Source organism: Meles meles, chromosome 5 (genome assembly GCF_922984935.1).
Source record: "Meles meles chromosome 5, mMelMel3.1 paternal haplotype, whole genome shotgun sequence".
NCBI lineage: Eukaryota > Metazoa > Chordata > Mammalia > Carnivora > Mustelidae > Meles > Meles meles.
The window spans coordinates 39,111,588-39,183,676 of record NC_060070.1 but is presented as its reverse complement, the minus strand read 5'-3'; the positions used below and the strand labels follow the sequence as shown (position 1 = coordinate 39,183,676).

The following is a 72,089-nucleotide window of genomic DNA, read 5'->3' as shown; positions in this document are numbered from 1 at the left end:
TTCTTCTTTAACCAGCTCAATTTGACCACTATGTACTCATCTCACAGATAATACAGGTGGGTAACTCACCGTGGTTCCAGTAAACTGGAGTTCGGAGGAGTACAAACTATATAAGCATGACTTACTTTACCAAGTCTGGCTTAGATTTTTTTTTTAAGATTTTATTTATTTATTTGACAGACAGCGATCACAAGTAGGCAGAGAGGCAGGCAGAGAGAGGAGGAAGCAGGGCCCCTGTTGTGCAGAGTGCCTGATGTGGGACTCGATCCTAGGACCCTGGGATCATGACCTGAACCGAAGGCAGAGGCTTTAACCCACTGAGTCACCCAGGCGCCCCATGTCTGGCTTAGATTTAAAACACTCTATGGATCTGTTTTTGTGTACTTTCCTACTCTTAGGACATAATTTGTTTGTTTTTATACTGTGTAACCAAGTTTTTATGGCCTTTACATAATTCCTTTGACTGAATCCATATCTCCATCAGACATTCTAAAATCTATTTCTATCTGATCTCCTATTCCTAGCCATTTATCCTTTCTTCCTCCTACTTCTTAAAATGTTGATTGCTAGAGTGAGACCTCTCCAAGTAGAATCATTTCATCCTATAATCTCTTCAGCTCCACTTTTAACCTGTAGTTTCCTCATCTTTATATTTTGGATTGCCCTTCAAGTATGGGTTGAGTTATAAAATCAAGATGAAGTAATCTGTAAAACCTTGACATGTTGAGCTGCTGATATATAGGTATGATATAGTCATCATAATCCCCAGAAAGTAGTACTAACTGCTGTCAGGCAAGCAAAGACCTTATGATAATATCATGCATTTGAAGCAGAAATATAGCCAACGAGTAAAGAAGTGCAGCTTAAATTTCCTGGAAAGAACAGGAAACCATCTGCCCTCCTCTAAGAAAAATAAATTTAAACTCATGTCCCCTCTTTCATTCAACTGTAGGAAGAATAAATTGCATCACAGTAAGGAAACAAAGGTAAGACACAGATAAGATTACTATGCTACCTGAACAAAGGATAATGGAAAGACATTATGCCATGGAATATTACCAGTTACATGCACCTATCCACACACAGGGATCAAGAAAGCTTAATGATATTATGTCTGAGAAAAGAAACTAAGTGGAAAAAAAGTTGAAAATAGCAATAGTTACTGACAAAGTCCACTCTTCTAGTTACCAAATATTCCAGTAACCTCATTACTATATATAAAGGATACTCACTTATTCCCCAAGGGAATAGTGACCCTGTTCAGTCCCAGGAAAAGGTCAAAGTTCAGAATCTCTGGGTAATACACGAAGGTCACTATATCAGATTCAAATAAGGTTCATTTTAATTCGGAAATATATGAACAAATAGGATCAGTTCTAATTTGGAAATCTATGAACCAGAAATCCAATGTATAATGGTAAAACAAGGTCAGGATAACCACAATTTTTTTTTTCTTTTTCAAAGGAAAAAATGAGAAACACACAAGGGTCACTGTTCCATAACAATTCTGAAATCTAGCTGCAAAGATGAATGAAGTTGTCTCATCCTGCGTGTTCTCTTTTTGTTTTCTCTAGGCATCCCATCCATTGTTCTCTTGGCTTTCAGTTCTACCCTCTAAAAGACCATTTCTTTTTTATGAACTTCCTTGGCTCCATCTAAACTGGCACCAGGGAATGTGTTCCCCTGCAAGGACTGAGCAGGTTTCTCAGCATGCTTCCAGTAAATCAATCTCTTTGCCTGAAGCTATTTTTCCAACTGAAAAGATTTACTGGGTGCTACATTAATTCATTCAGAAGTTTAATAGTGGGTGTGGCAGCCATGCTCTATTTGATCTTTTCCATACAATGAGTTCTAGTAGGTTTTTGTTACTCAATGGTCATTTTCATTGCACTTTTACTGGGTTGGTATGAGAAGTAATGGCTTTTAAAAACTACAGAATTATTAATTTCTGAACCCTATTTTCTTTCTTTCCTGCTTGTAAATTGCTTTTTAAGGCCTCTCATCATTCTTAAGCACTTTCTCAATGCCACCAACCTTAACACGTGCTACTAACTTTCTCGTTTCTCATCTCTTTTCCTATAATGTGTTATTATATTTATGAGTGTGTGTATTATACAGTATATAGTCATATTTATCATTAGATGAATTACTTGCCTTGCAAGTTGTTACAGACTTCAGTTTACTAAATATTTTGTCTCTGCATAATACAATAACACGAATTTCCATTATTTAGCCATTCAGTATCAGTCTATAGAAACTACAGCCTGGTTTCTAAACAAATGACTTACATTTTAGGGCTTAAAAAATTATTTATTTTTAGAGAGAAATAGAAAGAGTGTGTGAGCAAGGGAAGGGCCAGAGGGAGAAGGAGAGAATCCACAAATAGATTCTGCACTGAACACAGAGCCTGACATGGAGATCCATCTCAGGACAAATGAGATCATGACCTAAGATGAATTCAAGAGTCATGAATCAGAGGTCTAAGCAAATGAGTCACTCAGACACCCCAATATCAGTGTTTTAAAATAATACTATTTCTTACTTAGGTCATTTGTCTTTCTCAGGTTAATAAGAGTATCCTATTCTATATAGTCCTACAGGTATCCAGACTAATGGAACTGTAACCATCTCCTACGTTCCCAGTCTCTGTGTTAGACTGAATAAACAGCTTTGGAGATCTCCTACAAGCAACTGAATGTTCTATTCTAAAAGTGAAACTAGAAACTCATTGACCAGAACTGGTTACATTGCCTCACATAGCCAGGAGGGCTAGCAAGTGTAAATCTACCAAATGTACAGAAGTGGAAAGATCTGGGAATAGCTCAGCTTCCTAGAGTTTAAACAACATGAAATTATAGTTTGTTACACATCAATTTTTTTTTCAGATCACTTTCACAAATAGTTTCTTAATTACCCTATTCATGGTCCATGTCACAATTCCATATTTTTTTAATTGCAAGTGAGATGACAACCCTGCCCTCTTTTATTTCAGTCCAATGCAATGCAACAGAGCTATAATTTGAAGGTTTTAACACCAAATATGTCATTGTATATGGATAAAGATGTTAGATTGAATATATAAGTAATTTTTAGAGAGCTATGATACTTAGGGCTTTGTTCCATTTTTTTTTTTTTTTTTTTTAGATTCTGTTTATTTATTTGAGAAAGAGAGAGAGAGCACAAACAGGGAGAGGGACGAGGGACAAGCAGACTCCCTGCTGAGCATGGAGCCCAACATGGGGCTCAGTTCAAGGATTCTGAGATCATGACCTGAGCTGAAATCCATGAGTTGAACACTTAATGAGCCACCCAGGTGCTTGTTAGGCCTTTGGAACACAACTGCAAAATATGTTTTTTTAATTGAATTTATCTCATATGTAGAGTGCTCTTTACTGATAGTTCCATGAACTACTTCATGAATAGAAATAACAGGTGTGTTCCTTTTAACTTAGAGAGGCATCATGTCTTAACGGACTAATATTATTCTTGATACACTTGCCAGTCATGTTTTGGATATAATCTGGCTCTATAAGATTTAGGCAGAGAACATCCAACTCCACCTGCTGTGGCCTGACAATTTACCCAGTTACTATTACATACAACATGATGAAATTAAAAAACAGTTCTAAAATCATCATAAGTTATCAATTAAATGAAATCTAAGTAATCAGAATAAAAATAGATGAGAGGGAGTGAGTCATTGACATTGTAAACTATTTCAAATTGGCCTCAAAAACTTGATTTTATATTGAGTTTCTGGATAATTGTTTTTGGCCAAATAAACTGGTAAGGAAATTATTGGTAAATGGACCTACTATAGATGACTTCTAAAAACTGGTAGAAGAAAACATGTGATATTTAACATTTTTGAGATATTCATTACTAGAACATGTATGTATAACTCATGGGACAAATTAAAGTACCTTTATTTTTCCTTTGTTAATTCCCAGTATTGCTTCTACGGTTTGATTGAGAATAGAAAAGAGGTATAGCATCAGATTTTGTTCTAAAATTGGTTTGTTAATAAGAGTAGGTCACAAAAATGGTTTCTTTGCTTCAATTAAACATATTGGAACAATCACATAAGGCATCTTAGACATTCCTATTACTACAAGATTTTCCCACAGAATAAGTTTATAGCAGTTACAATGGTGAAAGGAGGGTGAGCACATATGTGTTGTTTAAAATATCAGACACTCTCTCCTTTTGAGTTGGAAAAGCAACACTTTCTAGTGGAAAACAATTTATTTGCAGTCAGGTACTTTGGAAAATTCTGGATCTCATCTTAACTTTTAATCAGAATGGAGAGAATTGTAAGACTTGAACTGAAAAACACACCAAAGTTAAAACTCAACATGAAATTTGGAAACAGGAAAAGCTAGTCTAGTTATTTACTAGCTAGATTGCCCAGAGAAATGAATCTGTTTAAACTTCAGTTTCTTTCACTGTAAATTAACAATAATAATACCCTTATTTATAAGGAATGATACTTGAGACTACATGCAAGAATACCAGATAAGTACAAACAACATATAACACCCACAAATGTTATTCCTCCCTCTTCTTTTTCATGCTTTTACATGTAGTTGCAGAAAAAATATGATGCAGGGTTACTTTTAGTCTATCAATATTGTATAAGATTATATAAAACTCTAGAAAAAGCAGCAGAACATCATAGCCTTATATGTTATTGACTTAAGTAGTTACTGTTAGAACCTTTTAAATTTTATTTAGCAAATTAAATTTTATTTATTTAGCAAGTTTTTATTTTATTTAGCAAATTCTTTTTTTTTTTTTTTTTTTTTTTGGTCAGAGAGAGTGAGCACAGGCAGACAGTGGCAGGCAGAGTCAGAGGGAGAAGCAGGCTTCCTGCTAAGCAAGGAGCCTGATGTGGGACTCGATCCTGGAACTCTGGGATCATGACCTGAGACGAAGGCAGCTGCTTAACCAACTGAGCCACCCAGGCATCCCTATTTAGCAAATTTTAATAGAATTCAGGACCATGAAGTTTCACCATATATGTTGATTTAGGTTACAATATAATGTCCCCCAAAGTTACAAACGTTGTTAAAAAAAAAATGGTTACATATTTGTATGTACCTATATTAAGTGTGTGTTTATACAAAGAATCTACGTGTGTGTGGATATGCACATGTGCATTCATGCACACGTGGATGAATATGAAGCCCCATAGCATGCTAAGATATTAAAAGCAGCAACTCTGCAGTAAAGTGACTGGGTTTGAATATCTACTCTTTAGTAGTTAAGTACTTCAGGAGAATTATTTACCCTGTCCATTCTTCAGTATGTCTATTGTTACAATCGGAAAAACAAAAGTACTTAATTAATAGGGACTTTAGGAAGATTTAAGATTGAATGAGTTACTATTTGTGAAGTGCTTAGAACAGTACTTATTAGAATAAGAGTATTTTAAATGAATAAATATTCTTCAAAAATGAGGCCATAATGTTAGAGACCTTGTTTTGTTTTGTTTTATTTTTTACTTTTTCACCTAATATACAACAACATGGAAATACCATTTTATAACATTATTTTGATGATTGTGTAATGTTCATTTAGACTAAAGAGTACCTACCAATGTCTTCTGGTTGGATAAATGTGCTTTAAAAAATTTAAAATTTAAATTATGGGATTATTGTAATTCCCCTTTGCATATATTTGTCATAGTTTTCTTAAGATAAATTCCCAGACTTTCTGGATCAAATGTCATACATATTTCTAATTTTGAACTATTTCGCCAATTTCCCTTCCTAAAGACAGTATCAACTTTCACTCCTATCAACTATATGGGGGTATTTTTGCATGGAAACTATGCACAGTAGATATAGATTTTAAGTACTGACCATACTTTGGGCTAAATAAAATAATATTTTATTGAGGGGCCGCCTACTGGCAAGCGGCGGAGCAAAGGAGCACAAAATCAGGACTTTTAAAAGTCTGTTCCACTGAGGGACATTGCTCCAGAGGCTAAACCGGGATGAAGCCCATGCGGGGTCAGCATGACCCCAGGTCCCGCAGGGTCACAGAAGGATTGGGGGTATCGGAGTGTTGCAGAGCTCGCTGGTGTTAGAACGGAGAAAACGGCTACAGAGACAGAGCCGAGGACTGAACTCTCAGCTTGGCGTTACCTTGAGCTTGTCACGGGCTGGATGAGCTCAGAGCATGGCTGGAGGCTGGGGATACGGGAATGATTGGGCGCTGTCCTCTGGGGGCGCACTCAGGAGTGGGGCCCCAGGCTATCGGCTCCTCCAGGCCGGAGACTAGGAGGCTGCCATTTTCATTCCCGTCCTCCAGAACTCTACGGAAAGCGTTCAGGGAACAGAAGCTCCCAAAAGCGAACCCGACCGGATTACTTAGTCCGGCTCCGGGTAAGGGTGGTACAATTCCGCCTTGGGCAAAGACACTTGAGAGTCACTACAACAGGCCCCTCCCCCAGAAGATCAACAAAATATCCAGCCAGGATAAAGTTCATCTATCAAGGAAAGCAGGTTCAATACCCAACACAGCAGCGGAATTCCAGAGGAGGAGAAAGCAAAGCACGGAACTCATGGCTTTCTCCCCATGATTCTTTAGTCTTGCGGTTTATTCAATTTTTTTTTAAATTTTTCTTTCTTTCTTTTTCCTTCTTCTGCTAAATTTTTAAAAACTTTTACCCTTTTCTTTTTTAATGGTATTGACTAGTTTATCTAAAATATATATTTTTTCTTTCTTTTTTATATTTTTTCTTTATTTGTTTTATTTTTTAAATTTTTTTCTTTTTTTTTTCTGAACCTCTTTTTATCCCCTTTCTCCCCCCCACAATTTGGGGTCTCTTCTGATTTGGTTACAGCGCATTTTTCTGGGGTCTTTTTCACCTTTTAGTATTTTATTTGATCCTTCATATCCTCTTATCTGGACAAAATGACAAGGCGGAAAAAATCACCACAAACAAAAGAACAAGAGGCAGTACCGAAGGCTAGGGATGTAATCAATACAGACATTGGTAATATGTCAGATCAAGAGTTCAGAATGATGATTCTGAATGTTCTAGCCGGGCTTGAAAAAGGCATGGAGGATATTAGAGAAACCCTCTCTGGAGATATAAAAGCCCTTTCTGAAGAAATTAAAGAACTAAAATCTAACCAAGTTGAAATCAAAAAAGCTATTAATGAGGTGCAATCAAAAATGGAGGCTCTCACTGCTAGGATAAATGAGGCAGAAAAAAGAATTAGTGATATAGAAGACCAAATGACAGAGAATAAAGAAGCCAAGGAAAAGAGGGACAAACAGCTACTGGACCACGAGGGGAGAATTCGAGAGATAAGTGACACAATAAGATGAAACAACATTAGAATAATTGGGATTCCAGAAGAAGAAGAAACAGAGAGGGGAGCAGAAGGTCTATTGGAGAGAATTATTGGAGAGAATTTTCCTAATATGGCAAAGGGAAAAAGGATGAAAATCCAGGAGATGCAGAGAACCCCCCTCAAAGTCAACAAGAATCTGTCCACACCCCGTCACCTAATAGTAAAATTTACAAGTCTTAGTGACAAAGAGAAAATCCTGAAAGCAGCCCAGGAAAAGAAGTCTGTAACATACAATGGTAAAAATATTAGATTGGCAGCAGACTTATCCACAGAGACCTGGCAGGCCAGAAAGAGCTGGCATGATATATTCAGAGCACTAAATGAGAAAAACATGCAGCCAAGAATACTCTATCCAGCTAGGCTATCATTGAAAATAGAAGGAGAGATAAAAAGCTTCCAGGACAAACAAAAACTGAAAGAATTTGCAAACACCAAACCAGCTCTACAGGAAATATTGAAGGGGGTCCTCTAAGCAAAGAGTGAGCCTAAAACTAGTAGATCAGAAAGGTACAGAGACAATATACAGTAACAGTCACCTTACAGGCTAATAATGGCACTAAATTCATATCTCTCAATAGTTACCCTGAATGTTAATGGGCTAAATACCCCAATCAAAAGACACAGGGTATCAGAATGGATAAAAAAACAAAACTCATCAATATGTTGCCTTCAAGAAACTCATTTTAGACGCGAAGACACCTCCAGATTTAAAGTGAGGGAGTGGAAAACAATTTACCATGCTAATGGGCATCAGAAGAAAGCTGTGGTGGCAATCCTTATATCAGATCAATTATATTTTAAGCCAAAGACTATAATAAGAGATGAGGAAGGACACTATATCATACTCAAAGGGTCTGTCCAACAGAAAGATCTAACAATTTTAAATACCTGTGCCCCTAATGTGGGAGCAGCCAACTATATCAACCAATTAATAACAGAATCAAAGAAACACATCAATAATAATACAATAATAGTAGGGGACTTTAACACTCCCCTCACTGAAATGGACAGATGATCCAAGCAAAAGATCAACAAGGAAATAAAGGCCTTAAATGACACACTGGACCAGATGGACATCACAGATATATTCAGAACATTTCATCCCAAAGCAACAGAATACACATTCTTCTCTAGTGCACATGGAACATTCTCCAGAATAGATCACATCCTGGGTCACAAATCAGGTCTCAACCGGTATCAAAAGATTAGGATCATTCCCTCCATATTTTCAGACCACAACGCTCTGAAGCTAGAACTCAATCGCAAGAGGAAATTTGGAAAGAACCCAAATACATGGAGACTAAACAGCATCCTTCTAAAGAATGAATGGGTCAACCAGGAAATTAAAGAAGAATTGAAAAAATTCATGGAAACAAATGATAATGAAAACACAACGGTTCAAAATCTGTGGGACACAGCAAAGGCAGTCCTGAGAGGAAAATATATAGTGGTACAAGCCTTTCTCAAGAAACAAGAAAGGTCTCAAGTACACAAACCAACCCTACACCTAAAGGAGCTGGAGAAAGAACAAGAAAGAAACCCTAAACCCAGCAGGAGAAGAGAAATCATAAAGATCAGAGCAGAAATCAATGAAATAGAAAACAAAAAAAAAATAATAGAAAAAAATCAATGAAACTAGGAGCTGGTTCTTTGAAAGAATCAATAAGATTGATAAACCCCTGGCCAGACTTATCAAAAAGAAAAAAAGAAAGGACCCAAATAAATAAAATCATGAATGAAAGAGGAGAGATCACAACTAACACCAAAGAAATACAGACAATTATAAGAACATACTATGAGCAACTCTACGCCAACAAATTTGACAATCTGGAAGAAATGGATGCATTCCTAGAGACATATAAACTACCACAACTGAACCAGGAAGAACTAGAAAACCTGAACAGGCCCATAACTGGTAAGGAGATTGAAACAGTCATCAAAAATCTCCAAACAAACAAAAGCCCAGGGCCAGACGGCTTCCCAGGGGAATTCTACCAAACATTTAAAGAAGAACTAATTCCTATTCTCCTGAAACTGTTCCAAAAAATAGAAATGGAAGGAAAACTTCCAAACTCATTTTATGAGGCCAGCATCATCTTGATCCCAAAACCAGACAAGGATCCCACCAAAAAAGAGAACTACAGACCAATATCCTTGATGAACACAGATGCAAAAATTCTCACCAAAATACTAGCCAAAGGATTCAGCAGTACATTAAAAGGATTATTCACCACGATCAAGTGGGATTTATTCCAGGGCTGCAAGGTTGGTTCAACATCCGCAAATCAATCAATGTGATAGAACACATAAATAAAAGAAAGAACAAGAACCATATGATACTCTCAATAGAAGCTGAAAAAGCATTTGACAAAGTACAGCATCCCTTCCTGATCAAAACTCTTCAAAGTGTAGGGATAGAGGGCACATACCTCAATACCATCAAAGCCATCTATGAAAAACCAACCGCAAATATCATTCTCAATGGAGAAAAACTGAAAGCTTTTCCATTAAGGTCAGGAACACGGCAGGGATGTCCATTATCACCACTGCTATTCAACATAGTACTAGAAGTCCTAGCCTCAGCAATCAGACAACAAAAAGAAATTAAAGGCATCCAAATCAGCAAAGAAGAAGCCAAACTATCACTCTTTGCAGATGATATGATACTATCTGTGGAAAAACCAAAACACTCCACTCCAAAACTGCTAGAACTTGTACAGGAATTCAGTAAAGTGTCAGGATATAAAATCAGTGCACAGAAATCAGTTGCATTTCTGTACACCAAGAACAAGACAGAAGAAAGAGAAATTAAGGAGTCAATCCCATTTACAATTGCACCCAAAACTATAAGATACCTAGGAATAAACCTAACCAAAGAGGCTAAGAATCTATATGCAGAAAACTATAAAGTACTCATGAAAGAAATTGAGGAAGACACAAAGAAATGGAAAAATGTTCCATGCTCCTGGATTGGAAGAATAAATATTGTGAAAATGTCTATGCTACCTAAAGCAATTTACACATTTAATGCAATCCCTATCAAAATCCCATTCATTTTTTTCAAAGAAATGGAACAAATAATCCTCAAATTTATATGGAACCAGAAAAGAACTAGAATAGCCAAAGGAATATTGAAAAAGAAAGCCAAAGTTGGTGGCATCACAATTCCGGACTTCAAGCTCTATTACAAAGCTGTCATCATCAAGACAGCATGGTACTGGCACAAAAACAGACACATAGATCAATGGAACAGAATAGAGAGCCCAGAAATAGACCCTCAACTCTATGGTCAACTAATCTTCGACAAGGCAGGAAGGAATATCCAATGGAAAAAAGACAGCCTCTTCAATAAATGGTGCTGGGAAAATTGGACAGCCACGTGCAGAAAAATGAAATTGGACCACTTCCTTACACCACACACGAAAATAGACTCCAAATGGATGAAGGACCTCCATGTGAGAAAGGAATCCATCAAAATCCTTGAGGAGAATGCAGGCAGCAACCTCTTTGACCTCAGCCGCAGCAACATCTTCCTAGGAACATCAGCAAAGGCAAAGGAAGCAAGGGCAAAAATGAGCTATTGGGATTTCATCAAGATCAAAAGCTTTTGCACAGCAAAGGTAACAGTTAACAAAACCAAAAGACAACTGACAGAATGGGAGAAGATATTTGCAAACGACATATCAGATAAAGGGTTAGTGTCCAAAATCTATAAGGAACTTATCAAACTCAACACCTAAAGAACAAACAATCCAATCAAGAAATGGACAGAAGACATGAATAGACATTTCTGCAAAGAAGACATTCAGATGGCCAACAGACACATGAAAAAGTGCTCCATATCACTAGACATCAGGGAAATACAAATCAAGACCACAATGAGATACCACCTCACACCAGTCAGAATGGCTAAAATTAACAAGTCAGGAAATGACAGATGCTGGCGAGGATGCGGAGAAAGGGGAACCCTCCTCCACTGTTGGTGGGAATGCAAGCTGGTGCAACCACTCTGGAAAACAGCATGGAGGTTCCTCAATATGTTGAAAATAGAACTACCCTATGACCCAGCAATTGCACTACTGGGTATTTACCCTAAAGATACAAACGTAGTGATCCAAAGGGGCACGTGTACCCGAATGTTTATAGCAGCAATGTCTACAATAGCCAAACTATGGAAAGAACCTAGATGTCCATCAACAGATGAATGGATAAAGAAGAGGTGGTATATATACACAATGTTATACTATTCAGCCATCAAAAGAAATGAAATCTTGTCATTTGCGACGACGTGGATGGAATTAGAGGATATCATGCTTAGTGAAATAAGTCAATCGGAGAAAGACAACTATCATATGATCTCCCTGATGTGAGGACGTGGAGATGCAACATGGGGGGTTGGGGGATAGGAGAAGAATCAACAAGATGGGATTGGGAGGGAGACAAACCATAAATGACTCTTAATCTCACAAAACTAATTGGGGGTTGCTGGAGGGATGTGGGGTTGAGAGAGGGGGAGGGGGTTATGGACATTGGGGAGGGTATGTGCTATGGTGAGTGCTTTGAAGTGTGTAAACCTGGTGATTCACAGACCTGTACCCCTGGCGATAAAAATACATTATATGTTTATAAAAAAAAAAAAAAGAAAGAAAAGAAAGGATGAATACCCAACTTTTGTTGCAACGTGGACAGGACTGGAAGTGATTATGCTGAGTGAAATAAGTCAAGCAGAGAGAGTCAAGTATCATATGGTTTGACTTATTTGTGGAGCATAAGAAATGACATGGAGGACATTGGGAGATGAAGAGCAGAAGGAAGTTGAGGGAAATTGGAAGGGGAGGCAAACCATAAGAGACTATGGACTCTGAAAAACAACCTGAGGGTTTTGAAGGGGCAGGGGTATGAGGTTGGGGGAACCAGGTGGTGGGTAATAGGGAGGGCACGTATTGCATGGAGCACTGGGTGTTGTGCAAAAACAATGACTACTGTTATGCTGAAAAAAATAAATAAATAAATTTAAAAAAAACAAAAAAAACAATATTTTGTTAAATTAAAAAAGTTAAAAAGTAAAAGTTTAGAAATTATATTCCATGTGAATATATATATACACACACACAAACACAACATCTAAAGATACACACACACACACACACACACACACACATATGTATATAATTACTAACAGAATAGATGTTAGTATTTTATCAGTTATTATCCTTAGATGTTGTGATGAAAAGAAATGTGTGGTATTTTCCTTTGCTTTCTACTTTTAAAAGTTGTACCATTTGTAATAAGACTTGTTATAAAAGTGCAGACTCATATATTTTATCTTCTGTAAGGCAAGAATTCAGTAATGCATGCAAATAATATTTGATGATATTACCTATACTCTCAGTCTATCATTCTGGTACATTTATGATAATTAGTCTATAAATACCTAAAGCATCAAGAGAGTGGCATATTTCAGATGTCTTAATTATCATATTTTATGCATTTTAAAATTAATGCTGCTTAATTTTCTTCTGAGATTTTTGCTTAGAATTCTATTATTTTAGATGTATTTTTTTCCTTCATTTCTTTATGGATTTGTTTTATTTCTTTTTAAAGATTTTATTTATTTGAGAGAGAGAGTGTGTGTGCATGCTCGCATAAGTGAGGGGAGGGGTAGAGGAAGAGAGAGAATCTCAAGCAGACTCCCACTTGAGCACAGAGCCCTAAGTGGTGCTTGATCTCAGCACTCTGAGATCATGACCTGGGCCAAAATCAAGAGTCCATCACTTAACTAAGCTACCCAGGTGCCTTGGATCTGTTTTAAAATGCCTAATTATTGAATATCTCTTTAAACTAGTTAGATTGATAAGCATCTTGCTATTACTGAAGTAGATGACATGAATTCCATGGGCCAGTAAGCACTTTATTAGTTGTTAATGCCAGTTGTTAATAAATATAGGCCAGCATGTCATTATTGATTTCATCCTTCTTCAGCCAGTTGTGAAGAAGGCTTTGCTGCTCATATGCTTTTTTAAATACCTGAGTAATTTTATGATGGAAAAATGTAGAAACTACAGAAAACACTTTCCATCTCAGCACCTTTTCCTGCCTGGAATAGACACAAGGTAGCCTGGATTTTCTCTGGTGGCAGCTGGATTCCAAGTGAAAGCAGAAGCTGCAGGGTTTCCTGGGGCTGAGAACATCATTTCTGCCACATTGTATCAATCAAGCAACCACAAGGCCAGCCCAGAGTCAAAGGCTGGGAAACAAACTCTGTCTGTTGAAGGGACACACTGTGAAGTACTGTATCCATTTTTGAAATCTACAATCTACCATGTTTCTCCATTCAAGTTTCTACACTTTCAATTTTTTTATATGATTAAGAACCATTTTTGAGGTCTTAACTTTTAATATCAGGAATTTTTACATTTTTCATCTATGTCCCTCCATCCTTAATATGTCCTCATTAATATAATCTGTAAATCTGCAATCTTTTAAAATGACTTGATTTCCTCTTTAATAATGAAAATTTGTGTGGCCTTTTTTTATATCAATAATTGATGCCCATTAGTTAAGCCAATCAGCAGCAATTTATTTCTCATTAGTAGTTTGTTATTTTATTTTCTTATCTAAGTAACTAAAAGACCTTGTAAAAATCAGTAAAAACAAATGAATTGTTACTTCCTCCTTAAAAAGACACCTCTCGGGGCACCTGGATGGCTCAGTGGGTTAAGCCTCTGCCTTCGGTTAAGGTCATGACCTCAGGGTCCTGGGATGGAGCCCCGCATTGGTCTCTCTGCTCCGCGGGGAGCCTGCTTCCCCCTCTTTCTGCCTGCCTCTCTGCCTACTTGTGATCTCTGTCTGTCAAATAAATAAATAAAATCTTAGAAAAAAAAAAAGAAATCTCACAGGTATCTGAAGCTTGTAAATAGAATTCTGAGCCAATTAGCTTTCTGAGACCACAAATCTGAGAAGCTCTTACTCTTGAGTTTGGATATGAATGAGAAATGACAGGGTTTTATTTTTTATTTATTTATTTGATTTTATTTAAGTCTGTTCTGTTGTTTTTTGGGAACCATTTACTGTCAAAGAATTCCAAACCTGGTCTGACTCCACTTATTTGGGTTTTATTCTTGTTTTTGGTTTTTAACATTTTTATTTATTTATTTGACAGAGAATGCACAAGCAGGGGGAAGTTCAGAGGGAGAAGGAGAGGAAAGCTCCCTTGTGAGCAAGGAGCCCAATGCAGGGCTCTATCGCAGGACCCCAGGGTCCTGAGTCAAACACAGACACTTAGCAGACTGAGCCACCCAGACGCTCTTCCACTTATTTTGAATGTAATGTAATGAGGATAAAATCTTTCTCTAGCTATGTGTCCCTGCTCATATCTATTTGTGATTGCTTTTATTGTTGTAGCTATAAATTGTAGAATTATCTAGTATGAGAGGAGATTTATTTTTCAACGTCTTAGTGTTTATTTCTGCAAACTCGAATGCAATATTGATGTTTCTATATTTAATTGACTTTAGGAGTAACATATTAATAATCTCAATCTCTGTTTCAACCTTTCATGTTCTACAATTTTCAGCCTCTGCCCTGTGGCTCAGAGATCACTGAGTTAGCCTGGTGATTCTGTGACATCATTAATGTAGATTGCTAGGAAAAGATTTCCTCTGTATGTACTGGTTTTTAGGCATAATATTTTTCAATATTTCTTCTCCCATTGCCCTTCTTCCTGTATATACACTTGTCTCAGATTTCACTGAGTTGTTTGTATTCCTCTCTGTTTACACAAGATATAAGATTCTAACTCAACTGCAGTACCTGACCACCCTGTACTCATTTGACTTAAGGTAATAGGTCTAAAACACTTTCCCACATAGACCCTTTCTGTTATTGACGTATAGCCCAAGCATGAAGTGGTTTTAACATTTCTGAACACAAGACATGGACCTGTTTCTGTGTTAGACACTTGGATGGAGTCTCTAAACTATGGTGTCATCAAGAATGCTCTCTTGGAAAAAAACCCACAATCTTACAGTTCTCCTTGCATTGCAGTGTCATTTGACAACTCTATTCTTCTTCTCTGGTTTAACTTTGGTGGAATTAAATGTCAGCAGAAAAATATTTTGTTGGTTTTTATTTCCCAAAGTACATATTAAGTTTGTTTTTAAGAAACTGCAGCATGATATTGTTTCAATTCATCCATAAAACAAATGACTCTCAAGCATTCCATAAGATAAAGTGAAAAGCAGTATCTGTTTTTTTTTCCCCCCTTGCATCTTGAAGGGGGGATATTTTACAGCATAAGCAACAGAACAATGTTTTATATTCACAGTACGGTGAAAACCCTTCTGAAATAATTATCATTTATGGATTTAAATTCTTAGGAAATATAACTTGAATATCTCAATAAATGCACATGTCTATTTGTTATTAACAAAGAAAATTCAAGGTAAACCTCAGAACAGTAACAAATGCTCATTTTTGAATTAATAATTAAAATACAGGAATGTTAGGAGACATAGGCAGATATATGTATGTAAAATGTCTTCTACTTAGAAGCCATTAAATTATATTAGTTTTCATTTTGTCTTTCCCTATATTCAGCTATCAAAACATTTTTATATAGTCACTGTTATTGCAATATACTGGTACATTGACTGTTTTTCATAATGTACAAATATAAAGTATGTAGCAATGTCCATCCTTTTCCTCCTATACTTCATTTTATACAAAAGACTACTAAAGTACTTTAGGCCAAAAATCTTGTCAAGGAGAAATCAAGTAAATCATGTATCAAATTTTCACATGGAAAATAAAAATAATCTTTACTTTTTGTAACAGAAAAATGACTTGGCACTAGATAACATTTGAAATGCTTTTAAAGTAATGCATTTTTTCATATACCCAATTTTATTATGAAATACTGACATTGTGGTAGGTACTCATCTGGGTATTGCTATGTAAACTCAAAAGTAAACCACCTATGCCCAAAGACATATTTAAATGTATTTTCTTCACCTGACATGTGTGTGTGTGTGTGTGTGTGTGTGTGTATACACACACACATATGCATATATATGTGTGTGTGTGTATATATACACATATACACATACTGTATGCATTACTACCAAAAATATAATTCCTTTTGTAAGTATATAGAATATGGAAAAAAGAAGCCTGGTGACATGGGCATTTTTTATAGCAGGAAACATAGCTGGAGGCCAGTTTGGTTCTCTAGTCCTTTTAGTGTTTTCTCTGTCGTTACTTATGCAATTAAGCTGGCTTAAAACATTTACGAGTTCTGATTTGCCAACTGAATACCATCCACATTAACTGGCACTTAAGGATTTTCTTTATGTTGCCTTAGTTTTCTGTTCCAGATTTTTCTCTAAGAAATTTCCTATAATCATGTAATCATTTAATACCTACTAAATACTTGGATCTTTAAAGAAACTCCATTAATGCTTAAAAAAGTTTTATAGAATACAAGTTTTCCTCATTTTATTGATAAAAACACTAAACCTCAGAGATATAAGAAAATGGACAGAAGTGCCAGATATAGAATGAAAAACTTGATTGTGTCCAAATTCATATTAGCCCATTTCCTTTGTTTTCTTTTTTTGTTTGTTTGTTTTTGTTTTTGTTTTTGTTTTCTCTCTTATGTCCCACCTTTGTAGGAAACCGAACCTAGCTTAATGGCTCTCTTGGCACTTACTAATATTTCAGTCTACCACTTATTATGTCTGTTTTATCACCAACTAAGATGTAAATTTTTTAAAAGCAAGCAATTGTGTATTTCTCATCCAATAGGCACTAAATAAAATGTGTTGAAAGGATAAAGAAACCTAAAAATTATCACAGTTTTTGAGATAGCCTGAGGCAAAAAGAATAGTAGGCTATGTTCTTGTCCGATTTCTGCAAGCTCTAAAAAACAACCAATAATCAAGAATTGCTGACATATTTAAAAAGGTATTATAAAAATAGAATCACGGAATATAGTTTGTGTCAGCATCATTTCAACAAATAAGTCTGTAAGTATGCATCTAGATGCTAAATATATCAGAGAATCACAGAAAAGGGTCAGCTAACTATAAAGCTGAAAGTACAAGGCAGCACTCTCTCTCTCTCGAGAAAGCTGTTTGATTCAACAGAAATATTACTGCAAACTCTATTTTTGTTGTTATTGTTTGATTTAGAGAAGTATGCAGAGCTGGGAGTGTTCCTTGTGTTTTTATTGCTTAATTTGTTATCGGTCCTGATCTTCTACAAGATTTAAAGGTGATTCTCTGTTGCTCTTTGCCTGGAGCTGATAGGCAACCTTTGGGAAGTGCTCTGTGAGCAGATCTTAGGTCTTTCACTTTTTACTCCTTTGTTTTTGCCGAAATATTTCTCCTGTTTCTCTGCTGGCTCTGACTTTAATCTTTGTATGTGCTTACTTTAATTATTTTGATGATTTCCATTAAAGGCCTGAGAATCTTTTTAAAAACCCATTTGAAGAAAATAAGAGATTTCAGTAGAATAAATGTATACTTTGAAGAAACAAACCACTTCTGTTTTCAAGAGTCTATTTCATGTTGTAGATCTCAGAAAAACTCATGTATAGGATATAAGTTGGAGACATAAATTATAATTGTATTTCCAGCTTGCACACCACTGGTTAACTAAATCTTGTTTGTGACTAGAAAGGGTTTTTCTTCTCAGCCCCAGGATAACTTGAATAAGCCCACCCGACTATTCATAGGCTGTTGCTGGTGAGGACCTTGAGAGACTGGACCTACTCCATTTTACATATTTTGCATTAAAATATCTCAGATATTTTGTGTTTGCTTCCACAAAAAATTAGAGAACATTAGGTGAGGAAAATCTAACACTATGGGTGATTATTTAGGTTTTCCTAACAGCTCTCCTATATGCATTTATGTATAATCAGTTAAAGTTTTTTTCTGAACTCTAATTTTCCAGGTTTTCACTTCTGTGGGATGCTGAAATTCTTAAGGAATTTTCAATACATATGTCAAGAATTTTTCATTTATAAATAAATTTAGTTAAATAAATGCACAGCTCATCCTCGTATGTTTATGAATATTGCTATATTTAATAAAAGAGGAGACATTTGGGGTTGCCTGGGTGGCTCAGTCAATTAAGCATCTACTTTCTGCTCAGGTCATGAGCCCAGAACCCTGGTATCTAGTCCCATATCTGGCTCTTTGCTCAGCGGAGAGCCTGGTTCTCCCTGTGCGTCTTTCCCCCTGCTCGTGCTCTGCCTCTCTCTCTCTCTCTCTCTCTCTCCCCTAAATAAATAAAATTTAAAAAAAAAGAGGAGAGATTTAAAGCTATTAAATTCACAGTCATCTTCAATCATTTTGTAATTTACAAATCTACAAATACAAAGAATACAACTACTGTCCTATCCTGTGGAGATGCACTATTACTGAGGCCAACTTTAAAAGGGCTCCTCTTTATTCAAAATGACCGGGAAGCAGAGGTCAAGAGACATGTGTGCTTATTTAAGATTTTTGTGGCTTTGTAACTCAACTTTAAGAAGCAGCCCCTTTGCTAGTATTTTTTTTTTTAAGATTTTATTTATTTATTTGACAGACAGAGGTCACAAGTAAGGAGAGAGGCAGGCAGAGAGAGAGAGAAGAGGAAGCAGGTTCCCTGCCAAGCAGAGAGCCCGATGCGGGGCTCGATCCCAGGACTCTGGGATCATGACCTGAGCGAAAGGCAGAGGCTTTAACCAACTGAGCCACCCAGGTGCCCCCCCCCCCTTTGCTAGTATTTTTGCTCTGAGTCAAAATATTTTTGTCTTTCTCCTTGTTTGCATGTAGGACTCACTTGGAATTCCTTATCTACTATTTGCTTGTATTCTCTCAAACATACTGGCTAATGCTAAACATTCTATTCAATCGGCGTATTTTTTTGAGGAGTCAACAGAAGATTATAAGCATGATTGGAGAGGTTATTTGATAAAATTCTACTTCATCCATGGGGCGCCTGGCTGGCTCAGTGGGTTAAAGCCTCTGCCTTCTGCTCAGGTCATGATCTCAGGGTCCTGGGATTGAGCACCCCATCGGGCTCTCTGCTCATCGGGGAGCCTGCTTCCTCCTCTCTCTCTCTGCCTGCCTCTCTGCCTACTTGTGATCTCTGTCTGTCAAATAAATAAATAAATAAAATCTTAAAAAAAATTAAAAAAAAAATTTCTACTTCATCCATAATAAGGCACCTGCTTTGTCGAGCTCTTATTGGCTGCTGTCTTAACACCAACCCCTCCCCCAATGCACACATAAAATGTGACATCTACAAGTAGTTAACACTTGTATAGACCCATCTCATGACTTTACAATATCACAACTATTCTATTCAGTCTGAATGACCGTCTTAGGAACTAATTTTCCACAGCATAGCACCTGGAAGAAGATGCAAGATTAGCACTGACTTTGTATAAAAAGGACAATGAGATCCAAGTATCCATCAAAGACATACCTAATGTTTCTGTGTGGTTGGTCTCCTACTGGGCATTGTATACATATGTACATCTAAAAAATTATTGGGTGCTAATGTTAAAATACCTACTTTGGAGTTAACAGAAAGATAAATCAATGACTTATCTTTGCATTTCATAAGGCTTTTTCCCCTTCTAAAGGAAGCCACTGAAACCCCAAATGGTAAGTCCTCCAGTATATTGTGTGTGTGTGTGTGTGTGTGTGTGTGTGTGTGTGTGTGTGTGTGTGTTTGGTTTTTGTTTTTAATTATGTGAGGAGCACCTAGGTAGCTCAGTCGGTTAAGCATCTGACTGTTGGTTTTGGCTCAGGTCATGATCATGATCTCAGGGTAATGATGGCAGGGTCCTAAGATCAAGTCCCCAGTGAGGCTCTACACTCAGTGGGAGTCTGCTTGAGATTCTCTCTCTGTCCCTCTGCCCACTTGCTCACTCTCTCTCTCAAATAAATAAATCTTCAAAAAATCATTTGATGAATTAGAATATAAATTTTAAGCTGATAGGTATCAGGTAGTATTTAACAATAAAAATGAAAAATAATCTGGGATATTATAAAGTAAATCAATGAAAAAAATACTGAATTTGAAATGCTAACCAAGATGGGGTGGGGGGGAGACAAGGAAGGAAGAAAGAGAGAGGGAAAATAAATTCCATAGGAACTAGGAGGTTTTCGACAGTTTTACAACAGCAAGAAGTTGCAAGATCTTAAACCTCAGAAAAGGTCCCTTTATTGGGTTTATGTCTTATCCCCAAGTATGCTGGAGATTTCAGGATTTTTCTTGGCTCCCTTGTAAAATTAAACCCTTGTTAAACCCAAAGTGTCTATGAAAACACTCTAGGTTTCAAATAAATGTTTGAAGCCAATTCACTCTAAGTTAATAAGTGCCTTTATTACTTTTCTTGAAGGGGAAAAATTTATTAGTTGTTTTTCTTCATCTTAATGATGTCAAACAGGCTGCTTACTTTTTATTTCATATCTCAAAATTTAACTTTTTAGTGTAATCTTCTTATCAAATACTATTCTCTATTATTCTTATAAATATATATATTTCCAGGTTTCAGCTCTTTGATTTTGATAACATGGCAATATGGTAGTGAGACTTACTGTAGTTTTAAACTACAGCTCTTATAGTTTTAAATGATTGTTATTTTAAACTACTGTAGTTTTAAACATTATTATGACAAATTAAGGTAAGTCTTAACAAGATAAGCCTTTATAGCCAAGTTCAGGTATAAGTAAAACTTATCTAGGGAGGCACTGGACCTAGAACATATTAAGTCATCTGTTTTATAAACCCAATATTTTTATACAGGTTAAATTTGGAAATTTTGTTATGGTGACTATTTTAACCAACCAATAGTAACCACAGATATCAAGAACAGCAGTTGGTCAGCAGGTAGATAATTTGAGGGAAGAGGTAGCACAGAAAACCAAAGACAGCTGAGGCAGGCCTAGGGAGCAGGTTGCATGCTGATGCTAATTGTATTTTACATATTGACACTAATTATATTTTAGCCACCAGCTGCTAGCTGCCTTTCTTTTCCCCTCCCCTCATAGATCCTGAGAGTCTGTGGGCAATTGCATCAATTTGCCTTTCCAAGAGGACAACCCTACATACAATTAAAGTCCCAAGTAATCAAGAAAATGAAGAGTTTTTAACAGAAAATGGATATGTAGCCTATGTAAAATCCATAAACCAAACCAACCTTTGACATTTTAAATGGAAATCATGTAAAGAACTGACCACAAGATAGACTGAAGTTTTCTCCTCCTAATGCAAAATAAGTTGAAAAGTGACTGATGCCATCAATGGTTGTCTGGGTGTTTTATTATGTGCAATTAAAAATCAGAACTGATTCAACTGGCTGTTTGCACATTATGTAAACACAATGGAAGGGGACATAATTCCAATCACTCCCTTCTGGAATGTTTTATGGTAAGTGTTTCTTCTTATGATAATGTATTTTCCCACTAGGAAACATTACCTACACCTCCTAGCAATACTTGTTCTCTCTTAAGCTTTATTCCCTCATTTTGTAGTGCCAAAAACAGTCTTTTAAATGCTTTGTTGGACAATGAATTCTGAATAATGGGTCCTGAGTAACTGTAGAATTTCCACTAGCTATTTTAAATTAATTACTTTGATAGCAAAATAACTTTAAAGACTGCTTTATAATTTTCAGCATAAAATAAAATTATTATGGTTTGATTTCTCTCTCTGCTTCATTCCTTTTCTATCAGCAGCATTACTGCAGCTCAAAGTAAAATACAAGTTTGAAGAGATGAAACAATCTTCTTTGGCTGTTGTGTACTGAAATACTATCATTAGAATTAGTCTGGTGACAATGCTTCTACTTATAAACATCTTTAGATTTTTTCCTCCTAAATCCCTTCAAGCTGCAAACACGTATTTCACATCATTTATTCCTTAGCACTTAGCACCTGCAATGTCCCTGAGTTCATCATAGGTGCTTAATAAATGAGTTTTGAATAAATGAATGGCACTCCAAATGAATACTTTTGCAGATTTTGATATATCTATTCAACACAGGAGCTATGGTCTTGGGGAAATATCAAGAACATGAGGCTAGCTCCTTTAATACTCAGCCAGTTCTTGGTTAAATGATTGGTCTTCATGCACCCAGTTTGGGAAGGTAGTGATGATACAGTCGTGGCTGCCCCCTCATTCAAAGACTCATCATCCTCCAATGTCTACCTTTTAACAAATGTCAAACACAAAAAGATTAATTCCCTCAGAGGTTTCTCCTTGATTCAGGCTCCATAACTTATCTAAACTCTTGAATTCCCAGCGTAAAGACATCTTGAAAGAACAAGATGAGCAAGCCTTGATTCATGATGGTTTTAGATACGCTGTAAGAACAAAGACAGGTAGGACCAAACCATGTCTGAGAAAAAAAAAAAAAAAAATCAGTGTTCTTAATTACATGGATTTCAGGTCAGTAGTGGTCTCTATGAGAAACTTACTACTGGGTACAGCATAACCATACTTGATATCTACCTTCAAGTATTTCCAATTAGATATGATAAATATCACTGAAATTCTGAAATAGCACATAGAGAGTTCTTGCTGAAGTTCATGAAGAATTTATCAACTTCCGAGAGTACCTAGGAGAAGGTCAACAATGAAAAAACACCTCTGGTTCTCAAATTTCCCTTCCACTATTGCCTCAGGACAATTAAAGTCACAATTAAGATTATCACCTCATAAAAAAAATACCAGATCTCCATTATCTTTTCTCAAGTGCAAACATATTACCGAGATGATTATCTAAGTTAACAGTTGCCAAAGCAACACAGAGTTTACTATTTTAGTAACGATAGGTTGCATCTCATGAGTGGGTTATAAAATCAATCACCCAGTATTTTTAATGGAATGAAATTCTAAATTCTATTTAATGCCAAATATATTTCATCACACATTAAAAAGGGTAAGTATTAATTTGGGAAATTTTTCTTTCAGTTATGTGAGTATGCACACTGAATTGCAAGGTAAATCTATATTTCTTACTGTAGGTAATAGTTAAATGGTCCTCACTGGAGACCGAGCGGGGCTTTGAGGAGTTACCACTGTGCAGCTGCCGCATGGAGGCTCCCAAGATTGACCATATCGGTGAGAGAGCTGGGCACAAGTGCATGGCCACAGAGAGTGTGGATGGAGAGCTGTCAGGCTGCAATGCCGCCATCCTCAAGCGGGAGACCATGAGGCCATCCAGCCGCGTGGCACTGACGGCGCTCTGTGAGACCCACCGTGCCTGCATGGTCAAGCACCACTGCTGCCCAGGCTGTGGCTACTTCTGTACAGCGGGCACCTTCCTAGAGTGCCACCCCGACTTCCATGTGGCCCACCGCTTCCACAAGGCCTGTGTGTCCCAGCTGAATGGCATGGTCTTCTGTCCCCACTGTGGGGAGGATGCATCTGAGGCCCAGGAGGTGACCATCCCCCGGGGGGATGGGTTGACCCCACCAGCTGGCACTGCAGCCCCTGCCCCTCAACCCCTGGCTCAGGATGCCCCGGGGAGAGCAGACACTTCCCAGCCCAGTGACCAGATGCGAGGGCATGGGGAGCCCCGGCGCCCACTGTGTGACCCTCTGGCTGACACCATCGACAGCTCAGGGCCCTCCCTGACCCTTTCCAACGGGGGCTGCCTGTCAGCCGTGGGGCTGCCCCCAGGGCCCTGCCGCGAGGACCTGGAGAAGGCCCTGGTCATCCAGGAGTCCGAGAGGCAGAAGAAACTCCGCTTCCACCCCCGCCAGTTGTACCTGTCCGTGAAGCAGGGGGAGCTGCAGAAGGTGATCCTGATGCTGCTGGACAATCTGGACCCCAGCTTGCAGAGCGATTAGCAGAGCAAGAGCACACCCCTGCATGCGGCCGCCCAGAAGGGCTCCGTGGAGATCTGCCACGTGCTGCTGCAGGCGGGAGCCAATATCAATGCAGTGGACAAGCAGCAGCGGACGCCACTGATGGAGGCTGTGGTGAACAACCACCTGGAGGCGGCCCGCTCCATGGTGCAGCGTGGCGGCTGTGTCTACAGCAAGGAGGAGGACGGCTCCACCTGCCTGCACCATGCAGCCAAAATTGGGAACTTGGAGATGGTCAGCCTGCTGCTCAGCACGGGACAGGTGGACGTCAACGCCCAGGACAGTGGGGGGTGGACACCCATCGTCTGGGCCGCGGAGCACAAGCACATTGAGGTGATTCGCATGCTGCTGACCCGGGGCGCTGACGTCACGCTCACAGACAATGAAGAAAACATCTGCCTGCGCTCGGCTTCCTTCACGGGCAGTGCGGCCATCGCTGAGGTCCTCCTCAATGCCCGCTTCTACCTCCACGCAGTCAACTACCACGGGGACACCCCCTGCACATCGCGGTGTGGGAGAGCTACCATGACTGCGTGCTGTTGTTCCTGTCACGAGGGGCGAACCCGGAGCTGCGGAACAAGGAGGGGGACACGGCGTGGGACCTGACTCTGGAGCGCTCCGACGTGTTGTTTGCCCTGCAGCTCAACCGCAAGCTTCGGCTGGGAGTGGGGAATCGGGCCATCCGCACTGAGAAGATTATATGCCGGGATCTGGCTCAGGGCTATGAGAACGTGCCTATCCCCTGTGTCAGCGGCGTCGACGGGGAGCCCTGCCCTGAAGATTACATCTCGGAGAACTGCGAAACATCCACCATGAACATCGACCGGAACATCACCCATTTGCAACACTGCACTTGTGTGGACGACTGCTCCAGCTCCAAATGCCTGTGCGGGCAGCTCAGCATCCGCTGCTGGTACAACAAGGACGGGCGGCTGCTCCAGGAATTTAATAAGATCGAGCCCCCACTAATTTTCGAGTGTAACCAGGCGTGCTCCTGCTGGAGAAACTGCAAGAACCGGGTGGTACAGAGTGGCATCAAAGTGCGACTGCAGCTCTACCGGACAGCCAAGATGGGCTGGGGGGTCCGCGCCCTGCAGACCATCCCCCAGAGGAACTTCATCTGCGAGTATGTCGGGGAGCTGATCTCTGATGCCGAGGCTGATGTGAGAGAGGATGATTCTTACCTCTTCGACTCGGACAATAAGGATGGAGAGGTGTACTGCATCAATGCCCGTTACTATGGCAACATCAGCCACTTCATCAACCACCTGTGTGACCCCAACATCATCCCTGTCCAGGTCTTCATGCTGCACCAAGACCTGCGCTTTCCACGCATTGCCTTCTTCAGTTCCCGAGACATTCGGACTGGGGAGGAGCTGGTGTTTGACTATGGTGACCGCTTCTGGGACATCAAAAGCAAATACTTCACTTGTCAGTGTGGCTCTGAGAAATGCAAGCACTCAGGCGAGGCCATCACCCTGGAACAGAGCCGTCTGGCACGCCTAGACTCCCACCCCGAGCTGCTGCCTGAGCTCAGCTCCCTGCCCCCCTGTCAATCCCTGACAACGGACCACACATGCACCCAACCCCTGGATGGCCACCAGCTCAGCAGCCCCCTCTGTCACTTGCTGCTCACAGCCCACATCTTGGGTTGCTGCCGTCTTCTCTCCCTGCCCCTTTCACACATTCCTTGGCCAGAGACCCCAGCCAGGCCCTGGAGGTCTGACAGCCCCTCTCTCCCAGAGCTGGTTCCTCCCTGGGAGGGTAACTTCAGGGCTGGCCACTCCCTGTTCCCCATCCTCAGCTGAAGTTTGATGAATTGAAATTGGGCCTCTATGCCAGCTGGTTTCCTTTGTTCTCAATAAATACTGGGTTTGGTAAAAAAAAAAAAAAATAGTTAAAGGGTTGAGTGCTTCTATATCAAAATATTTGAAGCATGGGATGCCACAGTGTGTCTCACTGCACTCAGCAGGTCAGTGTTAAGGTAAGGGTATCTGAAAAGCAGGAGTGATATATTAAAGAGAAAAGCAAGGAACTTAGCAAACACAAGGTTACCCAGTGTTTTTTGCCTGAAGCAGTTCTATTAGGATAATGTAGGAGAAATGCAAACTGGTAGGAAAAATTAATGCAATGAAATTATAACATAGTTGGAAGTTAACTGACAAAGTAATCTAGCTCAAACACCCTGTTTAATAGAGGGAGAAAAGGAGTCTGAGACACTGGGACTTAAACAGTTAACAACTGTACTTAAAAATCAGATAATATGCTAGTTCTTCAACAAAAAGAGGATGTTTCTCCCAGATAAAAGTAATTTTTTTGGAGGGGAAGGGAAATATAAATGGAGGAGGCTGGAATATGGCAAACCAAGAGATCACTGGAGGAGAGTGGAAGGAAGTCTTCTCACCTCTGGTTCTAGTTTGTTCATATGCACCATGGGATGGTAGGACGGGCAAATCTTCAAAGTGCCAGTGCCTCAGTTTGCCTTTAAATTTCTGTGAATGGAAAACCTTCCTTAAAATTTCATGCAGTGATCTTTTAGCCTTCAAGCCTTTAATATATACTTATTTCTTTTGTTGTGCCTTATAATTGATAAGTCTAGGAGAAAGAAGAAGTTGGCTGGCTCTTCATAAATACTTAAGAGCTTTTGACATCAAAATAGAATTTAAAAGTCTGAGAAGCATTGGCATTATTTTTTGCTGCTCAAATATACTGACTTTATGCTCATAAGTAAGTGGAGGAGAATCAATCAAAATTATTGCTTTCTTAGTAGACCAAGCCACTTTTGTCCATTAAAGCTTTCAGACAGGCAACCATCTGCAAATCTCTCTCTCCAGTCATCTAAGACTTTTTGTCTATAGTTCTTGAAACCCTGAACCAGTGCTTCATTTAAGCTTTTCCTTTTACCCTACAGGCACAAGGCAGCTGGACCTTGGACAGGTAAAGTTCTCAGTGAAGTCAATTGGAGTTTGAACTGCCTGAGGGCTGCAGCATCAGGCCCCAAGTCATCTATTATAAATATTTTTGACACATCAGATTCATACACATTCAATACCAGCTGAAAAGGTAAAAAGATACAGACTCTTACCAGTTATTTCATGCCTTGAAGGAAAACAACTCTGCTTAAATGATGTTCTTTCCTCACCTCAGATCCTCTTGGGGGTTTTGATGGTCACCAAAAATCTTGTCCACAAACTAGAAAGAGACGAGGTCTTTCTCAGTACAAAGAAATTAGTTTTCTACTTAGGAAGGCTGTGGCATAGCAAGCATGTTCCTACCCTTTACCATTTATTACTCATAACAATATTTCAGGTAATGAGTACACATTGTGTATGTACATACTTTGATATATTTTTGGTAGTATAACTAGAAAAGCTTTCTGTATTTTTTCTTTTAAGATTTTATTTATTTGACAGAGAGAGACACAGTGAGAGAGGGAGCACAAGCCCTGGAATGGCAGAGGGAGAGAGAGAAGCAGGCTTCCCGCTGAGTGGGGAGCCCAATGTGGGGCTTGATCCCAGGACTCTGGGATCATGACCTAAGCGGAAGGCTGACACTTAACAACTGAGCCACCCAGGTGCCCTGCTTTCTGTATTTCTTGATGATTTACAGAAAAATAACAGCAAATCCAAGAACAAAAAAAAAAAAAAAAAAAAAAAACCTGAAACTGTGCAAAGTTCCTCTTGGTGTTTTAATTGGACTTTTTATTGCCTGGAACTTTCCTTCCTCTTTTAAATTTCTTTTGAAGAAAGTTAATGCACAACTGATTTTCAAACTATGTAATTTCTCATTTAAGCTCTTGATATAGGGGAAATTCCTTGTGGCTTGGACTATTTTATATTACAGTTTATACCACAGAACATCAGGAATAGTTTGGGGAGAAAGGAAACATCTACATATTGATTCCAGTAGAATGGCTAACTGCAACCCCTAAATAAATATGAATTTAATGGGTTGTACATATTTGAATTCCCTTTAGTGGCAGCTGTTATTTTAGGTAATTAGATGCTCTATAAATTGCTTTTCGTAGACTTCTGTTCCTTCATTGATTATTATTGCCTTATTTGTGTAATTCTGAATGACAAGAATATCACAGTACCATATTATTTAAATAAACAAATATAAGTGTTTATCTTTTAAATATCTGAGAATATTTTTGACATAATCTGGATTTAGCACAGCAACCAAATTTCACACTTTACCATTTATCACACTGCTTATAAGAATTTAAGAATATTTCAGGTAATGAGTATAATTGTGTATATGTTTATAGATACTTTACACATAATATGTACATATATATGTGCACAATTTGGAGACTATCTCTATCTATGTCTATCTAGATAATAACATAGTGTGTGTAGATAAAAACATAGTGTGTGGATATATGTAGTCTCCAAAATCTAATACATAGTAATTTTTTAAAAAATTATATTGTATATTCATGGATGAAATACAATTAGATACAACAACAAAATGTTCTCACCGTTAAAATTTTCTGCAACCTAACTACATGATCCTGTAAATGGCAAGAAACCAGAAATAATTCTGTTGCTACTTATAGTTAATGAGTCATGACAAATCTAAACAACCAAATCATTCAGCAGCATCAAATTTGACCATTCCAGGCTCTATCTACCCAAAGTCCAATTATTTGAACAATTAAGTAAAAATGTGGCCAACCTAAATGCCTTGTACTGTGTAAACAGACCATTGGAATGAATAATTACATTTTTTAATTGAATTGGCTTTTCTGTGGCAAGTTGACACAATGTAGGTTGTCAAACATCTGGTTATTTTCTCCACAGGACTTTAGGCAACAAGTAAAAATAAATTAATTAAACTTTTATTTAGTTAAATGAGTTTTTAAGCTGAATTTCATGAGTAAATTTATAATATATATACATAACCTGATACCAGAGCTTGTGTGTCTATATATGTAGACATACAATGTAATTAGGATGATAAAATAATAGTTAATAAACTTAGTTTGTGCCAGGTACTGCTCAAGCCTGTTAAATCTCTAATTTAATTTTCATAATAACACTAAGAAATTCATTCCAGTATAATCTCCATTTTACATATGAGATAATGGAGACAAAATAACAGTTATTTCTTGAGGAGGCGAGATAGAAACTGAAGTTGTCGGACTCCAAGGCCCAGGTTAACAAGCTATGCTGCAGCAGTTCCCATACAAGCAAGTGTACAAAAACAACCCGTGTATTTAATCAATATACTGAAAGAAGATAAAACTCAAATTTGTTGTTGGACCAAATTGATCAGTCAATTCAATGAGAATAGTCAATCTTGCAGTTGTGTTTAAACACAGCCAAAAATCTATTCCTTTTAACTCAACAGAAGGACTCACCTTTGACTTTTCCTTTGTGTTCACCCTATAAGACATTACAAAGAAAGTGGCAAATCCCAAATAGCTCATTGTGGCAAAGGGAAGCAAGAAAAGTCTATAGATTTTCCTAACTCCATAGAATGCTTTCAAATCATACAACTAGAGCAGATATGATGAAACATAGCAATCAATCATTCTGACAACTTTACTTCACTTTTAACCATAAAGTCCACAAAAATTCCAAAAGACATCTCCATAGTACCAGTATTTATTTCACATTTTCATAAGACTATTAGGCTTTTTATAACAAATATGAGGTGAAAGTCGTCTCTGTGTTCCAGCTAATTGGCCTCATTTATCCTACAACTGTTCCAGTGGTACGGGTGGAAGAAAATTTGATAGCACATTGAAAAAAAAGTGAAAAAAGCATTTTGAATTTACCAAAGATATTCAGTTCACTATTTGTAATAGATACAGATGTAACAGCATTAATTTCTATTTTTTTTCTACTTCTCATGTGAGAAAAACAAATATATTCTAAGTCTGTGGCTAGTGTATGATCATCAATTTAAATCAACATGACAGTTACAGAGAATGATTTATGACAACTGCATTATCTCACAACTCTAAGCATCCCAAGCTTTCACGTATTTCACTAAAATTGTTGATGTCATTTTCACCAATAAATTTATACACACTCAAAATTAAGCAAAATATTTGACTTTTATAAGGTCATTCTACAAATTGGTGGAATTAGTGCTTAAGGTGTCTTCTTTATCCTGTGGATCAGTGTGCTTTTCCCAAAATTAATAAAAGGTAAAGAGAAATAAAGTCTGAATTCACTCTTAGTGGAAGTGTTCCCATTATAGTATGGAAGGAACTTTGAAAAAAAAACAGATTGAACAGTTCTAAACACATAACATAGATATATAGACTACTTTGTCACCTCAGTGAACAAGATCTATAGGGAAGTCCTTTGCTGCCTTAACTTGAGAATGTTGACTAACCACATACTGAGAAGTAGGATCTGAATAAAGAAGTAGGGTCTTAGGGTAGGGTGGCCTAAGAGAAAGGAGAATCCAGGGGTTTAGGACAGGTTCATTAGCAATAAACGATCAGATGACTACAGCTTTGTAGTATATCTTGAAATCTGGAATTGTGATACCTCCAGCTTTGTTTTTCTTTCTTAAGATTGCTTTGGCTTTTCAGAATCTTTTGAGGTTCCATACAAATTTTAGTTTTATTTGTTCTAGCTTTGTAAAAAATGCTTTTCTTATTTTCATAGAAATTGCATTGAATCTGTAGATTGCCAACATATGGAAGCAATCTAAGAGTCCATGGATAGCTGAATGGATAAGGAAGATGTGATTATACACACACACACATGCACACACACACTGGAATATTATTCAACCATAAGAAAGATCCACATTTCTTTTTTTTTTTTTTTTAAGATTTTATTTATTTATTTGACAGAGAGAAATCACAAGAGAGGCAGGCAGAGAGAGAGGAAGGGAAGCAGGCTCTCCGCCGAGCAGAGAGCCCGATGTGGGACTTGATCCCAGGATCCTGGGATCATGACCTGAGCTGAAGGCAGCGGCTTAACCCACTGAGCCACCCAGGCGCCCATAGATCCACATTTCTCTAGAACTTTCTTTAATGTTTGGGAGGTTAGATAAACTGAATTTTTTAAAGGTTTTATTCATTTGAATTTGTCACAGAGACAGAGACCACAATCAGGAGAAGCAGCAGGCAGAGGGAGAAGTGGGCTCCCTGCTGAGCAGGGAGCCTGATGCGGGAGTCAATCCCAGGACACTGGGATCATGACCTGAGCTGAAGGCAGATGCTTAACTGACTGAGCCACCCAGGGGTACCCCCCACTTTTCCCCCTCTATCAAATGTGGTTTTTATTTCAACTGACAAGCACTTTTCCATAGCTGCACTTGTAGAATATCATGTGGCAAAAAAACAAAAACGAAAATGAAAAACAAAAAACTTGCTACTTGCAATTACATGGATGGACCTAGAGAATATTATGTAAGTGAAATAAGTCAGACTGAGAAATACAAATACTATAGATTCCATTCATGTGTGGAATCTAAAAAAAAAAAAAAAAATCAAATGAATCATCAAACAAAAAGCAGAAGCAGACCTATAAATACGGAGACCAAACTAATCAAACTAATGGTTGCCAGAGGGGATTGATGTGGGGGTTGGGCAAAATGGGTGAAGGAGAGTGGGAGGAGCTACAGGCTTCCAGTTATAGAATAAATAAGTTATGGGAATGATAAGGACAGCATAAGGAATATAGTAAACGATATTATACTGGTGATGGATAGGCACACCATGGTAGCTACAAATGGAAGCTACACTTGTAAGCACAGCATAATGTAGACACTTGTTGAATCACTATGTTGTACACCTGAAACTAATGTAAGTTTATGTGTCAACTATACTTAAAAAAATAATCAGAAAGGCAAAATAAGCAATTCACAGAAATGATGAAATGTATTTTAGTTTCAATTATGGTAAAAAAGGAATCAGGATAATAGGGTAGTTCTGAACACAAATAGCCTTTTGAGCCAGTTAATTGAAATTTAGGGTGCATATTTTTCTTATTTAAAAATGAAGGGGTTAATATTTGCAGGACTGTGATATAGGTTAAATGAGAACCTTAGTATATGCCATGTAATATATCTGACATAGTGAAAACTAAACCAGACTAATTTTTTATGTATCTCCTAATACTTCTAATCCTGTGATAAATATGAGAAATGATGTGAAGATGTGAAAATAAAGAGACACTAAAGTATTGTTTTATATGAGAAATTGCCTGTTTCGGGTAAGTATACATGTCCATGGCTGACAAATAGGTTGTTTTTCTTAGCTAATAATTTACTAGTCATTAATTTATCAAATATAAATTTCTTCAGGCACTGTGTTAATACTGGGAATACATTGGTAAATCCAACACCTGGGTTTGCAGTACAGTAGAGACAGTCACAAAATAGCCTTCAAGGCCCAAGATAAAATAAGTATAGGAGCGTGAATGAGGGAAATGTCACCTGCCTTCAGTAGGACCAGGCTATAAGTATAGTCACTGATCCAATCAAAGTCAGCCAGGTTTTTCATTCCAGACAAATTACTCTGGATTTTTTTCTTTTTTTTGACAGAAGATCACACATGGGTATCCATTTGTATATTCCTTTTTCAGCTGTATTGACTTTTTTCCAACCTCCTGCCCAAAAAACACTTGTAAATTTGAGAATAGCCAATATAAATCGGAGAACTCTCTTCTTACTCACACATTGATATCCAAGTTTCTAACATCTAATCCCCCCATCCCCATTTATCTTGTGAATAAACTTCACCCAGAGAAGAAAATGACTAGACCATGATCTCACAGTGCTGGTTTGCAAGCTCCTCAGAAAGTTCCCAGGTGTTATCTGAAACTGGACCCCCTACGCAGGGCAGGGAAAGATGAAAGAGGCAGGCCACACCAGCTTGGTTGAGCGTCAGTTTTAATAAGCAAGGGAGGGGCGCCTGGATGGCTCAGTGGGTTAAAGCCTCTGCCTTCAACTCAGGTCATAATCGCAGGATCCTGGGATGGAGCCCCGCATCGGGCTCTCTTCTAAGCAGGGAGCCTGCTTCCCCCTCTCTCTCTGCCTGCCTCTCTGCCTACTTCTGATCTCTCTCTATCAAATAAATAAATAAGAATCTTAAAAATTTTAATAAAAATAAATAAATAAAATCTTAAAAAAAAATAAGCAAGGGAACTTACATATGAGGCTTGTCTCCAGGGGCAGCAAGACAGGTAGATCCCTACTCCCACCTGCCCAATCTTCAGTTTATATAGAGGTCTTCACTGGGTTCCCTCACATAAACCATGCAGGTGATCTCAACACCACATCACTATCACAAGGCTGTGTCCTTGGAGAAACACCTGGGAGCAGGAAAGACAAGCAGAAGCCTATTTCAAGGAGTCTCTGCATACTTAGGCCCAGTGATTATATCTTTTTGATGACCTCTTCAACATACAGTTAAAAGTGACAGAACTTGAAGTGGAAACAAGTGCTTTTTCCACAACACCATACTGCACATGCCTCATAGAGCTAAAACCACCCAAGAATCCAATTTTATTACACGTCTCAGATTTGCATTTTTAATGTATCCATTTGTGCTTATATTATTTTATTTTTTTACTTTGTGCTTTTTTTTTTTTTAGATTTTACTTATTTATTTGATAGACAGAGATCACAAGTAGGCAGAGAGGCAGGCAAAGAGAGAGAGGGAAGCAGACTCCTTGCTGAGCAGAGAGCCCGATGTGGGGCTCAAACCCAGGACCCTGGGATCATGACCTGAGCTGAAGGCAGAGGCTTTAACCCACTGAGCCACCCAGGTGCCCCCTACTTTGTGCTTCTTTGTGCCTTTACCTCTCTTTTCCTCCATTACACAGGAATCAAAAATACAAATTACTGTATTTAAGAGAAAGACAAGTCACATTTTTATACATATCTATATAACACAAACAAACAAACAAAAAGATCGAGGGAACAGAGATGTGGATATTATCATCAGAAATAAAATAATTCCCAGATGCAAAGAGAGTTGTTAAGACGGAGTAATGATTTTTTGCTACCTTCTACGCATTTACTAGAAGGGAATCTTCTAATACTTTAACTGATCACAATGCTACCTTGAAAAATTATTAAAACCAGCCTCTGATTTCCCTAATTATAATTTCAAACCTCATCATTTCTCATCTTGATATGAAAATAACTGATTACTTGGTATCTTTCTCATTCTCTACCTACCTCAGTCCACCACTCTACTGCTGAGCTTCTGTCCTTAGAAAGCAAATGTGATGATGTCACTCTTGGGTTCAGCAACCTTTGATGGTTGCTTCTTCCTGAGAGGACAAAATCCATAGAGAACTTTTCACCCAGTGAGCCAGACCACTGTCCCCGTCCTCTCTTATCATTGTTTCCCATAAGTAGCCCTATTAATCAACCACTCAATCCCCCAAATAGACAATGCATTCTTGGAGAGCTTAATGTTCTTTTCGGTCTTAATACTCTTCAATAAAATCTTTCTCAACTTATTAAAGGTGTTTTTTGAAATTGTTTAAATTCCACATTGACTGTGAAAACATCCTTGATCTTCTTAGTTGTAGCTGACTTCTTCCCTTACTGTCCCACCACAATGGTTCAGATTTCTACTCCAGCACTGATAAAGTCTAAGGCAGTGGTTTCCAGACTTTACCTTGCTCAGAAACACTTGGGAACCTTGTTAAAATACAGCATGCTGGGTCCCACCTGAATTTCTAATTCAGGAGATCTGTAGTGGTGCCAGAGAATTTGCATTTTTTTTCCATTTTATTTATTTTTTCAGTGTAACAGTATTCATTCTTTTTGCACAACACCCAGTGCTCCATGCAAAACGTGCCTCCCCATTACCCACCACCTGTTCCCCCAACCTCCCACCCCTGACCCTTCAAAACCCTCAGGTTGCCCCAACCTCCCACCCCTGACCCTTCAAAACCCTCAGGTTGTTTTTCAGAGTACATAGTCTCTTATGGTTCGCCTCCCCTCCCCAATGTCCATAGCCCGCTCCCCCTCTCCCAATCCCACCTCCCCCCAGCAACCCCCAGTTTGTTTTGTGAGATTAAGAGTCATTTATGGTTTGTCTCCCTCCCAATCCCATCTTGTTTCATTTACTCTTCTCCTATCCCCCTACCCCCCCATGTTGCTTCTCCATGTCCTCATATCAGGGAGATCATATGATAGTTGTCTTTCTCCGATTGACTTATTTCACTAAGCATGATACGCTCTAGTTCCATCCACGTCGTCGCAAATGGCATGATTTCATTTCTTTATCAATAGATGAATGGATAAAGAAGATGTGGTATATATACACAATGGAATACTATGCAGCCATCAAAAGAATTTGCATTTTTAACAAGTTTCCAGGTGATGTTGGTTCCACTGCTGGTCGGGGACCATTATTTTAAAAAACACTGGTCTAATGAGTTTGGGAGACTATTTCAATAGTTCAGGTAACTTGTATCTGCCTCCTCAACTGAACAATTTGTTATAGAATTGGAGAAGTTTTCTATCCAAACAGTTTAACTTACTTTTACTAAAATGTAACTAAAAAGAATTAGCTGAGTAGAACAGTTGAGGACAGGGATAAGGGCACATTAAAAGGAGAGTAACAAATCAAAGGCAGTTTCACTTTTCCAGCTATATGCCCAAGAAATATCTCCCGATAGTTAAACTTCAAAGTCTGTAACAATAGAAAAAACATATAATTTCAAAAGGAAATTCTAGTAAACTTAAGTTTCTTTTTGGTGATTAAGCTGCTTCCCTTTGCCAGAAACAAAGGGTATTTTACAAATTGTTTCATCATTATGACTGCGTAAGAGACCTTACATATAGGTTTTGGGATCATTATATTGGTTGTCAAAAATATAAATGCTTTTCAGATAAAGCCAATCCATGAATAGATTTCAGGGTCTGTTGCATTTCAGTTGCCTAGTGTGATTCTTTGGAAACCTCAGCTTATTAGGAGAGAATGGCCCTTGCCATATGTGCAGCATTAAGAACATCTGGAAACACCATCAAAGCAAGAAATTTTTTACTTTCCACTGGCATGAAGAAGCCATTGGAAATTTCACAGATGTTTGAATCTCAGGATCCCTGGATAGTAGGAAATTGAACCAGACTGCTGGCATTGACCAAGTGATTTCTCCTAGGAACTGCACTGCTACTCCAAAGAGAAAAAATGAGAAGTTGTTTCTAATGGGAATAAGTTTCTTCCTAAATAAAGTTATGAATGAATAATCTAATTTGTATTTGAATGTCATTGTAATGTATATGAGGCTAAACTCATTAATGCACCCACAGCGGTTACAATTAGAATCATATAAACCATGGAATATTAGCAAAACTCATGCATTTCTTGTATTTAATGCAATAAGGCATTTAGCTTCATGATTTGGGGCTTTTCTTTTCTTTTTTTTTTTTTTTTAAGATTTTATTTATTTATTTGACAGAGAGAGATCACAAGTAGATAGAGAGGCAGGCAGAGAGAGAGAGGGAAGCAGGCTCCCTGCAGAGCAGAGAGCCCGATGCGGGACTCGATCCCAGGACCCCGAGATCATGACCTGAGCCGAAGGCAGCGGCTTAACCCACTGAGCCACCCAGGCGCCCGGGGGCTTTTCTATATTTTCCAGGGAGCCTAATATTTTCCAGGGAGCCTATCTCCAATTCTCATTGTATCAAAATCAGAATTACCCTATATTTGTCCCAAATTTAGTAAAGCCATTTTGAACTTAATTAATTACAGGTTCACATCTAGATTTTGAGGATTTACTCTTATAATTACCAAGGAATCGTCCTAACCCCCCAGTGAAGATACATCATTTTAGAACTATCTGGACATTTTTACCTATTTTTTATTTTCTTCGAAATAAATATGACCAGGTCATCATCTCTGACATCACTGATAAACCCTCCACTCTATTTGGAAAAGTGTGGAATGGAGAGAAAATGGGATTAGCTCTCTGCTTTTAAAAATAGTTCCTCAGTTGATTTGGTTAGTATCATTTAGTGAGAATCACCTGCTCTAATGTGTCAGTACTCAAAGCGTACTCTATAGACCAGTAGTATCAGCATGACTGGAAACTTGATATAATCCAGGTTCTCAGGCTCTGAAGCATAATTGGCATTTTATGGAGAAACTTACATGATTCGTTTGCCCATTAAAGTTTTCACATTAAAGTGCTACTGTAAAAAAATTATCATCTTTAATGTGAAGCTAATTGTTTCTCATTCCTTTTTGGCCACTGAAAGCTAAAGGCCTACAGTTAAATAAAAATGAGGGGAATATTCATGAGAATAAGAACAATCATAATTACTGTTGTGCAGACATCCACTCTTCTAAGTTTGGAGAGCATAGTCTTAGTGGGGCTACAAATTTTACCTCACACTACAACTCAGGGAAATGCAACTCCTTTGTCTATTTCTGATCTGCTTTATAGCACAACTGCTATCTGCCAGGTTCAGGGAAAGAAGAAAATGACTAAATGTCCACTAGGAGTTGGAGGAGCTTTTAGTAACTCTGTTAGAAGATTCTTTAATTTCCCTTGGCAAAAAATGTTCAGCCCTTCAGGGTGCTTCAGACACCTTGTCCCTTCCTCATGCTTCTCTCCTTATTATGCACCCTTGTGAATTTTGGAAGGTGGTGGGGTTCTTGACTGCAATTCATCTGCTTCCACAAGTCTTCAAAGTGAAGTTTTATCTCCTAGAGCTGCTTGCCCAGCTGGCTCTGATGGCTGAAGTTAAAAAACAAGTGCAACTCAAATTCTTCTCAATTTTCTCGGAGTCCAGTAGACTTCTTGGCTGCCTTAGATGCACCTCAACTCTCCCTACAGTTCCCCAAATACTCCAATTATTTCTAGCGAATATTCTGTAGAGAGATTGATTTAATATAGAGTTTACTCAAGCAAAAATTCTCAATAATACCATGCATTGAAAGAAATAAGAATCTATCAAATTCATTTTATGATCCTAGCAAAGCTCTAATATTAAAAATTGACATTTATAGCTTAAAAATATAGTCTCACTACTGAATTTTTATTTTTAAAAATTTATGTAAAGTATTGGTAAAGACAGTTAAAAATTATAAGTATTATCTACCATGACCAAGTATCATATATATTGAGGAGGAAAAGATGGTTAATTTTATCAAAATTACTTACTTATATAAGAAGCCAATTTCAAAATAAATTATCCAATTAAAAAGTGGTTAAGGATTTGAATAGATATTTCTTCAAAGAAGATATGTAAATGTCCAATAAGCACATGAAAAGATGTTTAACATCATTAGCCATCATGGAAATGTAAATCAAACCACAAGGCAATAGCACTTCACTTCTATTAGTATAGTTTTAATTATATAGTCAGATAATAATATTAGCCAGTATATGAAGAAATCAGTAATCATATACTTTCAGTGGTAATATAAAGTTGTACAACCACTTTGGAAAACAGTCTTACAGTTTCTCCAAAGGTTAAACATAGTTCCTATATAACACACTAACTTGACTCCTAGGTGTTTTTTTGTTGTTGTTGTTGTTTTCTGTATTTTTGGTTTTTGTTTTTTTGTTGTTGGTTTTTTTTGTTTGTTTGTTTGTTTTGTTTTGTTTTTTTTTGTGAGGGAGGCAGAGAGTGAGGGAGAGGGGAACAGGAAGATGGAGAGAGAGAATCTTAAGCAGGCTCCATGCCCAGTATAGAGCCTGACACAGGTCTTGATCTCACAACCCTGAGATTATAACCTAAGCTGAAATCTCTGTTGTTTAACTGACTGAACCACCTAGGTACCTTAGACTCCTAGGGTTTTATTCAAGAGAAATAAAAATGTGCCCACACAGAAACATGTATAAGAAATGTTTATAGTAGCATTACTCATACTGGCCAAAAAATAGAAACAACTCAAGTAACCAACAAATGATGAATGAGTGAATAAAATTATATATCCTTAAGAAGGTATATTACTCATGTAATACAAATGAAGGTAATATAAATGAACAAAGTATGATACCTAATACAGATGAACTTTGAAAACATGCTAAGCTAAGGAAGTCAGTCACAAAACACCATATATATGGTATGATTTCATTTATAATAAATGCTCAGAATATGATCTATGGAGACATAAATATGATCTATGATCAACAGATCATGTTGATCTATTGATCTATGGAGATTAGTGGTTACCAGGAGCTGGCTTCAATGAGGGAGGGGAAATTAATGGGGATGTATTAAAGGTATGAGTTTTTTTTTTTCCTGAGGTAATAAACATATTCCAAAGTTAATTGTGATGATGTGTTTAATTGTGATAACTATACTAAAACCCATTAAGTTTTATAATTTTAATAGATGAACTATATGTCATGTGAATTACAACTTCATAAACTGTTAAAAAAGAAATCGGTGATGTCATCACAGTACCAAAATATTATATTCCCATTATCAGCGCCCCTAACAAGGAGGCTAACTAGCAATTATCCACAGGCAAGATGTCATTGTACAAATCCCAGAAGCTAAAGAAGATGAGGCTGAAGCCCTCCAACCCCACCACTCACACAGAGACCAAGAAGGACCACAGAGAAAAGTGAGAGGAATACTTTCACTTAGACTGCATGGCTCCACTCTCAGGCCAGCACAACACCACACCAAGAGGGCTCCACACCACACAGAGATGCCTACAGTTTCTCCAGAGGGAAAACAGAGCCCAGGGTAGACATCCAGCTTTCCCAGCACTGCAGGACACTTTCCAGGAGATCCACTTGGGCCTTGCCTCATAGGAAACACTGGGGGAATCTGAAGGCCAGACCACTAGGCATAATCAGAAAATCAGCATTTAGTGATCTCTATATACTGCACTGTTGCAGGCAGCAGTGCTCAAAAAGAACTCATAGTCAGCACATCCGTCCATCTGCAGAGCCAGGATGGTAGCCCCAACAAGCCAGGCGGCTCATTCAGCAGGTCTGCCTGGTTTGGTTTCTAGCCAAACAGTCTTACAAGCCTTGGAGCCCATTCTATAGCCCTGGCCAGGCAGGAGAGAAAGCTTGTAGTGTTGCCCAATTGCTGAGCACAGCCACCAGGCCAACCTCACCAGGGAGCCTTCCTGAGACCATTTGTAGCCACAGAACACATCCAATATGTCAATCTGTAGAAACAAGGAGGTAGTTCTATTTTTAAATTTTTTCAGGTTCCTCCATATTGTTTTCTATAGTGACTGTAACAGTTTCATTCTCACCACTATGTACAAGGCTATCCTTTTCTCTGTATCCTCAACAACATTTATCTCTTATCTTTTTGATAACAGATGTCCTAACATGTGTGAGGTGACATCTTATTCTGGTTTCGATTTATATTTCCTTGATGATTAGGGATGTTAAACATCTTTTCAGATACCTATTGGCCATTTGAATATCTTATTTGGAAAAATGTTTACTCAGGTTCTTTTCCTATTTTAAATTGAGATGTTTGCAATTTTTGCTATTGAGTTATAAGATTTTTATTCATTTTGGACATTAATCCCTTATCAAATATGTGCTCTGCAAATATTTCCTCCAGTCCCACTGGTTTATTTTTGTTTTGGTTGACATTGCTTTTGCTTTCAAGTTCAAAAAACCTTTCCCAAGGCCAATGTCAAGAAACTTTCTTATAGTCTTAGTTCTTACATTCAAGTCTTTAATCTATTTTGAGTCAATTTGTAATAAAATAAATTGGTTTCCCATGTTAATTATTTCATTGTCTCTTCACTTATACCTTACTCTTTTATAAAGGTAATATAATATTGAATTCAAAACTCTGTAACAATAATATAAGAAAAGTTAATTACAGACTCATCAGTGTAGAAGCAGAAATGAATAAAACTATGGCTGAAAAAATCCAATATGTAATTAATAAGTGTGCATCATGACTGGATTTGGCTTATTGTCAGAATACAAGGATAGTCCTACTTTCATGCATAAAGAGGAAAATAATCAATTTTAACTAATGATGCAGATGATCTTTTAAGTACATTTATTTATGTGAATATCTAATATATAATAGAAGTTTTGCTAATTTACAGAAGAAATGTTTAGAAAACTAAGAATAGAAGGTAAAAACTTTATACCAAAAGCTATAGAAAAATATTATGTAAGTAAATACTTGATATACTCTTTTTTATGTATGGGAAAAATGTAACAATGCCCAAGCTTATCGTAACTTACATAATACTAGACAACCTGGCTAATACAATAAGAAAAGAAAAAGAAATAACAAGCACAGACATAACATTTGGAAGGGAAGAAGTAAGTTGTAGTTTTTTGCCACAACTATAAATTCCTAGGGGGAAAAAAAACAATCAAATCACCAAATTACTTAAGCAAATAAGAGTTTGATAATTTTATTGATACATGATAAGTTAATAGGAATTAACCATATTTGCTTAAATCAACAGTAAACAACAAAAAATAGTAAAATACAGTCAACAAATATTCTATAATATTTTGTTATTTTGAAAAATTTAATAAATATACTCTAAAATTTATATGAAAAAGTATCTATAAGTAGCCATGAACCTTGAGGATAAGATAGCTCATCTTAGAAGATATTAAGACATATTACAAAGCCATTGTTGTAATTTAAAAAAAATCTCAAAGCAAAAAAAACTTGATATTTTGATAAAGCTGGCTCCAAAAATCAACTGAAAAAAGAAAGATTTCTTAGTATATGTTGTTTAAAAACTGACTCACTTTAGGGAAAACATAAACATGAATTCCTACTAATACTATTGGGAAGGACTCCAAGGGCATTAAAAGACACAAATGCTAAAGGCAAAGTTAGGAGGAGAAAAAAAAATATGAGAAGAAAAGGATTTTTCAAATAAAACTTTAACATTACAGACCATAAGATAAAAATACCAGTGAATTGTGAGTAATTGCCAATCCACTCTTGCCAATGGATTGTGAGTGACTTCCCATGTGCCATCTCTGGACTGGGACCCATGAACAGCGGATTGACTTCCATATTCACTTCCTTTTTCCTATCGGCTAAAACCCCTTAATCTCCCTTAAAGTAAAAAAAGGAAATCTCTGAAGAGGATGGCACAGAAACAAGACGGAAGAAACCCAGGTCCCTAAATATCTATTTGAAAACCTGGAACTCAGATCTAGAACAACTACCTGGACTTCAACATGAGAGAGAAAAATAAATTCCTATTGTTTGAGGCATCTAGTTTTGTTTGTGGTTACTGTTTTTGTTATAGAAATTTAGCCTAATCTCATTAATACACATACAAACAATACAAACAAACACATTTAATACATAGATATAAACAAAAGAAAGTATAATAAAGGTGTTAAGATAGGCACTGGCTGCATTGGGAGAGAAAAACAAGTGGTAATAAAAGGAACCTATATGTTGCACACACACATTCTCAACAGTGAGTCATTATGTGGTTGAATGATGATTATATGCTATGTGTATGTATTATAACATAAACCTATGCAACTGGTTAAAAAAAGGTTTAAAAAGATGGAAGAGAAAAAGGAAATAAGGTGATAAAAATTATAAATGAGAGCTATTTTTTCTCAAGATAAATCCTCATACTTTTTATTGTGTAACCCTACAGTCAATAGATAGAATTAATGTGCATAGCACCAAAGATCACCAACAGAAAAACAACACCACTTTAGACATGTTAAAAGGATGAGAGGGCAGGCAAGCTAGGCAGCATTGCATTGGTTAACTTGACAATAGCTTCAGATTCCAATGTGCTGCATAAGTGTCTACCACCTGAGCACCCTATCTCCTTGGACAATATCCCATTGTACCATACACTCTAGACCACTCTAAGTTACTCTTGGTTTTGTTTTTGTTTTTGTCTTTGTTTTTGCACTCAACCATAACCATGAAAGAAACTTTGTTCAGATGCTACATTCTTTATGACTGTCCTTCAAATAACATCTTAACAATCTTGGTAATCTCATTTTTTCATTTGGTGTTCTGGTGTTTTTTAGGAACGTAATTATAGGTGAATTCCTTTTTTCCAGTGGTTAAGACTAGTTACTTGTCAAAGATACGTATTGTTGATTAGTTTGGATGAACATAGACTGAGAGTCTGAACATGACTTTTTACCAAAGCTGAAAAGCTGCTGAATGAAAATTTGTTTACCAGAGTTTTCGTGGCCTTTCCTTTGAGAGTGTAAATGATGCTTTGGATTCTGGATTGTCATTCTTCCATAAACCTCACTCATAATTTCATCTCAACAAATTCCAATGTTTTTGTTGTTTTTTTAATGTGAAGGGAGACTTGTGAAGCTAATCTGAATGGCAAATCTTTACAAATTACAAATTCATCTTTTTTCTTTTTTAAACATATCATTCATACATATTTTAGCAACATTTTTAAAGTAGTTACCTGTCTTTTTAAAGTCTTTTGAAATAATTCAACATAACTTTCAGAGTTAAAGGTCAAGTCTTTTTTTTGCATCCATTTTTTATTGTTTTATATAATTAAATAATCTAATTATAATAAGAATAAGTAGACATATGTACAAACTGAACTAGTACTTGTTAAGCATACTCAACGGTATACTAGGGTCCTAACCAAAACAGTCACTATTCCTGAACAATTAATTGTGTCTTGGGCACAAATGATTTAGTGTAATTTTGTTTGTACTTAACAACACTTATGCCAGTTTATTTTTAACAGTAAATATATAAGAAGAGAGAATGATAGAACATCAGTTAAAATGATGCATAGTTTCACTAGGGGCAAATTAAAAAAAAAACACTTTACTGAATAACAATCAGACAATTCACTTATAGTACTAATTTTCACAATTTCTTCAAAAGAAAAGATAGTGGTTTTGGTAGCTAAAATCCATCATTACCTTCAATCATAAGTCTGTTTCTTTGAAAAATTGACAATCATATAATTTTTATATTAACACATTTTAAATATTTGAAAGTGTATCTTAAATGAGGGACTATTAATTATAGCAATGGGCTGACTCACCATGATGATTTAATACTTGGTGATTGTAATTATCATAATTTGGAACATACTTTCTTCACTGGATCTAATGACTGAGATATTAACTGGTTTCAAAAACCAAAGAATTGATGAATGAATTTTAATTTTTCTTTTGTTTTTCTCCTTTTACTTAGCATCTGATTTATTCATATAAACTGGTATTATGCTTGAAGTGCACATATGTGAATGAAATAATGTAATTTTCTTCTAGCTAATACTAAGAATCCCAACTCTACCCCTGTTTCCTTAAACCACACTGGGAGTACTTTCTTAATAAGGATTTTTTAGTCTCCCATTTTATACCCAGAGGCATAGTGAATTTTCTAATTGAATATATTACATAGGAAGTCTAAATCATGTCCTCAAGATTATAAATTCTGGTTTTAGCAGTATATTAAAATTCTTTATGTTACAAAGAAAAAAATGTCACTTAAAAAAACCTACATCAAAGCTTATGTTCAAGTGTGTTGCCCTTTATATGAATAATGTTAAGCATTATCTACTATTTAGCTTTACCATTTTCTCTCTTCTTATGTAGACTTTCACCTAGAAATGACCCCTTTCTCATTTATCACCCCACTCCCAGCTCAACCAAATATTAATCATCAGCATGCATAATTTTCTAAGTATAGAATTTCTATAAAATGCATTCATTTTAATTTTAGAAAATATTACTCATTTGTTTACTATTTACTTATTTATAATAGGGCATTGCAGGCAAGACATTTTGATATTGACTAAAATTATTAAAGATAAAGGAAATAAGTAATAAGACTTTATTAAGAAGTGAAATTTCTAAGTGGATATGACAAACATCATGGGAAAGGGAGAATGTTACTTGGGTAGGTTGGGTGAGATTAGAGAGGAAGAAGTTTCCTCTATGTAATCATTAAATATAAATTCTGGAATAGAATCAAAGTGACCTCTTTGAACTTGCTGTGTTCAAGTTTTGTCAAGTATATACTTACATCCTATTTACTTGTATATGACACATAATACTACATTCTATTAATGTGCACTATGTTGCATGTCAACTAAATGTGATAAATTCTGTTTTAAGAGATTGGGAGTCAATTTACATTCACAGATATAGTTAATTATAGGCCATACATACCTCAAATAACCAATGATATTTCTATAATTAAATTACATATCAAACTTTTGAGTGCTTTCTTTATAAGTCACTGTGCTGAGTACCTAAGAGTTTGTCTAAGAATACTAGCCTTAAGAAGAGGATAAGAAAAAGTTGAATAATATATCATTATGAAATTTGATTACTTATGTAAACTTTTCTATCATTAGTCAACTTGCTGCTAGCCAGCTTAAAGTTATTTTGTAAAACAGAAAAAAGAATTTAGGTCAACAAAAACTCAAAGATAATCCCACAATTAATTTATATTATGATTTATTCATATCCCTTCAGAATTTTTTCTAATCAATAAAAAATAACATTTAATTGATTTCTTTTTATACTATTTGTCCTTCATTTTATGGACTTGCAGTCAGACAACTTTTGTTTCGGTCCTGACACTAGCTTTTTCTAAACTGGAAGACTTTGGCCTTTATCCTTAGTGTAGTCAATTTCTTCACTTACAAAATTGGTTAATGATATCCATCTACCTACTCCACAGAACTTTCACAGGGACTAAATGTAACAACAAAAAGAAACCCATTTCTTGAATTATAAAATGTCATATAAAAGTAATTTATGTTATCAGTCAAGTGGGGATGTAATGAAATATAGAGATGATAAGCCTAGATTCAAATATTCTGTTAATAATTAGTAAATGGATATCTAAAAATTATCTGCAACCCTCATTGTAAATTGAATTACTAAAAGTAGAGTCCTAATTTTTAGATTATAGAAAATGGGTTTTCTATTTTGCACCAGAGTAAATTTAATTATTAAATTAATAGAACTTCTGCCCTCCTTCCAGATTACCATTATACGGTTCATGAAGATATATGCATTCATCTAATACCTCTTTAGTTTGTATCTGTAACACTCTGTGCCTTCATACTACTTTTAAGGTGATAGAATAAAGGAAGTGTTAAATACACAAAGCAATGGTTTACCATTGCTGAATTTTAGTTAATTCTTCAAAATAATGATTGGAATGATAAATGAAGGATTTCTTTTTACATTGCAAATAAATAGAAGAGTTTCACATTTAAAAAAAAAAACTGGCTTTTATTTTATGAAGAAAACTGTTATTACATACTTATCACTGTCATCTCCCGATTGAGCTCCCATTAATATTAAAGGGAATTCAATTCAATACATTAACATCTCAGTGAGGATCTGTCTCATTATAATTATCACCGACCTTGTCAATTTTAAATTTTAGCTTGGGTCAAAATTAAATCTAAGCTATTAAGAACACAGTAAAAGCAAAGTGAAAGGTAGAATATCTCTAACTGGGAGACTGAGGAATTAATATACAAACTATAGCACTTGAATGTAAAGATTTGTTTCATGTGTGTATAGATGCATAGGTACATGCAATTATAATTTTGAAATGTATGCCATTTTCAATAACTTTATATTTATATTGCTCTCAATCCTATGTATCTTAACATCTGTAGATTTTTTAAAAATTAGAAGTACAGAGGCACCTGGGAGGCTCAGTAAGTTAAGCATCAGACTCTTGGTTTAAGCTCAGGTCATGAGCTCAGGGTCCTGAGATCAAGCCCCAGGTGGTTCTGCTCCCTACTCAGCAGGAAGTCGGCTTCTCCTCTTCCTGCCTCCCTCTGCACTCAGCTCCTCAGCTCCTGCACACACTTTCTGTCTCTAAAATCAATAATGTGAAAAAAATGAATAGGAGTGCCTGTGAGATGTTTAAACGTCTGCCTTTGGCTCAGGTCATGATCCTGGGGTCCTGGGATCCAGCCCCACTTCTGGCTCCTGGTTCAGTGGGAAGTCTACCTCTCCCCCTGGTCATTCTTTCTCTGTCTCTTTCTTTGTCTCTCTCTCTCTCAAATGGATAAATAAAATCTTAAATAAATAAATAAATAAATAAATAAATAAATAAATAAAAATTATAGATACAAAGGTAATTCCTGAAGGTACGGATTCAGTGAATATGGATAAATCTCATGCTTATTTGTTTTTCAAAAGTGTCACAGATAATTCTCAACCCCTAGGATTGAGAACCTGGGTTCAATGTCACGGAGGACTTAAGTACATCTACTTTAATATATGAGTTAGAACCCTAAATTCTGTTGCAGTTTCAGTACACTTCTCTAATTGTACTCAGAGTTGTGATTTTGGCAAGACTTTGAGGACACATATTTGCCATCAGAACACAAATCTTGCATTGACCTCAATGACATTTAATAAAGCTACAATTTTCAACCATTGCTACTCGACCAGACAAATAAATAACTTCTTACAGAAAAACTGTTGCAAAGCTACTGTGGAGATAGACAATTCAACTGAATTCCAGGTTTTAGAAACAAGTAAGTTTATTACTAAATATTTTTCTCCATTTCTCCTACATGATAAATGTTTACTGATTTCATTTTTATATCTATTTGCAATTATTTGTTTTGGCTTTAGGGAGCCTTATGAGGGAGTGAAAAATTGTGAAGAGGAAGAGCAGCATGGAAAGAAGAGAGCAGGGCAGTGGGGGAGAAAAGGAGAGAGGAAAGAGAACAAAGAGGACCAATTTGGTCTAATACATTATTCTTATTTGATTTCTTCGATTGCTTTCAATCTGAATGTTTCCAAAAGCTCCATTGTAAGGCAGATAAAATGGAGCTACTCTTGTTGAAGTGTGCATAGGTAAGTTTGGGTGGGGTTGGGGTGTCCTGGGTCTGGGATTCAGAGAATCACCAAGAAGTCTCTTGTTGACACTGAAGACTCTAGGGACCTACAGAAAATAACTAGGGAAAAACAAAAAACAAAAAACAATGTCTTCAGAATAAAGGGATCTGTTCTAAAATCTTAACTTTAACATGTAATAATGACTTTAGGTCAATTTTCTTTAAAAATGCCTAGTTTCCGGGTTTTTTTTTAATAACAGTTTCATTTTAACACCCACCTTTACCATTTTGTAGATTTAGTGTATACAAAGTTCCTAGCATATGATAAATTCTAATAAGTTGTAGCTATTATTATTACTTCCAAGACATATGCTACATATCTCTTAATACATGTCTTCTATGAATAAATAGTTTTAGCTATTAGTGTCTGAGTATTGTCATCAATTTTCTCCAAGCATTATTGTTGTACTTCCTTGTTCTCAGAAATATGTACATGGGAGGATAATTTTATAAACAACACTTCAAAAGCATAGAGTTTCCCTTCATCAATCAGAAACTCATCTAAATTTCACCTGTCTAGAAGAGCTGACTCATTTCCCAGCAGTTCTATATAGATAAGTATGTGTCTATAGTTACTTGCACTTGTATGTCTAGGTATATTTTCCTATTAACATATAATGTAAAGACAATAAAATAAATGAGAGTTCATTTTTCAGATCTATTACTTAATTTTTCTGAGGGGTCTCCGTAAAATTAGGTGGTGATATTTGGTGTAAGGTTTCAGTTTAAGATTTACTGTTCCCATTGGAGTATAAAGACATAGGAGTTAGAAAATATGCAAGAGTAGAGAAAAGAAAAATTATCTCAATCCTTACCTCAACTCTTTGAGGTAATCTCTGGGCAATTTTTAATACCTCTAACAGATGATGGCAATTTGCTTTTTTGGAAAGATTATGCTGATTAATACCCTTATCATTATTCTATGAAAGTGAATGTTCGTCTACCCCCAATTTGACTGAAAAAATAATTCATTTTGTTTTAATTTTAAAATATAGAGAACATCATTCTGCTGTGCATGGGCCTTTTAGATTTATTTTTTCTCTTCATTATTTGTTCATGTCTTTTGACCATGAACACTAGTATTTTTTAGTGCATAGATCATATTACAATTATCTGTTCTTTTGACATATCCAGGGCAACTATTTTATTTAAGTTACTCTATTTTAGTTTAGCTATTCCATTTTCCAGAAAAGAAAATGTTTATAACTAGTGCTCCTAAACAACAAATCATAAGGGAGGAAATATTTCCTTTCTGTCTCTTACTATGTAACACATATCCCTCTTCCATGATTGCAATACATCATATATAGCATTTTACTTAGTTCTTTTCCTGCATTTGGGGGAGGTATTGTTTTTCAGGAATAAAAGAGGAGCCACATTCCCCATTTTGTATATGATATTTTTGTTATTGTTCCTCATATTCCCTACCTCTAAATTAGTTAAATATTCACTTGTGATTTTTTTAAACATATTTTTTAAGACTTTCCAATTAACATTTATCCCCCATTCTTTGAATTATATTAGGGACTATTTTGAAGTTTTTTTAAATTAAAAAAAATAATTTTTTTTTTATTTATTTGACACAGAGAGATCACAATAGGCATAGAGGCAGGCAGAGAGAGTGAGAGGGATATTTTAAAGTTTTTAAAAAGTGGTTAATCAATTTCCCATACACCATTTCTGAACATTTCATTTTTATGTTCTATGATTTACTAAAGATAATAACGATGAAAGAAAGAAAAAAAGGAAAAAAAAAAGTGAGCCAGAGACATTCACTATTTCTTTTCTAAAACAGGAGACTTGAGAGCACAAGGGGCATTGGATAAAACCCTTTTGATTCTTGATGGTAAGCACTACTGCAGTGCTTACTAGCATAACCATTTCAATATTTATCTCTTGTGACTAAAGAGTAAAAGAAACCTCCTTTTATTCAAACAGACCTAATTGGAAACAGGAATACAGATACTATTTTGTATTAATATAATTAATGGGTTCATGGAAGGGGCTGTTGTTTACCAAGTTCTACGAAAGGCAAACTTGTGCTTTTTTCCCCCAGGGCAGTAATGGTTTACAAGTGTTGTTTCACTCTCATAAATAACCTGATCTGGGTGATAAGTTTATGGTCACACAACTGTAGTGCATTTAGAACTACTGAAAAAGAAACAAGCAAACTAAGTAACATCGGTTAAGACACAGTGAAATATAGACCTAAGTTGGTGAACTTACACATATATAGAACCAGGAGACTTCAAACTATAAAACCTCCTTCTCACCCTTCAATATTGAGAAGTTTGGATGTCATAGGCATAGATTGTCCTGGTAAAGCTTCCTCTGTGCTATTCAGTCAGAGTGCATCAAACTTTAGGACTATACTACTAATGTAGTACAGAGGAAGTCAAGCAACAACTTCATTTGTTGTACAAGATTTCTTGCAGGGGAGTACAATTGGCAAGGAGAAACTGAAGAAGCAAGGTATCCTGCAGGAGCATTATGCTTAGTAATGAATTTAAGCCTGCAAAGATAATTCTTATTCCACTTGAGTGTTTTCTTTTTGCACTCTGGAAAATCTCATTGTGACAAAGGCTTTAACTATCCCTCTCATTTATAAAACATGATCACAGTTAGTATTTAAAAGAAATTTTGTGTATACTGCACAGCCAAATGTGGGTCTGGAGGAACCGGAAATTTTATCAAAGGAGGTCCATTCAACTCAGCAGCCAGCAGTATATGAAGCAGATGACCAGACAGACCAAGATATTCTCTCTGTCGTAAACCTATAATGTATCTTTAGGTGTGATAAAGCAAATCCCTAGACAGTCAGCTGTCACATCTGAATTATTATAATACAACAACAAAAAAATGAAGGCCATATGGAATAATAGGAATTTCCCATTTGAAACAACAACAATAAAAAACAGGGACAACATTATAGGAGTCACTGAACATCAGGCAACAGAGAGTAATTCCTGACAGATGGGGAGCAAATACAACCTTATGATTGATTTAGCATACCATATTAAGAGGTTTTTCAGTCTGTGGCATAGCAAAGGGGAACTCAGGCAAAAACCCAGTGGATTTTCTGAATGAGAAGATAGAATTTAGAGTCTAGGGAGACAAAGGTGGCTAAGAGTTCATAGAATAAAACATCAGATAAGAAAGAGCTTCACAGGGGCGCCTGAATGGCTCAGTGGGTTAAAGCCTCTGTCTTCAGCTCAGGTCATGATCCTAGGGTCCTGGGATCGAGCCCCGCATTGGGCTCTCTGCTCCGCGGGGAACCTGCTTCCTCCTCTCTCTCTGCCTGCCTCTCTGCCTAGTTGTGATTTCTCTCTGTCAAATAAACAAAATATTAAAAAAAAAAAAAAAAGAAAGAGCTTCACAGCAAGACAGCTCTTAAGAACTTCAGAGGATTTTCTTAGGTTGTTTAGTTACTGATCAGAACTTGTGTGAGAAAACTACCTGGAGCCAAGAACCAAAAAAGGATTAGAAGAAACAGTGCCTAGAACTCACACATAACTAGAAAATGGCCTGTTCTCATCAACCAGATGTCAAAAGTTCAGATTCATAGGGCATTGGGTATAAAAACAAGTGTTTTGCCTTAGTAGTGAAGAATAATTAGCTTATAACTGAGCACATGTCTGGTCTTTCATATCAAATCTTAAAAGCAAGACCCCAAACGATCAAATTGGACTCTTATTATATTCAAAAATATCCAGGATTCAACAGTTAAATTTACAATGTCTGTCATATAATCAAAATTTGACAGACATGCAGAAAAGGAGGAAATGTACACGGTAATGTGGAAATTAACCAATTAATCAACACTAATACAGAAGCAGTATTACTACTTCGAGTATTACTACTAATTCTGTATTAGTACAGAATACAGGGGGCACCTGAGTGGCTCAGTGGGTTAAGGCCTCTGCCTTCAGCTCAGGTCATGATCCCAGGGTCCTGGGATCAAGCCCCGCATTGGGCTGTCTGCTCAGTGGGGAGCCTGCTTCCTCCTCTCTCTCTGCCTGCCTCTCTGCCTACTTGTGATCTCTAACTGTCAAATAAATAAATAATTAATTAATTAAAAAAAAATTAAAAAAAAGAATGGCATGAAAATATTCAATTTAATGAACACTATAAACAAACATGTCTAAGATATGCAGCTAACACAGAGCCTAAAGAAAAATATGGTATGATATTGTATGGTATTGCATGGTATGGTACTAATATAAGTTGTTGGACCAAAATAAAGAACCCAGAAATAAGCCCACACTTATATGGTCAATTAACCTATGACAAAGGAGGTAAGCATATACTGTAGGGGAAAAAAAAAACAGTTTTTTCAATAATGAAGTTGGGAAAACTGAAAAAGCACATACAAAAGGATGAAACTGGACCACTTTCAACCCAATACCAAAAAGAAAAGAAACAAAAACAAAAACAAAAAACTAAAAACTAAAAACAACAACAACAACAAAAAACTCAAAACAGATTAAAGATCTAAATGTGAAACCTGAAACCACAAAAATTCCAGAGAAGAACACAGGCAGTAATATCTCAGACACTGGTCTTAGCAACATATTTATGGTATGTCTCCTGAGGCAAGAGAAACAAAAGCAAAAATAAATTTTTGAGCCTACACCAAAATAAAAAGCTTTTGCACAGCAAAGGAAGCCAGCAACCAAACAAAAAGGCAACCTACGGAATGGGAGATGATATTTGCAAATGATACATCTGATGAGGGCTTATACCCAAAAAAGATAAAGAACTTGTACAACTCAATAACAAGAAAGCAAATAATCCAATTAAAAATGTACAAAGTGGGGAGAGAGGCAAGATGGCAGAGGACTAGCAAACTGAATCAATAAAAATAGGTCCACACCCTGTCATCTAATAATAAAACTTACAAGTCTTAATGACAAAGAGAAAATCCTAAAAGCATCTCAGAACAAGAAGTCTGTAACATAAAATGGTAGAAATATTAGACTGGCAGCAGATTTATCCAGAGACCTGGCAGGCCAGAAAGAACTGGCATGACATATTCAAAGCACCAAATGAGAAAAATATGCAGCCAAGAATACTATGTCCAGCTAGGCTATCATTGAAAATAGAAGGAGAGATAAAAAGCTTCCAGGACAAACAAAAACTGAAAGAATTTGCAAACACTAAACCAGCCATATAGGAAATATTGAAAGAGGTCCTCTAAGCAAAGAAACCCTAAACCCAGAAGAAGAGAAATAATAAAGATCAGAGCAGAAATCAATGAAATAGAAACCAAAAGAACATTAGAACAAATCGACAAAACTAGGAGCTGGTTCTTTGAAAGAATTAATAAGATTGATAAACCCCTGGCCAGACTTATTAAAAAGATAAGAAAAGACCCAAATAAATAAAATCATGAATGAAAGATGAGAGATCACAAGAAACACCAAAGAAATACAGACAATTATAAGAACATACTATGAGCAACTATAAGCCAGCAAATTTGAGAATCTGAAAGAAGTGGATGCATTTCTAAAAACGTATAAACTGCAAAAACTTAACCAGGAAGAAACAGAAAACCTGAACAGACACATAACTGGTAAGGAGATTGAAGCAGTCATCAAAAATCTCCCTCCCCCCCCGCAAAAAAAAAAGCCCAGGGCCAGATGGCTTCCCAAGGGAATTCTACCAAACATTTAAAGAAGAATTAATAACTATTCTCCTGAAACTGTTCCAGAAAATAGAAATGGAAGGAAAACATCCAAACTCATTTTATGATGCCAGCATTATCTTGATCCCAAAACCAGACAAAGATCCCACAAAAAAGGAGAGTTACAGACCAATATCCTTGATGAATAAGGATGCGAAAATTCTCACCAAAATACTAGCCAATAGGATCCAATAGTACATTAAAAGAATTATTCACCACTCTCAAATGGGATTTATTCCTGGGTTGCAAGGTTGGTTCAACATCCACAAATTAATCAATGTGATACAATACATTAATAAAAGAAAGAACAAGAACCACATGATAGTCTCAATAGATGCTGAAAAAGCATTTGACAAAGTACAGCATCCTTTCTTGATCAAAACTCTTCAAAGTGTAGGGATAAGAGGTACATGCCTCAATATCATCAAAGCCATCTATAAAAAGCCCACAGCAAATATCATTCTCAATTTGAAAAAATTGAGAGCTCTTCCCCTAAGGTCAGGAACATGGCAGGGCTGTCCACTATAACCACTGCTATTCAACATAGTACTAGAAGTCCTAGCCTCAGCAATCAGACAACAAAAAGAAATCAAAGGCATCTGAATCAGCAAAGAAGAGGTCAAACTCTCAATCTTTAAGATAGTATACTTTATGTGGAAAACCCAAAAGACTCCACTCCAAAACTGCTAGAACTTATACAGGAATTCAGTAAAGTGTCAGGATATATAATCATTGCACAGAAATCAGTTGCATTTCTATACACCAACAGCAAGACAGAAGAAAGAAAAATTAAGGAGTCAGTCCTATTTACAATTGCACCCAAAATCACAAGATACCTAGGAATAAGCCTAACTAAAGAGGCAAAGAGTCTGTACTAAGAAAACTATAAAGTATTCATGAAAGAAATTGAAGAAGACACAAAGAAATGGAAAAACGATCCATGTTCATGGATTGGAAGAACAAATATTGTGAAAATGTCTATGCTACCTAAAGCAATCTACACATTTAATGCAATCCCTATCAAAATACCATCAATTTTTTCCAATAAATAGAACAAATAATCCTAAAATTTATATGGAACCAGAAAAGGCCCCAAATAGCCAGAGGAATGTTGACAAAGAAAGCCAAAGTTGGTGGCATCACAATTCCAGACTTCAAGCTCTATTACAAACCTGTCATCATCAAGACAGTATGGTACTGGCACAAAAACAGACACATAGATGAATGGAACAGAATAGAGAGCCCATAAATAGACCCCCAACTCTATGGTCAACTAATCTTCAACAAAGCAGGAAAAAATGTCCAATGGAAAAAAGACAGTCTCTTCAACAAATGGTGTTGGGAAAATTGGACAGCCACAGAAAAATGAAACTGGACCATTTCCTTACAACACACACAAAATAGACTCAAAATGGTTGAAAGACTCAGTGTGAGAAAGGAATCCATCAAAATTCTTGAGGAGAACACAGGCAGCAACCTCTTGGACCTCAGCCGCAGCAACTTCTCCTAGACACATCGCCAAAGGCAAGGGAAGCAAGGACAAAAATGAACTATTGGGACTTCATCAAGATCAAAAGCTTTTGCACAGCAAAAGAAACAGTCAGCAAAACCAAAAGACAACTGACAGAATGGGAGAAGATATTCACAAATGACATAACAGAGAAAGGGCTAGTAGCTAAAATCTATAAAGATCTTATCAAACTCACACCCAAAGAACAAATAATCCAATCAAGAAATGGGCAGAGGACATTAATATACATTTCTGGAAAGAAGACATCCAAATGGCCCTTAGATATATGAAAAAGTGGTCCACGTCACTCAGCATCGGGGAAATGCAAATCAAAATCACAATGAGATACCTCCTCACACCAGTCAGAATGGCTAAAATTAACAAAGTCAGGAAATGACAGATGTTTGAGAAGATGCACTGTTGGTGGGAAGGCAAGCCGGTGCAGGAACTCTGGAAACAGCATGAAGTTTCCTCAAAAAGTTGAAAATAGAGCTACCCTACAATCCAGCAATCACATTACTGGGTATTTACCCTAAAGATATGAATGTAGTGATCCAAAGGGGCATGTGCACCCAAATGTTTATAGCAGTTATGTCCACAATAGTCAAACTATGTAAAGAACCTAGATGTCTATCAATAGATAAATGGATAAAAAAGATGTGATATAGATACACAATGGACTACTATGCAACCGTCAAAAGAAATGAAATCTTTCCATTTGCAATGACATGGATGGAACTAGAGGATATTATGCTGAGCGAAGTAAGCCAATCAGAGAAAGACAATTATCATATGATCTCCCTAATATGAGAAATTTGAGAGGCAGAGTGGGGGGTTTGGGGGATAGGGAAGGAAAAAATGAAACAAGATGGGATTGGGAAGGAGACAAGGCATAAGAGACTCTTAATCTTACAAAACAGACTGAGGGTTGCTGGGAGGAGGGGGGTGGAGAGGGTGGTTGGATTATGTACATTGGAGAGAGTATGTGATATGGTGAGTGCTGTGAAGTGTGTAAGCCTGACGATTCACAGACCTGTACCCCTGGGGCAAATAATACATTATAAGTTAATAAAAATAATTAATAAAATGTACAAAGGACCCTCATAGGCATTTTTCCAAAGATGACATTCGGATGGCTAATAGGTATATGAAAAGATAATCACCATCATTTATCAGGGAAAAGCAAATTAAAATCATGAGATATCACATTTCACCTGTTAGAATGGCTAATACCAAAAAGGCAAGAAAGAAATATTGGCAAGGATGTGTAGAAAAGGGAACCCTCAAGTACTATTAGTAGGAATATAAATTAAGTGCAACTACTGTGGAAAACAGCATGAAGTGTCTCAAAATTTAAACATTGAAATACATGTGATCCAGTAATTCCACTACTAGGTAATCAACCAAAGAGAACAAGAGCACTAAAAGATATCTGCACCCCAATGTTTGTTGCAGCATAATTTACAATAGCCAAGATATGGAAACAACCCAAGTGTCCATTGAGAGATGAATGGATAAAGAAGATATGGTACATACACTCACATAAATACAATGGAATATTACAGAGCCATAAAAAATAACATCTCACCATTTGTGACAACATGGATGGATCCTAGAGAGTATTATGCTAAGTGAAATAAGTCAGACAGAGAAAAATAAATACCATATTATTTCACTTCTATGTGGAATCAAAAAAATAAAACAAAAACAGAAACAGACTCACAAATACAGAAAACAAACTATTGTCAGATGGGAGGGAATAGGAATGATTGGTGAAATAGATGAAGAGGATTAAAACTCCAGTTGTAAAATAAATAAATCATGGAAATGAAAAACATAGTATAGGAAATATAGTAAATAATATAGTAATAATGTTCTATCGTGACCGATGGTGACCGCACTTAGCATGGTGAGCACTGAGTAATATATGGAATTATCAAATTGCTACATTACACATGTGAAACTAATATAACATTGTATCTCAACTGTACTTTAATAGTAAATATTAAGAATATTATTAAATTATATTGTACACCTGAAACTAATATAATGCTGTATATTAATTATACTGCTGTAAAAAACATTTTACATTCTACAAATTACACTGTAAAAAAAAAACCTCTCCATTTCCAATTAAATGCTGACTCATAATTTTAGACTGTTTTGAATTCTGAGAAGTTAAATATAATGGTTATTACTTTCAGATTTCTTTAGAAATTCTGAAACATTTAAAAGCCTCTTGGAATTTTTTTTTCCATCCAGAGAAAGCCTAAAAATTGTTTAAGGGAAATATCTAAGATGCAGCCACTAAAAATATAAATAAATAAAATAAAATATTACAAAGTCATATCACAATTAAATTGCTTAACAAAAGTTACAAGGAGAAAAATCCTAGAAGTAACCAGAGGAAAAAACATCATGTTATGTACAGGGAAATGGAGTTAACAAATTTCTTACAGAAAATGATGTAATTAAGACAATAAATAGAACTAAATTTAAAATACAAAAAGAAAAAATTCTATCTCCCCAGAATTCTATACCCAATAAAAATACCTTTCAAAAATGAAGGTGAAATAAAAAATGTGCTCAGACATAAAATCACTGGAAGAATTCATCACCTATAGATTCATACTATTTAAAAAAAACAACAACAAAAACTTCATGGTTGTCCTTAAAGCAAAAAGACAATTATAACAGATAGAGACATGGATCTATACAAATGAATGTTAAGAACTGAGAATTGTAACTATGTGTGTAAATACCTGTGAGGTTTTTGCTTATTATTTATATTTCTTTAAAAGATAATTGGTAGTTAAACAAAAATAATAAAAGTGTAGTGTAGAGTTTATAATGCATAAAAGCAAGGAGTTTAACAATGCTTTTGAAGAAGAAATGGAAGTATATTATCATAAGGCTCTTATAGTATAGGCGAAGTGGTATAATCCTTTGAAGGTACACTGCAGTAAATTAAATATGTGTTATGAATCTTATTGCAACCAATAAAATAAAAAAATAACTCAGCTAATAAGCCAAAAAAGTGAACAAATTTGATTCATTAGAAATACAATTAATTTAAAAAGAAGTTTAAAAAAAAAGAAAAAAGAAGGATCAGATGGGACAAATACATTTACAGAAAAATAAATGATCAATTTAAATTTAACCAATCCAAAAATAAGATTAAATATAAATAGTCTAAACATACCAATTAAAAAGAATTTATCTGATTATATAAAAAAGCAAGACCAAGGGCGCCTATGTGGATCAGCAAGTTGAGTGTCTGCCTTTGGCTCCCTGTCAGGGTCCTGGGATTGAGCTCCCTGCTTCTGGAGTGAGCCTGCTTCTCCCTCTTCCTCTGCCTTCTGCTCCCTCTGCTTGTGCACACACGCTCTCACACACTCTCTCTCTCTCTCTGTCAAATGGATAAATACAATCTTAAAAAAAAAAAAGCAAGACCAGATTATGTGCTAACCACAAGAAATGCATTTCAAATATGAAACTACAAGGAAGAGTATATAAAATTTATACCATGTTAGGCTTAGAGAAAGAAAGCTAGACTGGTTATGTTAGTATCAGCCAGGAAATATGTTACTTTTAGAGCAGAGAAGAAGAGAAATAAATAAGCTCTAGAAATAAAGAAGCTCTTTTCATAAGGATAAAGGGACCAACTCACCAGGGAAATATAACAATTGGAGACGTTTCATTCCTAGTATCAGAGTTCCAGAATACATAATGCAAAACTGATGGAACTGCAAGGAGAAATGAATAAATCCACATTGTTGTTAGATATTTCATAACTCCATCTCTTAATAATTGACGGAAGTAGAGAATATCAAATATAGATGATTTAGCAAGACTCTCAACCAATTTGACCCAATTGACATTTATTAAAAAAAACCCTCAACTTACTCAGAAAATTCAACTAAAAATAAATAATGAAATATAATATATAAAAATATATCAATATTTATATAAATATTATATCAATCACAATATATTGTAATTATTTCATTTTATTTATGTTTATATAAATTTTATATTATAAAGTTTATATAAATTTTATAATATGTATAATAAAATTATGTTTTTATTTTATTATATAATTTAATTTAATTTGTATAATATAAATATATACATATTTATATAAATATAAAAAATAATTCAACAGAAAAACCACCACAACAAAAGAATCAGATAATTTTCAAATGTACATGAAGTATTTATCAAAATAGATCATTTTCTTGGCGCTGAGAAAAATCTAAATAACTATAAAATATCTGATTTATATATAAATATTTTCTGGCCACAAAATAAATTAAATTAGAAACCAGTAAGAGAAATTCAATGGAATAATTCATTGGTTGAAAAAAGAAATCAACAAGAAAATTAAAAGTGTTTTTGAAATGAATGAAAAAAATACAGTGTGTTAATATTTCTGAGATCTGGTTAAAGCAACACATAGGGGAGAATTTATATCACTAAATGTTGATGTTAGAAGAAAGAAAGGGCTCCAGTTCATAACCTCAACTTCCACCTTAAAAACCTAGGGTACAGAAAAGGGAGAAATGTAAGCTTAAGAATAAAGAATATATTAAGGATTAGAAGAAAATCAATTGTATAGAAAGCAAAAACTATAAAGAAAAATCAGTGAGATCTAAAGCTATTCCTTTAAGATCAATAAAATTGATAAACCTCTTTGCTTATCAGGAAGAAGAAGGAGGAGGAAGATGGGGAGGAGAAGGAGGTGGTGAAGAAGAGGAAGAAGGTGGAGGAGGAAAAGAAGGAGGAAGAAGATGGAGGAGGAAGAGAAGGACAAAGAGAAGAAGAAGAGGAAGAGGAAGAAGGAGGGGCAAGTGGGAGGGGAGGAAAAGAGGAAGAAGATGAAGACACAAAGTAACACCGTAGAGAGAGATGATTTACTATAAGTTCTACAGATCTTGAAAGGAATAAGAATATATTTTGAACATCTTCATTCAATAACTTAAAAAAATGAAATGAAAATAAATAGACCTCAAAATTAAGACAAATTACTTGAAAGACACAGATGACCAAAGCTCACTCAAGAAGAAATAAATAATCCAAATAGGACAGTATGCATTCAAGAATTTTAATTTTGTACATAAAAACTTTCTGTAAACACTTGGCACAAATGTCTTTACTGATAAGTTCAACAGAACTGTTAGGAAAAAATAAAACCAATTCTATAAAACTGCTTCAGAAAATTAAAATGATGGGAATATTTGATGAATCATTCTATGAGGCTAAACAAAAAAAATTATAGGAAAAGTAAACTATAGTCTGTTATTCCACATGATCATAAATTTAAAATTCTTTTAAAAATGTAAATCAAAATTATATAAAATTTATTACTAGGAAGATGAGGTTGATATAACTGCAAAAAAAAAAAAACAACCACTCAATGTAATTCACCATATTAGCAAACTGCTAAATAAAACTATATGATCATCTCAATGGATGAAGAAAGAGCTTTGACAAAATCCAACATGTATTTCTGCTCAGAGAGTCCCAGCAAACTAGGAATCAAAGAGAACTTTCTTGACCTGATGTTAAGTCATCTATAAAACACTTACAGTTAGCATTATACTTAATGGTGAGACACTGAATGATTTCCTTCTATAATCAGGAAAAAAAATAAGAATGTCCATGCTGCTTCTATTCCACAATATATTGGGGACTCTTATTGACATAATTTGGGATAAAAAATTACTATTTTTCAATAGCAGAAAGGAAGAATTAAATCAGGCTTTATTTGCAGATGACTTGAATGTCTATTTATAAATCTAAAGAAATCTGCAAAAGAAATAAGAAAAGAAATTTGCAACAACAACAACAACAAAAAAATGAAGATAAATACATGAATTTAACAAGGTTGAAGAATTGAAATTTTCAGTAGCTTCAAAGAACATGAAATAATATGTGATAAAACTGACAAGGAATGTGAAATAGTTGTACACTGAAGACCACAAAACATTGTTGAGAAAAATTATTAAAGACCTAAATAAATGGAGATGCAGTTGCTCATTGCTTAGAAACCTCAGTATTGTGTATCTATCTGGGTGGCTCAGTTGGTTAAGTGACTGCCTTCAGCTCAGGTCCTGATCCTGAAGTCCCAGGATCGAGTCCCACATCCAGCTCCCTGCTTAGCAGGAGTCTGCTTCTCTCCCTGACCTCTCTCCTCTCATGCTCTCTCTCTCTCTCTCTTTCTCTCAAATAAATAAAATTAAAAAACAAGAAACCTCAGTATTATTAAGATGTAAATTCTTCCCAAATTGATCTATAGATTTAAGACAATTTCAATCAAAATTCCAACATGTATTTTTTATGAAAATTGAAAAACTGATTCTAAAATTCGTATAGAAATATAAAAGTCCTAGGGGCACCTGGGTGTTTCAGTGGCTTAAAGCCTCGCCTCTGCCTTTAGCTCCGGTCATGATCTCAGGGTTCTGGGATCGGGCCCTGCATCGGGCTCTCTGCTTGGAGGGGAGACTGCTTCCCCCCTCTCTCTCTGCCTGCCTCTCTGCCTACTTGTGATCTCTGTCTGTCAAATAAATAAATAAAATCTTTAAAGATTTTTAAAAATCTTTTTTTTAAAAAAGAAAAGAAATATAAAAAAAGAAAGAAATATAAAAGTCCTAGAATAAGCAAAATCATTTTGAAAGAGAACAAAGTGGATTAACACTGCATACTTCAAGACTTATAAGATAAAGGGCTAGTATCCAAAATTTATAAGGAACTTAGCAAACTCAACACCCAAAGAACAAACAATCCAATCAAGAAATGGGCAGAGGACATGAACAGACATTTCTGCAAAGAAGACATCCAGATGGCCAACAGACACATGAAAAAGTGCTCCACATCACTGGGCATCAGGGAAATACAAATCAAAACCACAAGGAGATATCACCTCACACCAGTCAGAATGGCTAAAATTAACAAGTCAGGAAATGACAGATGCTGGCGAGGATGCAGAGAAAGGGGAACCCTCCTCCACTGTTGGTGGGAATGCAAGCTGGTGCAACCACTCTGGAAAACAGCATGGAGGTTCCTCAAAATGTTGAAAATAGAACTACCCTATGACCCAGCAATTGCACTACTGGGTATTTACGCTAAAGATACAAACTCAGTGATCCGAAGGGGCATGTGTACCCAAATGTTTATAGCAGCAACGTCTACAATAGCCAAACTATGGAAAGAACCTAGATTTCCATCAACAGATGAATGGATAAAGAAGAAGTGATATATATACACAATGGAATACTATGCAGCCATCAAAAGAAATGGAATCTTGCCATTTGCGACGACGTGGATGGAACTAGAGCGTATCATGCTTAGTGAAATAAGTCAATCAGAGAAAGACAACTATCGTATGATCTCCCTGATATGAGGACGTGGAGATGCAACATGGGGGGCTAGGGGGATAGGAGAAGAATAAATGAAACAAGATGGGATTGGGAGGGAGACAAACCATAAATGACTCTTAATCTCACAAAACAAACTGGGGGTTGCTTGGGGGAGGTGGGGTTGGGAGAGGGTGAGGGGGTTATGGACATTGGGGAGGGTATTTGCTATCGTGAGTGCTGTGAAGTGTGTAAACCTGGTGATTCACAGACCTGTACCCCTGGGGATAAAAATACATTATATATTTATAAAAAAAAAAATTGGAAGGGGAGGTGAACCATAAGAGACTATGGACTCTGAAAAACAACCTGAGGGTTTTGAAGGGTCAGGGGTGGGAGGTTGGGGGAACCAGGTGGTGGGTAATAGGGAGGGCACGTATTGCATGGAGCACTGGGTGTTGTGCAAAAACAATGAATACTGTTGTGCTGAAAAAAAAAATAAATTTATAAAAAAAAAAAGACTTATAAGCGGCTTAACCCACTGAGCCACCCAGGCGTCCCATCTTTTTTTTTTTTTTTTAAAGACTTTATTTATTTGACAGAGAGAGATTACAAGTAGGCAGAGAGGCAGGCAGAGAGAAAGGGGAAGCAGGCTCCCTGCTGAGCAGAGAGTCTGCAGGGCTCAATCCCAGAACCCTAAGATCATCACCTGAGCCAAAGGCAGAAGCTTAACCACTGAGCCACCCAAGTGTTCCCATATATGTCTTTTCAACAAATGGTGCTTGAACATTTGTATATCTATTGCAAAATTGTGAACTTAAATTGACACCTCATACTATATACAACATCAAAATGGATAACTGACCTTAATATAAAACATAAAACTAAAATTTCTAAAGGAATGTTGAAGAAAACCTTTTTGATCTGGGTCAAAGTTGTTTTGTTTTGTTAGTTATTTTGTTTGTTTGTTTGTTTTTTAATATAACACCAAAGTAATAATCCATAAAATAAAATAACTGAGTGGACTTCATCAAAATTAAATACTTCTCTTCAAAACACACAAATAGAGTGAAAAGATAAACTACAGAATTGGAGAAAATATTTGCAAAGTATGGATGTGATAAAAGACTTGTATCTAGAATATATAACCAATTCTTAAAACTCAATAGTTAAGAAAACAACTCAATAATAAATGTGCAAATATTGGAATGAAAAGTTTACCAAAGAAGGTAAATGAATGATAAATAAGCAATAAAAAGATGGTCAATATAATTAATTGTACCATAAACTAAATTAAATTAAAAACATAAATGATATACTATTAGGACTAAAATAAGAAAGACTGACCATACCAAGATTTGATGAGGATGTGAAGAACAGCTAGTAAGAATGTATAAGTGGTACAAGCACCTTTTAGAACAGTTTGGCAGTTTCCCTAAAAAGTTAAATGCACATTTACCATATGATCAGCCCTTATACTCTTAGGAATTTATCCCAGTGATCAGAAATCATGTCTACACAAATATTTGTATGAGAATGTTCATAGTAGTTTTATTTGTAATAGCCCAAAACTGGAAAATCCAAATTCTGTCAACTAACTAATAATGGATTAATAAATTGTGATCACATACAAATTTTCCCTTTTGCCAAATTGTGTTAATATGATAACTATGGACTTATATTAAAACACATCCTATTCTCATTAAATTTTATATTAATGTGGAATTGTATCACTTTTAAAAATAAAATATAGGGCCAATCATTTTCAAATGATCATTTTGTGATTTCATCAAATTCTGCGTTTAAAAGTCCTTTTAGGTATATTGGGATTTCAGGATTTCTGTAGGGGCAGATAAAAGGACAGACTTCACAACCAGCCAGGCTGGGTTCATTATAGCTCTGGCGCTATCCAGCTGGGAGGCCTTGGGCAATTTACTTAACCTCTTTACCTTCAGTTTTCTCAGCTGTAAAATGATTATAGTAATAGTAACATTTCTCAAGTTTATTGTGAGAATTAAATGTGTTAAAGTTTATGAAGAGTTTTACAAGTGCCTGCCCTATAACAACTAATATATAAATATTTGTTATTATTCTTAGTTATTCTGATAACAATAATCCATTTTTCCAATTAGATATAATCCTCCCCCCCACCCCACCTCAGTCCATATGTGGTATGGACAATGTTCTTTCCCTTTCTCCAGGCATGTAACTTAGCCTAAGAAGTGAGAACATTCCATTCCTATGGCCAAAGTGATTTGCTTAGGGATAGAAAGAGGACCCAATCAGAGGTACTGAAATATAATGAAACATTTGCAAACTTAGGATAAAGAAATGAGCTTATTCAAATTGTATATCATCTAAGGGTATTCAAGGTCTGGAGTTGCTATAGCCATCTTTTATAGGGAGCTTGACAATGAAGGCAAAGCTGAGGTAGCAGGACTAAGAATTCAAGAAATCAGTTCTCAGTGTAACATTATTTCAGCCCATCGTCACATCACTCACAATTCCAGTCAAGCACTGAAACAATCCATGTCCATAAACCAGTAGGTCTCTCTCTACCTCTTTCTCTCTCTCTCTCCTCTCCCCTTCCTAAGCCTGTCTGTGTATTGCTCACAGCTAATGGTGGCATTTACATTTTTCAAATGTAATGTAAAACTAAGAAGAATAACAGATTAGAGACTTTATGGAACCAGAAAAGCCTAAACAATTTACTATCTGTCGAGTATGACAGGCTGTGGCCTGATGACTACTGCGCTGTTTCCTATAACCCCCTATTTAAAATGGAGTTAATTTTATCACATTTAATTATTCTCTTTCTACCATGTATATTGGATGCGATGGGGTGCCTGCAAAGACTACATGGCACACCGTTGAAATCTCTGGCATTTGTAGTTGTACATAGGAATGGAATAAGGCAGTTGTCTAGGTTAAGGAGTCAGCAAAAGCTTTTTTAAGAGATGTGAATATTTATTGTGTGTTTATGGGAAGTGTGTGTGTGTGTGTGTTACTATAGATATGCATATGAGAATGTGTAAGTATGTGCATTTGTGTGTATGATAGAGACAATAAAAATATGGACTCTAGGAATAACTTCTCTTTGTGTCACATACCATTCAGTCTTCTTTTTCTTGTTCTTTAGTAGGTTTCTCTTTGAAGGTCAAGTCTAGCCCCATTCTGATCTCACGTGTTCCTGATGGAGTTGACCTTATCCCAAACAATCAGAGCATTTCATATATTGATTTGATAGGGATAGATAGATTACTCATGTGCTTCTTCACCAACAAAATTACATGAGACCTTTGCTGGAGGTTCTGGAAAGGAGACCCCCACTCTCTGTTCACTAAATTTCAGCCTAAAAGAACAATAGCAACAAAAACTACGCAATTCATTTTGTGACTCCTGAGAGCTAAAAAGAGTACTCAAACTGAATAGTGGAAGAGAGGGAAAGAGAGAAACCAGTTCCCAGTGACATCAGCTAAGCCCTGGATGAAGTCAGCTGGAGTCTAATAACCTTGGGTTCTTCAGTCACTTGAGCCAATAAATCCATTTCAATCTTAAAAGACAGTTCAGTTAAAGTTTTGTCATATGCAACATATTTACTCCCTGATGAAAACAGTGAAAATTTTTCTGCTCAAGGCACATAAAAATAAATACATGAATACATACATAAACAAATAAATAAAACCAGTCAGCACTCCTGCCCTTACAGAATCCAATCTAATTTGTACTCCTCATTAATTAGGACACTCAAAATCATATTTTTCCACTGTTCTAAACTCTGTGAGTTATTTCCAATTTTCCAATTGACCTGATTATATCAGGCACAGTCATTATTAGAATGAGTTATCCACTCAGTAAGTGCTGAGGAGCTCTTACAGCCAAAAGGATGTTTGAAGTCTCGTCCAAAGCCAGAAAGTCTACTCTAAAGAAGCTTTCTCAATTTTTTGTCAAATTCTCTTGAAAAGGAGTGTTCAAAGCAGTTAATAATAATGCAGAATTGTCTCACTGAATGGTGGTTTATAACTATCACATAATAAAAATCTTGTAAAAATAAACAAACTCCTATAATTATCTGGCCTCTCAGAAACATCCAGAGATTGGTTATGGGTTTGATATATTGGGTTGATAAAATAGGAATACTTTACTTATTCGAACAATCCCTCAAGCATGTGTGGAGAAATGATAGAACCTGGGATAATGGTCCAGAGAAAACTTAGTCTTGCTTATGTTGAAATTTCTGTGATAATCTTATCATATGGAGTAGCATTTCAGATCCCCATCTGTATGGCTTTTCATCAACCAGTGTGAATATAGAAGTGAATACCACTGATATTTAGTATTGTCCACCATTGTCAGCCCTCTGATCTATGCAATCCACAGTTTTACCTAATGCTATTCTTCTGTTCCATATATATTAGGATATTTGCTTAAGAATGATAGTCACCATGGCTTGACAATTCTTTCCACTTTGCTCTTAAGAAGTTGAGAGTTAGGGGGTTCCTGACTTTCTTAGTTAGAGGACTGAGAGGCTCTTGACCTCAAGGTTGTGAGTTTGAGTCCCACATAGGTCTAGAGATTACTTAAATAAATAAAACTTAAAAAGAAGTTAAGGGTTAACCATGTGAAGAAGTTGTATCTCAATTAACTAATGGACTGGAGGGGTAGTTTGTGAGGTGGCCAAAGGTCTAGCTATATCTACCCCAATCCTCTCCACCATAGGCACCAGAGTGTTGGTGGCTGGGGCTGTGGGAGAGGCTCCATGTGAGGGTTGTCCCTCAGGTGGGCACTCTCAGACAGCAGCTGTCCCAGGAAGGGTCAGGACACACTCTAGGACTGAGAGTCACTGCCCAACTCTGGAACTGTCTACCTTCTAGTTTATTGAAATATGAGTTTAATTAAATATCCTCATTTTTTTAGGAGACTTTTAGCTGGGCTTTTTTTTTTTTTTTTTTTTTTAGTACCCATAAGCATTCAACTGAACAAGAGTTTTTGATGCCTCAAAGGTGGTAACAGAGAGAGACCTGGACACAGGTTGATCAGAACTACAGTGTGGGAAAACAGGCTTAGGAGAATCAAGAAAGGGCATGAGGACTATGGGAAGGCTAATCACAGGAGATGGATCATATCAAAGCAGCTCAACTGTTACGTTATTCAAGTATGCTTTCTAATTAATTGTATTCCCAGTTTAGCAGCAATCTTGATTTCTTCCAAAAACTGGAATATATATCACAAATGATGCCCTGCCTGCAAGGTGATTCCACTTGCCTAACTTTGAACATCTCTTGAATACAGGTTCATGATCGTTATTCTTAGTTCTCAAAGCATGTCTCATATGTTTTAAAGTCTAGTAAGATCCTTAACACAAACTGAACTCCATACAAATAAATTGACATGATTACAGCAACAATAAAGCTCTTTCTCACGTAGAGCTTTGAGAAAAACAAAAATAAAATAGACAACATATATGCAAATGTTTTCTACCTTACATAAAGTATATAGAAAGTCTCCTCTTGCTTTGAAGGAAGAAAATGTAAAATAATTTATTCTGAATTCTTTTTTCAGCTTCCAAGAATTTGAGAGTATTCTAATTGCTTCTTTTAGTATCTGTTGATCTCTTTCCAAGTGAGGGAAGGATAAAAATTACCTGTTATTCTACTTATCATAGATATACAGCATCTGTGTTTGGTATTATTTTCATTTAATTTTTGCAAATAAACTCAGAGATTTGCCCCATCAGTGTATATTTACAAAATATCAAAAATAAATATAAAATAAATAATAAATAATGCGCATCATTTTTTATTGCCTTCTACCTCTGTCTCATTTGTTTCTCAGATCAGTGACCTACAGGCTCGCAAGAAATCTTTCTGCAGGGCACACATTACATTAAGCATAATGAAGAAAGCACAATGGGAAAACATTTCTTGTGGTCCTTTAAATGAGTGCATGTGATTTTAAAATTTATTTATTCATATAAATGTTAAAATATTACAATGCAAGCTTTATTGATGTTTAAATGAAATTGATTCAGTGAAAGTGAAAATTAGAGTAGTCATTCATAAAAATGATAAACAGAAAAGAAATTCATGTGAACTTGAAAATAATAAGCAAATTATACCAAATCTGATTTTTAAAAATCCTAATAATGAATTAAAAATAAGGAGCTAACATTTATGGACTACTCATTTTATGCTTGTTGACTTTTTAAATCATTTTACAAACATCATGTCCAAATAATTTATATGCTTATATGTTAAATTCTTATAAAATTTTAGAAAGAAAATATTTACTATTAAATGGGAAAAGCAAGTACTTTGGATGGATGGACCACCCAGAGTTCAAAATAATTGTTTATTTTCCATAGACCTCACCTGAGTCTCTTCAGCTAAATCTATCTAATGTCATTTGAGGGATAATTAAATCAGTTGTCAATCCAAACATATGAGCTTTATCACTAATTCTGGAAAAAAAGAAGGAAATCTAGAAGTCAGTTAAATTAATAAAAAACAGCTAAGCAAAATTTAATGTAAAATTAACAGGTATATTTTTAGATTAATTTGAAGGATAGTATTAATATATCATTAACTTATTTTTATTTATTTTAAACTTTATTTTATTTTTTCAGTGTTCCAAGATTTATTGTTTATGCATCACACACAGTGCTCCATACAATACATGCTCTCCTTAATACCTTAGTAGAGCTAAGTATATTCAGATTTTCTATGCATTTGTATTACTCTATTTCTAAACCACTGTTGTCATCCTTTAAGACAGCCTTTGAAACAAAACACAATTTTCTCAAATGAAGCCTAGTTTGACAACCTTATTTAAAATTCTATCTTTTTCAAACACTCTTTATAGCTTATGTAAGAAAGTCTAATAAAAAGACAGAATTGCTCACAGGGGTCCAGAAATATTCACTTCAATATCCACCACCAATAAACTGTGAGCCACTCTCATCTCTCCGCACCCAGGGATTATGCAGAATCCTAAGGATTGTTTATAGCATATTTAGTTTGCTTTTTTCCACCTTCTTTACAAAGGTAACAGTATCAAAATTAAGATGTCTCTGGCTCATTTACACAATTTTATAATGAAAGAAATAAGTTATAAAAATTGGGAGGGTAGTTACATCTTGCTGAATTTTATATACTTTTTTTCTGTTTTATGTAAATATATTTATAAACATTTTGCTATTATACATCATAAAATAGTTGGTAAAATAGAATATAATTATAGTCTCCAAAACTATTCTCCATAACTGTTCATATACACTATTGTTATTATATGTGTTTTACATATATATATATATATATATATATATTTATATATAGGTAGATGACAAAAGCACTTGGGGATATTAGATAAGGAAGTGATTATTTTTCACTAAAGTATATTGATTTTTTTTAAAGTTTAAATACTCATGGGTGAATATTTTTTTCATTTTTAAAAAAATTTTAGCAGTTCTCCTAATTTTCCAAGAATTACCTTGTCTCCCTTCTTTATTTTGCTAAGGTTACCTCCTTCCTTTGGGAGAATATAAATTACCAGGCTTGAATTTACATTAAATCCCATTTCTCCACATTCTAACATTCATATTTATAATATCTTTTGTTTTTCTTTGAGCCATCTCAAAAGTAGATTTGTTTTGGTTTTATTATTTTCTTTAATTAAGTCTTTTTTTGTTCTTTACCCATTGTACAATTAAATGTCCTCTCAGGTCATCAATTCTACCACTTTAACTTGATGTTTATACTCTGCCTCAAGACATCGCCAATGTTTTTCATTCTAAATATAATACAAATTTCCCCAAAGTCATCAGACCATCGACCATATTCCTTTTCAATGCCTGAGCATAAAATCCTGAATATCCTTATCATTGTTCTATAGAAAGCTTAGTGAATCATTTGTCGTCTCCAGTCATGTTTTGAAAAATCTCTAGGTAGTGTTAACATGTTCTGCTAAACTGTCCTGGCTCAAATTTGCATTCATAGCCTGCTATCTGGTTGTAGACTTCTGTTCTGCTTGTCCTCCTCTACAGCGTGATATCTCTACTGTCTTGAATTTGGATTTTCTCAGGCTGCAGCTGCCCGCCCCCATATTTCTTTGGCTCATGTGTAGGGTTAGACTATTTTCTCCATTTTACATAATGAAAAAAAAAGACTAGGCTACCCAAGAGTTAATAAAATCTACCTGTAAGCTAAAAGATTTTAAAAATTTAATGACACTATAGATAAATTTACAATTAACCATGAGAAGTGCTACTCTTCTATTTCAAAGGTACAAACTCTTTATAGGTTTCCACTAATAGGTAGCTCTATGTCCAGCTCCCAGATGTCCTTTCTTTGATCAAAGTCCGTTCCCTACTTGCTCTCATTTTATGACTATATTTCAAGCTCATGAACCTTCTCATGGAAGTGACTTGTCTACCTGAAAATGGAAGTGATTTTCAGCACTCTTCTACTTAGCACCTAGTTACCATCTGAGTTCTTATCTCTGCCAGGTCCAGTGAGTAGGACCAAAACCTTATTATTCATGTCTCTCAAGATATACTTCTTCATATAAATAGGTGTCTGCTACTTCCTAAGGAAATTCTGGCCATTACATTGAGGTGTTACTTTGCTTCAGTCAGTCAATACAATAAATAAAAGAAAGTCAGTATCTCACTCTCTTCCACAAAGGTCTGATTCAATCTTAAATATCACTATATATAGAACACCAAAGACCAATATGGTTCCATTTTTTTTTTAACAACTTCTCCTCCCACTCAAAGATAAAGTTTTAGCTGCATTCTGGGGACATGACTCTTGTGAAAAAGTTTGAATACATCATTCATGCAATCATTTAAAAATATTTATGGAGAACTTACTCATTGTGAGAACTTTTTTTTTTTTCATTGTGAGAACTTTTGCTAGTTTTTGAAACATAAAAGCAAGAAAATCAATGAAGAGAACAACTTTCTTTGGAGTTTATATTTGATGTTAGGAGGCAGACAATAAACATACATAATTTTGGGGCGTTTTAGAATATAGTAAGTGATATGGAGAAGAAGGTGCAGAAAATGGAGTCAAGTAAGAGCTATAAAGAGTGTTTGAAAAAGATAGAATTTTAAATAAGATTGTCAAACTAGGCTTCATTTGAGAAAATAATTTTTGAAGAAGGATTTGAAGGAGCTGAGAGAGTTAGCATAGTGGGTACCTGGGGAGAGAGCACTGTAAAAAACACAGTAGTCCCCCCTTATCCATAAAGGACATGTTCCAAGAACCCAGTGAATAACTGAAACCACAAGAGTACTGAGCCCTATGTATAATATGTTTTGTCCTATACACACATATCTGTGATAAAGTTTAACTTATAAATTAGTTACAGTAAGAGATTAACAATAACTACTAATAAAATAGAACAGTTATAAAAATATACTGTAATAAATGTTACGTGAACATAGTCTCTTTCTCAAAATATCTTATTGTACTATACTCAGCCTTCTTCTTGTGATGCTGTGAGGTGATAAAAATGCCTGTGATGAGATGAAA

The 72,089-nt window shown here is 35.9% G+C and overlaps 1 protein-coding gene across 1 annotated transcript; it reads left to right on the top strand.

Moving 5' to 3' along the window:
- Positions 1-21,750: 21,750 nt before the first annotated feature.
- Positions 21,751-26,049, top strand: LOC123942115 (histone-lysine N-methyltransferase EHMT2-like). The gene is given in 4 exon segments (XM_046006053.1): positions 21,751-21,797; positions 22,638-22,734; positions 23,396-24,731; positions 24,734-26,049. Coding segments are annotated over 4 exon segments (2,796 nt in total).
- The last annotated feature ends 46,040 nt before the right edge of the window (positions 26,050-72,089 follow it).